Here is a 72089-nt window from a genome sequence, read left to right as displayed (position 1 = left end):
TGTCTTGTGAACAAGACCATGGAACTTAGTGCCGTGTCTAGTCATTTCTTACACACACCCAGGGATGATGATTTCACCACTTGAATTGGCAGTCAATTCCAATGCTGAATAACACTCTCCAGAAGAAATTTTTCCTTATGTCCAGCCTGAATTGCTCTTGGTGGAGCATCAGGTCATTTCCTCTTGTCCTGATTCCAGATCCCTGGGAGAGCGGCTGACCCCCACCTGTCTGCACCCTCCTTTCAGGGATTTGTAGAGACTGATAAAGTCTTCCCTGAGCCTTCTTTTCTCAAGACAAAACCACCCCAGCTCCCTCAGCTGTTTCTTATAGGATTTAACCCCTAGACCCATCATCAGGTCCTTTGCCCTTCTCTGGACACGTTCCAGCACCTCAGTGTCTTTCTGGCAGTGAGGGGCCCAGAACTGGGCACAGCCCTCGGGGTGTGGCCTCAGCACTGCCAGGTACAGGGGGACAGTCACTGTCCTGTCCAGTCTAACTGGACTCACCATTGCTGATACAAGCCAGGGTGACATTGGCCTTCTTGGCCACCTGGGCACACAGCTGGGTCAGGTTCAGGTGCTGCTCACCAGCACATACAGGTCCTTTTCCGCTGGGCAGTTTTCCAGCCATTGCCCCAGCCTGTAGCACTGCACAGGGATGTTGTGACTGAAGTTCAGGGCCCAGCACTTCACCTTGTTGGACCTCATACCAGTGGCCTCAGCCCATCAATCCAGCCTCTCCATATCCTTCTACAGATCCTCCCTGCCCTCCAGACAAACACTCCCACCCAGCTCCATGAACTGACAGATAGTGCACTCGAATGCCTCATCCAGATCATCAATAAAGATATTAAACAGGGTTGGACACAAAACTGACCCCTGGGGAACCTCTATAATGACTGGGTGCAAGTCGATTCCCCACCACTCTCTGGGCCTAGCCACCCAGCCTGTTCCTTACTAAGTGAAGAGAGCACTTGTCCAAGCCAGGAACTGCAGCCTCTCCCTGAGAATGCCATGGGAAATAGTTCCAAATCCTCTGCTGGAGGGCATAAAACCGTAAGGATGTGGCTGCTCTGACTTTTGTTTTGGACAATCAAAAGCAATGTTTGCTGTGTCCTTTTTTGCCTGCAACATGAACGTACTTGGCTTTAATTACCAAGATTTTCAATTACAGATTCACATTAGTTTGATCCTGGGTCTCTGCTCTGAAAAGAAAAGAGAGGAGCACACTCCCCCTCTTTCCAGAAAATCACTGTTCTTCCAAAGAAGGACCCACTCATGCTGTTTCTTACAAGTCTGTCTCTGAAGGAAATGAGAATGAGAAGTAGTTATCTTCCCAGAGTTTTCCTGAAATGTGGCTGAGAATGGGTTAACTATCTCTCCTAGCTGTGGTAGGGCTAGCTCCTCTGGGCAGCTCCTGGAGGAGCACTGCTGTAACCCACTGGATCCCAACACCAGTTAAAACCAAAGAGTGGTAGGCATGAAAATTGCACTACCTCTGCTAATGTCTTCATAACTCCTGTCCATGTCCCTATTTTCCCCATCAAACACACAGAAAAACCTAACCATCCTGCAGAAAGAGGCATTTTTGCAGTCCTGTCATTGGAACAGCTGCCTCAGGGCCACAGCTGCAGAAAAAATGCCATGGCAAATGGTCTGAGGCTCTTGTGGCCTAGATCAAATGAACATTTCAGTGCACAGCAACCCCTTCCTGGTCAGAGGAACAACTTCTTAGTAAGTGAGAAGTTCCACCTGTTTGTGGTGAATCAAAAACCGTTGACATATAACTAAGTCACGTCCTGGGTGGCCATAGAGCTTTAAATTAATGTTTTTCTGACTTCTGTGATCCCATAGAAATGTAATATTGCATTGCAAATATCTAGCATTAACTGACATCTCCTGTTTGTATCTTAAGAGCTTCAAATTACATTTATTTTACCTGCACTAAACGCAAGACTTTTCTGAGTTCATTACTACCTCCTTGGTTATAAAACTTTTGGGAGCTAATTTTTCAATATTATGTCAAAATTAATTTTTTTTAAAATACCCCTTCATTTTGGGCTCTAATTTATGCCTTTCAGGCAGTAGCATTGTTTCTGCATGTATTGTTTATAGACCATTTCCATCATATTCATATCCTGAAATAAACAGGTACATTGCTCAGTTGCTCTCAGTTATGTACATGAGCTCTCCTGTGCATTCTTTGCATTCATGTATCTTGTTTTCTCACTTTGCTCTATATAGACAAAATACACTATTTTCCTCATGGCTCGTTTTTGTATAATAGTTCAGAAAAAATTAGCAGATCATAATACTTGGGTAGAAAAGAAGCATGTTATATGAAAAGAAGCCAGTTCATGATGAAGAATTAGAGGTGATGTTCCCCCCCCACACACCTTCTTTTCCTCCAGTCCTCACAGATTTGTGCATCTTCCCCATGTACTCTCTGGAGAAATCGTGCCTTTTATTACCTGTGTGCACAGAACTGATCACACAAATCATCAATTATGGTGTCCTGCCGTACCTTATATTTAAGAAAAAGCAGGTAATGAAACTGTGTGGATTTCAGGATTCATCTTAAGAAGAGCGAAGGCAACAACAGTTTCACATTGCACAAGCTCTATTACAGTGAATCTACAAAAGGAAAAGCAGCACAGAGACTTTTCATTGCCTAATTCGCACGATATAATAAATTACTTTGCACCAAAAATGTGGCCTTTTTACTCCTTTCTGTTACTTACATTGTGTGTTACAAGCTTTGACAGTATGACAAGAAAAATGGATGGTTTTATGGCCAGCTACACCACAAAGCAGGATAATTAGAAGACTTATATAGGATTGCTTTTACCCCTTTTATTGGGGAAGGATCAGCTGCAATTTCACTGTAACATCTGCCTGCCTACTCAAAATGTTTAAAGAGCAAAATTACAGATCTGGACTGCCAGACAAGCCAAGGAGCTGCTCCAAATTCCAGGCACAAATCCTAGCAAGCAGTCCTCAGTTGGTATTGCAGGACAGACAGACACATACATCTGCACAGCACTGCAGACCCCAAAGCAGCACTCAGAAACATGGCATTCAAGTTTCTGCTTAAGCTGCACAAGATCCACCTCACAGTTTGGAGGGCTGGCATGGAGAGCCACAGACTACTGAGGCTTAATGATGCTGGTTTGATTGTTTTCAATTCTTTTTAGACCAGGATTGCAAGACACAAGCAGCAAAAATGTTCGCCTTTCAATGCACCAATAGTAATGAATGGTGAAAAATTGGAGAACAAAAAAGAATGATGCTAAAATATTATATGAGAAATGTAAGTAAAATGGCTGAAATCTTGGCAGATCTCTGCAAGATGTTCTAGAAGCATGCAGAAGTAATCTCAAGGCAGATTGTGTTCTGCAGCTTACCAAAAATGCTAATTCATTATCATTTATTAATGAATCTTCAAGAATCTGGGCTCAACCATGTACTTCCATATCATCTGTGACCTTCACTCAGTTAATGGTTTGCCCAGCCAGGATTTTCATACCTTGAATTCATGTCTCTTGATGCATTTCTGCAGCATTTGAGAACGCCACAGTGTCTGCTAGCCCTTATCTTAAGAGAACAGAGGCAGGCAGAGTCACTGTGGACCTGTTGGCAACTTCTCCCAAATTGAAAGGTCCTCTTGCCTGGCCTTTCCAGCTTCACCTGAGCCCCTTTGCATTCCCAGCTCTTCCCTGTCACCCTGGCCAGACTCAAACACCAGATTGTGGTACCAGTTGGGTATGGCACAAACACAAGGGAAATATAAAGACCAACCTTGATCTCTGCCAGATGGTGCATTGGGGTTGCACCGTAGGTGAGTGAATCCTCCTCCATCCTCCTCCAATGCAGCAAAGGAGGGATGAATGCTCTGTGCAGCTCCTATCAGAGGTGACCACCACACAAACGCTTACAATTGCTACAGAGCATCATGACAAAGGCAATTTTGAAAATTTTATAGAGGTTACTGGCAGTCTAAACAGTTATCTAAATACATTTTAAGAAAATCCCAGTCTTAGAGACTATAAAGAAATTACTATAGAAATATTAGTCAGGAAATTATTAATTAAAATTAACTTTTAATTCACTGAAGATTTCCTTTTGTATGCATTAAGTGAGGCCTGGGGCCTTTCCAGTGAGGATAAAAGGGAATACCAAATGATTACCCTTCCCTGACTGAGTCAGGCATCCCATGGAACAGCTTGTGTGCTGTTACGTAAGAAAGGATTGCAAGGTAATGCATATACATAAGGAGGGTGAACACAATAACAGGGACAACTTTATTCTGGTAGCTCCTCATTTTCTGAACTGGACTTCACAACCTTAGTGGTCTTGCAGTGTCAGTTTGAGATAGTTTATAGGTACAAGACTATTGTTTGGAACTCTGAACACTGTGGTAAGTTAAAAACTACTAAGATTTTACTTTCTTTAATTAGAAAACTGGTTCAGTAAACTGTTGAGAGGGTAACATCTCAGTGCAGTTTACTAATTCAGGTGGATGCTTTTCTTGTTTCCTTTGAGACAGGGAAACTCAAACTCACAAGAGTTTCATACATCTATCTACATCTGAAAGGCTAAATACAGTTAGGAATAAATGTATCTGTTTCAAATCCAGAGCTCGGGGAACCACTCCTTCTGCAGATGTTAGCTGCAGTTTTATTTCTGCTCTATAGAATGGAATTTTCATCTCTGGACAACACTATTTTCCTCATTCAGAATGTATCTTTCTTCACAACATTGAATAGTTTTCTTCATAAAATTAATTACTTTAACTTGGTTTTTTTTCTAAAATGCATCACTTTGGAAGTACTTATCATCTTATTATACTACTTTCTTCACATTTTTTTCTAGGGCATCTTTCATCTGAAGTTGAAATTCAACCAGGGTCCTGTTTGTAGCACATATCTGTAGACATCAGGTCTAAATTTACATAATTATGTCTTCCAATTTTTTTGCAGAATAACGTACAGGGCTAGGTTAATAGGTTTTGTCAGTTCTGAGTGAGGTTTGTACTGATAATATAATCAAATAAATAGGCTTGAAGGTAGTATACTCTTTACCATATCCAGAATAGGTATATTGAAGTTTAAAGAATCTCTCTTTTTTTTTTTTCAGATGCAGTTACAGGATATATTAGTCTTGATATCCAAGATGCTTGAATGTGCTTTTAACTTATATAGGCTTAATTTAAGCACAACTTTCAGTCTGCTTCCAGTATTTGCCCAAAGTTTACTGAAATATTGATGAGCTTGAGTGCTCACAAAAGTGCTTCACTAAAATGCAGCTCAGTGGGAGGTTTCACTGCTGAACACTGACTCATTAATGGGCAATTTATATGAGTAAATTTTGAAGTGAACAAATGTTGTGAAGACAGTGCAAAAAAGAGGCTAGACATCCTGGCGGCTGCTTAGGGAGTGTGCACTCTGTACTGCAGTGTCTTCAGCTTGCAAGGTTTTCTTTGGTGGCTGTACATAAAGGCCACCAAAGCAATAAGCAAGCAATATTTTGTAATTTTGGACATGATCCAGCAGTCTGGTGAGGTCGTCAAGAAGGCCAAGGGCATCCTGGCCTGTATCAGCAATATTGTGGCCAGGACAGTGATTGTCCCTCTGTACTGGGCACTGGTGAGGCTACACCTGAGTCTTGTCTCCAGTTCTGGGTCTCTCACTACTGGAAAGACACTGAGGTGCTAGAGTGTGTCCAGAGAAGGGCAATGGAACTGGGGAAGGCTCAGGAGCACAGGTCTGTTGGGAAGCAGCTGAGGGAGCTGGGGCTGTTTAGCCTGGAGGAAAGGAGGCTCAGGGGAGAGTTATCAGTCTCTACAACTCCCTGAAAGGAGGGTGCAGCCAGGTGGGGTCAGCTTCTCTCCCAGGTGACAACTGATAGGAAAAGCTGAACTACTCAATATACAAAAAAACTGACGGAGGGAGAATAAAGGAATATGCATGATAATGGGTTCAAGCTTATAAGTAACTGAGCTGCAATTTCACCAAGGGAAAAGGGAGCTTTAGTTCACACTGAGGCAATATTCCATTTTTGTTTGCTTCTGGGGACTTCAGATGAGGTCTTCTCTTGCAGAAAACCCTCACTCAAGATGTCAGTATTATGCTACCCTTTCCCTCTGGCTCTGGCTTTTTTTTTCTCTTGCCATGAAATTGCTTCTGCCTCTTCTTTTCTCCTTTTCTCTTTTTGTGTCTTCTCTTCTAGCCACATGATACTCTCCTTGTTTGGATATGTTACAGGGTTAATATCCAATCCTAAACTAGAAATACATAGAAAACAATTTCTCTTGGCCTTGTCCTTGGCCTGCAGAGCCTTTATTATTTGCCTGATTTGTTATTATAGTTAATAGTATTACTACTTATGCCTGCTAATACAGCACAAAAGAAAATGAATTGATAGTAATGAGAAGCTTTTAGAGGCAATATTTAAGCAATAATGACCCCTGAGTCAAACATTTCCTGGCAGCTAATGACTGGCTGGAAGAGTAAAAGGTCTAAGATAAACCCAGGGGCTCTTAACCTAACCCACTATTAGCTGCCAGGAAATGCCTGACTTGGAGAGCACTAATGCTATTATACATCATAAAAACATAAAGGAAATCTAATTGCTTTTCTGCATGTTCAAGAGCTAAAAAACGAGTATCAAGTTGCCATGGATTGTTCCCTGCACTTGTGTTTTCCTAGGTGTTAATCACCAGAGTAGTTATCAAAATAGAAACTAAAAATAATTCATTTGGAGTCAGTAATATTATTTGGAGCTGATAATTCACCCTAATGCGTAAGCCTAGAGAAGTCTTTATTGCATCACACTAAATCATTATATAAATTTAAGTCATCATAAACATGAATATCAATGAGATCTCAAAAAAAATGTGTCACACTGACTGTAGACTACATTTTATAGCTTTATACATCTTTGTGCTGGTGCTAGAATAACAAACATTTGGAAAAGAATAAACATAGTTGCCATCTTCTAACCAATACAGGCTGGAAGCAAGCATCTTTGCATCTTCTATTGCTGAATAGATAAGAAAAATTTCTCCAAGCCAGGTCAGTTGCTATTCTAGAATAAAAATAAAGGTTTTCATAATTTCATGACCTAGTGATTCATATGATTTATTGGACATAGTTTCTCATATTTCAAATGGCTTTGACTTTGACCCCTGAAATGTGCCCTACAGTTTTGTTGCATTGTACATTAACCTTAAGACACCATGCTTCCTTTTCCCACTGCTCCTGCCTCATCTATTTACATCTCCTTGTTGTCCTTGTAAACAAATCTCACCTCTTTTGACAGCTGTCCTGGTGTTCTTTGAGACAGAGCTTTGGTTTATTATTTATAAAGGGGATTTGTTGCAACAAATTATTTCCCAGAGCATTGTGTTTGGATGGGAACCACAGCTGGACAAGCAGAGAGAAGGAGCTATCACCTGCAAAATGGGAGGCAGTTTGAATAAAGAAGTAGCCCATTTGTAAAATGTTACTCTTTTCCCCGCTGAATGTTTGGGCATTGCAATATTTATGCTATTTAGACTAGAGTACAGGTTGCACAGCTATTGCCATAGTTTTGCTATGAAAACAAGCACTTCTACCCACCACAGATCAGCTTCACTGTGAAATTTCAACTGTCCTTTTCTGGATATTATCCAAAGACTTTATTTTCTACATATACATTTTTGTTCCAGTGAGCTCAAAATTTGTTCATGAGTAAATGGGTTTTTTTTAATTTGTATTTCCTCTTCTGATTTAAAGTCCTAGAGAAAACAGAAAGTTAATAAATCAGAGCAAATCCAGGAGGAGTTATACAACTCAGACAGCACATGCTTAGTTAGGGAAATATAACTCTATTGAAATTAAGAAGAGACATTACAATGTGCAGGTTCACACCTATAAAAGACAAAGAAACAAGGAAAAGTCTAGCTACAGCCTTTTCCTACTTGGCTCCCTATCCTTACAACCATATTCAATAGCAGTAGGCAAAGAAATGTCTGTTGACCAAAAACTGGTTAAGTCCAAAAATCCTGAAATTCCTTGATACCTGTTAAGCTACAAAATGTACCGTATACAAACCCCACAGCCAGTTCTATGCTTGAACATCTGGAATGCATATCTTGATTCATTAGCAATTAACAATAGTGCAGATGCTGCTACTCAGTGCCTTAGTACAGACATTTAATCTGTAATTCATTTAAAGATGTTCCAGCTGTCACAGAAAGTTACATTTAATACCTGCTTTCCAACGTGCCATATCACCTGAAACCCAGTCAGAATCTTGATTCTTCAGCCCCACAGGGTACAGGGTACAAACCAGGGTACAAACTCTTCTGTCACCTCTTTAGTCTCCACATGGATTTGTAAATGTGTCCCAAAAAGTACCATTAACACAGACAGCACAAAGGATCTCTAAGTGCATCTCTCATGTGAGACAGCCCAAGCTGTTGCCAGTCACTGGAGTTCAACATCAAGGGCAAAACACAGCCCAGAGTCAATCACCTCACTGCCCCTGATTCTCTTTGCCACAATAATCTACTAAATCAAACACTCCAAGAGCACTATTAATAATTTCTCAACATGGTTCTTTCTTGAGCTGGTAAAACCATAAAGAAACAGTTGTCTAGTGTTGGTTTTGTTTTCTATTCAAATTTCATTTACTGCCTGTGTTGCTAACTCCTTTTAGATAAGTGCAGAAAACCACTGAACCTAGATCAAAAAGAATATTTTTGCACACAGACTTAAAGGTCAAGCCTTACACAAAACTCGTTTCTTTGAACATGATGTACTTTACTTATTTTGGATTAGTATAAAGGGCTGGAACTGACTCCCACTGATTTGAGTTATCTACTTTTGATCACTGTTGCTTAAATCACAACGGCATTTTCTCTAGTTCCAGCTCCAAGGACACAAACCTGCTTCTTGCTTGGGATGACAGGTTTTGCATGAGAAATCACTGGCACAAGGTGTCAGTGCAAGGTCTACCTAGTGCAGTGAGTTAATGAACCAGCTTTACACCCTGGGGAACAATGAACTTGTAGCTAGTTTTGATCAAAAATGGAAGACTAGTAGATCTGAACAGGTCTTCTTTTCTCATCTGTGCAGTGGAACATCCACATGGTATTTCTGTAGGGAGAGTTTGAAATTATTGTAATGGTTTAGTTATCACCCAGTACCAGCTTTCAGTCAGCACCTCACAAGCAGGCATTGAGCCCACCAGGAAGTGGCAGGAGGTCTCAAGCTGGTAAGATGCTGATGGTCCAAGGACAGCAGCAGGTCCACAGCATCTCCCTTTTCATCTTTCTGGCAAAGTCACACACCACACCAAGACGTAGAACTGTCCTATTTGCCCCTTCTGGAAAAACTTTACTCCTGATGAATCTTAGCTAAGAGGGAACTGAGCAGGAATAACATCTTTCCTTTGAAAAAAAAGTCAGGTAAACACTATACAATTAAGAGGAATTAGGAGGATTGGAGACCCTGGAAATATAAATACCTCTCTGACACCAGTGTACTAGCATTTATTTGAAACACCAGTGATTGCTAATCAAGTGCCTGGGAAATGTTTTCATGGATCATTTTCCTATCTGGATACCTGTTGCACAAGCACAAAACAAAACAAAAAAAATTGTCGTTCCATCACTAGCTTAATAATAATTGACAGTGTAAGAATGGAAATGTCTTGTGGAGAAAAATACACGGCCCATAGTTTCATCCCGGCGAGTAGCCAGATGTGAGGCATGCCTAAGAAATGGTGTATGCACATGGAATGATCTTTTTCCTGAAAGAGTTTTTCAGATTCTAGTAATGCAGGCAGAGACTGGGATATGATAACAGACAACAGACAGGAAGTGATTTCAGATATCAAATGATTATTTATCTGCTGTAGACCTCAAAATAAAGGACATTCTTAAGGAGGTTGTGTAATTCTGGAGACCACCCCCCTTGTTCTAGAGGGGGAAGGAGGGCTAAGTTCACAGAACAAAACAGGCCAACCAAAAAAAACCCCATTGCTCCCACTAGGTCTGGTGTAGGACTTCCAGAGAAGCTGGCTACATGCAGAATACACACACCTCCAGTTCTTTTGCTCCCCTAGATTTCACTTTCTGCAGATCCTAGAGGTCAAAAGAGGACAAAAAGATAAATATAATTTATCATATTACAGAAGTCAAGTCATGCTCCTTGGACTTCTTGCAAAACATGACAAGACGTGCAGAGGTTCTTTGTTTATGATAGTTTTGCACATATATATTAAACCTTTCTTTCTGGTAAGTGTTTAAGTTGTGACTTGGATGTGTTGTGTATGAGAAAGCAAAATGCTTAATGAAACTCTGCAGAAGGGTAGAGTTTAGAAGCAAAAATCCAGGACGAAAACACCTTTAAGAGAAGGTGCACCAAGTTATCTTTCTATTCCTAAACCAGCATAGATAGTCAGTTTTCAGACTACACTGGAGAAATCTTCTTGGTTTTGCTGAAAGAATAAAATTGTGCTAAACAAGTTTCATCTATTTTTCAAAGTGAAAGGAAATACAGTGTCTGGATTTTAGCATCAATCAATAAACATAACTACAGTTTAATACAAACATTGCTTTTCATTACTTTATGCTATAACAACTTAATTTGATGTGAAAGCTGAAAGCATCAAGAATCAAAGCTCCGGTAAGGCACCAGATATTTAACATGAGTTCTCTTCAGGCTTTCTCCTGCAAAAATGCATGAAAAAGAAAGTTCCCGTGTGTGGTGTGTTGGAAAGCAGGAGATAACTGAATGTATAAAATTATCTCAATTTCATGGTATTGAAATTTACATGGGAATAGAACTACCTACAGTCTAATCAGGACCCTTGGCTGTGTGTTGCATTAATATCTCTATTATTTAAAGGCATAGGCAGTAGAAACATTAGGCTTTTAATAATAGTAGAATCTACATAAAAATGAATGCACACACAACTTTCCATTCAGCACTATAAAATAAGATATTCCCCTTTTTTTACTATAATTTCCCCCCACAATTATTTCAAGCAGGGTTTTCACTGCAAATTAGGTTTCCCACTTACTGTTTCTATACCCTCATTTAAGTACATATTTATGTCAGTGACAAAAGTACACTAATATATACTTCCTCAGCTCTTTTTAAGAAGGGAAATTATGGGCAAGCTATCTGCATGAAAGTTAATTCTTCATGTCTTATAATTTTCTAATAATGTTTACCCAAGTGCAAGTGCAAGACAAATTCAAAGTTCTGGTTGATTTCGATTCTTGACCCTTAGCAGTAGAAGACTAATTTCCTGGGATATGAGTGGAGATCTGCTGGAGAGCTGCTTCATCTACTGGAGCCACAAACATTTCTGAAGGTGAGAGCTTTACAAGTTAAGGCAACTGTATCTAATGTGCTGATAGTATGCAGGTAATTCTGTCAATGTTATTGAAGGACACCCTTGACAGATTTTGTACAAATGAAGTTGAGTTAATTGAAACTGGTGCCCTTTTTTTCTCCTCTTATCAGTGTAACAGTCTGGACTTTGTTACTCATGTCTCCTAAAACTGGTCGTTCTGTCTTCTGGTCAAGAGTAGTTTGTACTAGGATAATTGCCCATGCAGAGTAAACTAATTCAACCTCACAGCCTTGGAGCTTTGCATCCAGCTGGTGCCCTTGGACAAGACCCAGGTATAAGTCTCAGACATGTTCTAGTGGACGATGGAGTTTGAATCAGCTTGTGAAACAGATTTTGCATTTTAGCTTGTGCTTTCAGGAACACTATAAGGCAACAATGAAACAAGATCTACTCACAAAGTTTTTCTGAAGTAACAGCACTACAAATAACCTTGTATACCAATGGCTTAGGCTGCAGGGTAGACACAAGTGGAGGTTTCGTGTTTTATTTTAATAAAGTGCTTAGAGAATTCATTATATTTAGCTCCTATTTTGGAGTCAGAGACAATTTTATAATTTATATTGCCCACAAGTGCAGGAGGATATTTAATGTGATAAACTGGCAGTTAAAAACCTATGAGAACAGTAAGTAATGGGGAAATTGAAGTAAGGAGCCAAGCATGAATACTAGGACAGACCTAGAGCAAATTTCAGAAAGCCCAAATGGTTATGATGAAAATTAACTTCACTGCAGGGTGAAGGCTAATCCTCTCTTGAAATTTTTTAGTTAGCTGGATGGCTATCTGTTTCTATGGCTATCTGACACAGTGTAGGAATATTACATACTGCAAATGAAAATAAAATTACATATTAAAATTATTACCCTTATCAAAGAGAATAATATTTCACAACTAAAACTAGGTGCATTGTCCCCCTTTTTGCTTTACTGCCCTTCAGGCAGCAATCAGCCACTGTGGGGAGATTCCCAATTGTTGTCAATGAAGCCCTCTTTAACTCCTTTGAGATATTGCCAAGGACCTGCAAAACATGAGATTCCTAATGTTCCCCTGAAATCTGCTTCAAGGATGTGTATGACTGACACTGGAAAGCTTGCAGGGCTCAGGAGTTGATCAGCAGAGAAAACTGCCCCTGTGTGGCAGCGAGGGCTCTGCGAGAGGATGTCCCTCCACCTGCAGCCAGAGGCATGGCAGGGCTGGCCAGCCACAGCCAGAGAGTAACACCAGGGCCCTGCAGGGGCACCTGTGAACACCCTGGAGAAGAGGAGGGGAGGGAAGCCAACCAGGAGCATCCTGATTTGGGTATAGCAAGCTCCAGGTGAAATAATGTGGGAAACAGGGGCAATGTGCCATACATCATTTAAACGTTTCCATGCACATCATGAGTGCCAGTGGGATGCTCTGTGCCCCCAGTCAGTCATCTCTAGATAAATTCTTCGGTGTGCAGAATAACTTTCCCATATTATCTTGGAAGACCCTCTGGCTTGGGTGCATGACTTACCAGGGCATTTTGGTGGTAACCACAGCTGCACACAACTTGGGTGTTTCTGTACCTACTCCTCTATATTCCAGATTATTTTAGAGTGCAGGTGGAATTCACTAAATTCAATATTGATATCAAAAAATCTCTGAGAATAAAGAGCTCCCCCTCCCTATCTGTCCAAATATCGTAGGAGTGCCAGAGAATTCAAAAGCCTCTGCTAGACAGGAGGGAGGATATAAAGCGAGAAATATAGCAAAACAAAACTAAAACCAAAAAACTTATCAAGCTGGTACATTCAGGATTCAAGCAGAAAACAAAGCCACTGATCAAAAAAGCTCCAGCTCCTTCTACATATCAGAGTCCTTGCAGGGGCCCCTCAACACTTCATGAAAGGAATCCTCCACTCACAAATCAACTGAATTTCAAAGACAGAGGGAAAAAAAAGTGAATTTTAAAGCAGTCAGCATGAATCAGACTTTGTTTCACCATAAGAGCTCCTCCAGGACGGTTGTGCAGAGATGTTGGCAGCCAGGAACAGAAAAGTCCAGGTTCAGCATTTAGGGTGAACCACTGTATGCTACTGCAGGTAATACAAATTAGGGAGTTGGTATAACTTCTGTACAGAGGGCGATGACTGATGTACTGTGGTCAACAGTACATGAAAATGATTCTATAAACCAGATATATGAGTTATGCTCTAATAAACAAAAAATACTGAGATCTATTTCAAACTACACATTTTTTTTTCTGCTCTTCAGAGGATGGTATGAAACATCTGTTCCTGAAACAGTGTAATTTAGGTCAGTGTTTGCACCCCAGTAAGAGGAAATTAGGTGCTTTAAGCATTGTTTGTTTGTTTGCTTGTATGTCAAATATTTTCTTTCCTAATGTTTTCCCTTCAGTGGTAAGATTTGTGTAGAAATTGTGTGGAGACTGTCAGTAACTGTCAATATAAGCATGGGCTTTAGTCACCAGATGTCATTTATTTATATTATCAGGAAAAATCTGTACATGTTGAAAGGAACCACTTCTATTTAGATGCATATGTCATTACTAGCCCGAAGTTTGGTAGCTACCCTGGAGACAGTGCTTGGTCTCTTAGGTCTGACTGGATTTGTACTGCCAGTGTGAAAACAATAGTGTGTCAAGGACTATTAGGTCAATGCAATTTTTGCAATCACAGAGAGTCTCATATTGTGGTATATCTTGTAGAAATCCTTTTGCCTGCAAAGTTTTGCCGCTGCTGTTATAAAGATTTGCCAATTTTCCAGAGATTTTTAAGTACTGAGTTTGTCCAGAGATCTTTAAGCACTTTGGGAAGTGTGAATTTCATTACTGTACAGTTAGAGAAACTGAGGCACAGGTAAAATATAATGTGTCCAGAGATAAGATACAAAGGAGACAAAGGAGATTAGGTAAGGAAAAGAGCCACAATAAAAACATTCTTGATATTATGACTTTGTGGTTCACACGTCAGTCATGCTGCTCAGTGAACCATAGATCCAACTCTTTTATTGCAGGTGTTATGTGGTATGTATGCTACAGCAGATTAAACACAACCCCATAACATTTCTCTGAAGTTTATCCCATTGGGTTTTCATTACTACATGTACTAAAAAAACCCAAGATTTGTGATAGTGGCTGTTGTAACTAAATGGCTTGAACATATTAATCTATAATATTTCTGGCTTATAGCCTGTAACTCAAAGACTACAAAAAGAAACTACCACCCCCTGCAGGATCTGGGAAAGGCTGCAGGGACCCTGCTTGTTCCAAGGAGAAGCACTACTTCCATGGGGTCGCTGGAGCACTGCTGTCTCTGTTTTGCAAAAGGAAGCCAGGAGGAGGGATGCCAACGCTGCAGGCATGGTGGAGCAGTGCTCAGGGTGCCCAGACAGTTTGTTGGCCAGCATGCAGAAAGGAGGGATCTGCTGACCCTCATGCACCAGGAGAGCAGAGGGTGGGATCCAGGCTGGGGCTTGGGTCTAGCTTTATTTTGTGCAGAACCTTCTGACAGGCAGCTGGGGGCTAATTTGGGGGGAAATTACTGGCTATGAACTCATGCCTGGCTGCAGAAAAGGCTGTGTGAGGACAGCTTCAAATGGAACCAAGTCCCAAACCTTCACCTGCTCCTACAAAGAGGCTGTTCTTTCTCTGCCTGGCCCATGTCAATGTTTTAACACATAACAAATATCACTTAATGCTTGAAGAAACCTTTAAAGACCAGAAGTGTTTTCTGAAGTGCTTAAGTGTCATAATTAGTAGAAGAAAGTACTGAATTGTTCTGTCAAGAAGGCAAGGTGTTGCAGTGTGATGCCAGGAAAGGCATCACAAGGTGTTGCAGTGTGATGCAAGGAAAGGACAATTGCCAAAAAATTAATTGTATGAGGGGTTTTTGCATGAGTTGTACATTGATAGTATTGTAGTAAAATTCCTTGTCACAAGTAAAAGAGACCTCATACTATTGCACTGATTAAAACTCAGGAGGATTTAATGACCAGGTGCTCAGTGCAAGATATAAAACTTTTGGCTAGAAGGTTTTGTTCTCTAAAACTCTAAAGAGATAGAAAACACCTAAAAATGTTGTAAAAACAAAACTTTAAAGAAAGACTCTTGGTAGAGTATACACACATGTGGGCTAATACTCCTCTTTTCTAAATTAATCCTTGGAGAGCCAGAGTGGCACAGTAAGAAATTTGTAGTTTCACATAATTTTGGTGTGAAGCCCAGCAAAACTTGGCACATATAAAAATGGATTTGTAGTACTTAAATGCAAGTGGTTTGGCATTTTTCCTTGGCTTTTTCAGAGTAGCCTAGTTTGGTAGCAAAACTATTTGATAAATGGACATACTTTGCTCAAAATAACCAAGGAAAAAGGTGAAATTATCCCTGAATTTTAATTATACATTTTATTTCATTTTTTTTTAAAGCATATTTCATGCATCATTTCTCAGAGAGGGCAATAAGCTCTTCTGGAGGCAGCAGTGTCTTTTTGCTCTTTTTACAGAACCTCACAAAGTTTCTAAATATACAAGTGAATTTCTTCAACATATAAGCAATAAATAAAAATGTGGAGCCTCTCAATCAGAGGAATATAGACCTTGGAAAAACTCATGCATAAGTCAGATTGAAATTCTGAAAGTACCTGAAGGAGAGAGAAAACATTTTACTTCAGCTGTAAACTGAAAGTCAGACAGAACTGTTGAATCCACTTTAATATGAACTTCAATCTTTTTTCCTCCTTCTTTAGTTTGCACTATTTGTAAAACTTCTAATTTATAAAGTAATGACAAAGTCCTGGTATCTCTATTCCTTGTTTGTGTTCAGAGAGGTGCTTGTAGCATTATATAAACAAAATACTTTTATTCTTTTCCAATTAGTAGATGAAAAGAGCTGGAAGAATGGATCAGATTTTTTTCTGACCTATTATCAACAGTATAGTTGAAAAACAAATGATCTCAGAATCCCTGTTTCTGGTGAAATGTAAAGGGCAAACTTTCACTTTCCAGTTCCAAGGACTTTTTGGAGCTGGATATCATGAAATATTTTAATGTTACATGTAAATGGCCCAAACGAAGAGATACTGAAATGAATAAAATGCATAAGAAATAATGTATTTTATTTCAATTTCAAAAGAGAAAACTGTTTTAAATTAATATGTTTATTTTCTTTACAATATGAACCTGACTTATATCCTAGATTCAGCCTTCCTCTTTCCAAAACCAAATGATACATTTTACATATTACTTTTTTGGGATTTTACAGAGTAATATATATAAGACAATATTATTCTCCAATGTGTAAAATATTTGAAAAGCTAAGCAATATCTGTTCTTGTTTGTGCATGCAAGAATTTAAAAAGTAACAATTTGTTATATCATCCATTTTAAACCTATTCTCTTCAATTTGTAATCCAGCTTTCTCACTGGCAATTTGAAAGAAGAAGATGCCAATTCCATTTGTTCTGTTGTGCTTACTACAAGCCACCACATGCTTGTGAGACTGTGCAAACAGCCTGAAATTTCATATGGGAGCTACACTTTCTTTTCACAGTTAGAAAAATTAAAAAGCACAAAACTCATTCCTATTCCTACATCATTTGATTGTACTTTCTAAAAGAGGTAATAGTATCAAGTTTGTTAGGATTACAGATTTTTTTAATATGAGTTTCCAAATTAAACTTTATGGTGACCTTTTTTATGAGCATATATTCCTACTGTGACAATGCAGTCAAAAGAGTTTAAACCAACTCACAACAGAGGTAAAACTTTTAAACTCTTCAAAGCATGGTAGGGAACATTTGGAAAAGGTAAGAATATGTCTTATTTATCATTGAGCACTAGTTGTTTCCATTTGGAACCCTCTATTTGGATAAAATTAATCCTACATCAAAAAGATGATACCACGACAGAAGCAAACTGAAAACACATGTTAGACAAATTCTTTTTAATTTCAGTTTCTCTGGTTGTTCTTGCAGACAATTGATTTCAGAAGCCAAGCTGAATTTTACTTCTGTGAAATTGGTTTGTACAAGCTATGGTGGTTTCATGGGAATCAGACTCTTCCCATTCTTTGAGACATCCAAACAGCAGTGACAACCTGAAACTGTAATAAGTCAAAAACCACATCTATAATGTTTTCCATTGAGCAAACAACATCATCTCAGTCTATGTTGTAACAAATGGTTTTGAAAACTTAAAAATACCTGAGAGTCACTTTTGTTCAGTAGCAGGTTAAAACTAAAGGATACCAAGATGCCAGAATAAAGCCTGCACCTTATATGCATTTGCCAATGTAATATTTACATGATGCATCAATTAGCTCTAAAGCATTCATAACTTTATTTAATTTTCATTCGTGAGAATAGTGTAGCTCTTGGTGATTTCATCAGAGATGGAATTTACCTCTTAGCAAATGGAGATAACAAAAATTTGTATAAAGCAAGAAAGCCATAAAATATAATGAAGAAAAGAAAAGCTATTGTAGTCAAGATAAAGAAACCACAGGAAATAAAAAACAGCTTTCAAAGCCCTCAATTGACATAGCAATTGAAAAGCAGATTAGAGTTTGGTCAAGGTAAAAAAAAAATCCAAACCATATTCCAAATATGAACACAAATTATAATTGTTGAAAATGCTATGCTAAAGATTAGCAAAAGTTCTCAAACACCTAAGGTGGAAACTTTTTGGGTGACTTGTGGAACATCCTTCCCACTGGAATTTCTTTTCCAAGACCTTAGGGAAGCAATATCTGTATCTGTTCAACAATAGAGAAATGAGTTACACAGTCATTTTGACACCAAAACATGCATTTCTGTAAATGTATACTCAAAGACCCAACAGAGTACAGCAACTGAGGGACAGACAGGGAAACTAAAGTTTATTCAAAGACTCAGTCAAAGATCTTCCAGTCCCCTGCAGCCTACCATGCTTCTTCTTGTTGCCCCTACAGGAGCTGAGAGAGTCAGTCCATCACTCCTGTCTGCTGCACTGCTGGCTTTGGGGCTGTGGCAGCTCTCCTTGCCTGTGAAAGGTGGGCTGATATCATCTTGCTTGGAGCCCATCTGAAAGCTGCAAGGTGGGAACTTGACCTGACTCGACAATGTCAGCAGAAAAGAGCAAGAATCAGCCAGAATTCCCTGCTGCATTGTGGAGCAGGCACCATCAGCTGCCCCTCTTGTGTTTTGGAAAGACACAGGTATCCAAGAGTGACCTTTTATCAGCAAGTGCCTCTGCTGGATGCGGCCAATCCATGCTTTCTGAACGGCTGTTCTTAACCTCAGCTGGGATCCATCTGGATGAACCATTTCCCCATGCAAATCTCACAGGAAGGTTTTACATTACCTTGAGTAAATCTACCATCCCTCATGGAGAGCTGTGACTTAGGAAGGGCTGAACTCCTGTGGACAGCTCCTGAGCTGCTCAAGCTGGCCTTGTCTCCTGTGTTTGCACCTCTGACGGTTTCCACCACATCTCCATTCACTCTGCACCAACATCTTCAGAAATGGTCATTCTTTGCACTATCATGGTAAAGTAGTGTTCATAATTAGCAGAATAGATTTGTCCCCCAACACCCTTTTGGGAAATAGGGTTGGAAAAGCTGGAATTAGGCAGGGGGGCTGGGGAAGGTGTGCACACACACATGCATAGAGACAGATGCACAGTCCAAGCTGCTTCATACAAAACAGGGAAAAAACACCAGCTTTTACTTAAGGCTTGGAATTTGCTGTTTTGGCTTTCCTACTCCACTCTCTTCCTTGCCAAGCTCAAATTAGATCAGAATAAAAAGAATTGCAGTATTTTTATGAAGGTAGTGTGAAAAACATGTGTCTGTTTCTCAGTTAGGAACAGGGAAGATCACTGTCTGCCCACTGATGACAGATGGTTCCTCTCATTATTGAGCAAGGACTTTATTGTACATTTACGGCAACTCAGCTATGCAGTATTTCGTTACTTATGGGGGTTTTAATGTCAATTTGAATGAGTTTTAGAACAAGATCTGGCATAATAAAAAATTAATTAATATTATTAATAAATACAATTTTTAAAATATGCATTTATCTCTACACATGTAATGAAACTTATTTTATTGTGTTTTCAAATATATTTTCTTCTTTTTTTTTTAATAATTTGTGGGTTCTAACTACACAGTGAACAGCATATAATAAAGGTCACTTTTCAGCCATATGAATATAAAAACATGTATTTGAGAGTGAAATTTGTACTTGAAAACACTACATTTAAAATAAAGATAAGGTTTTAGATAACTGCAATAAGAATTTGTAGTCAATGTTGTCTTGCTGTCAGAAAGCCATGGTATATGATCTTACAATAAAATACATGCTACTCTGTTTGGTCAGAAAAAAGTGAATTAAATCTGGAGTTTTCCCTCTGACTTCGTAATACCTTCATTCTTGTTAGTTTATTGAACCTGCATCTTTTATTTTCAGATTTTCACGTGTCTCCATAAATCTTTGCCCATAAATTCCACAACTCGCTTCTGCCATCTTGTGGGAAAATGTGTGTTGCTACTTCTTCACAAAAAGGTGAAGAAAACTCATTAAATACAATTTGTGTTCTGAAGACATTCCTAGCAGTTAGCAGAAATATATTACTTCATATCCAAGTCAAAAGTCACAAAAATCATATATTTACCACGAAATAAAAAAATTACCATGAAATTAAAATGGAGAAGTACTAATTTCAATAATATCTAAGTATTTGCCAACATCATTAAAACATTTTGTTCTCCTTTTATTATAAAACTCAAAAATGTTTATATTAACATCTAGTAATAAAATTTCTATGCACATACAGCACATTAATGTATTCTATAAATTGAAGAAAACCTATTTTGACATTTAAGAAATGCCTTGACATAAGAAAACAGAAAATGTGTTTAAGACCTTAATTCCTTTTTTTTTTTAGAGAAAAATTTCCATTAAACACTTCCATTTTTAACACACTGCATTTATCATGTTTGTTGTTGTTGTTTTCAAAGAAACACCAGCATATGCTAAAAATTGATAAAGGTATTAACGCTAACAGAACAAACTTTACAGGTATCATAAGAAAATTTACAAGGTTTCATTTCAATGTATGACATCTTAAAAAGCAGTAGAATTGCAAAAAATATGTCATCATCTCACAAAAATTATCTTCCTTTTTGACACCTCTTCCAAAATTTGCATGATCACAAATATTTTCTGGACCATATATCTAGGGGAAAGAGAACATCCTTATGCTTTTAACAAGGTCAGCAGTGGGACTATAAAAGGCTGTGTGCTCCCTCAGTTGATGGAAGAGTTATCACAGCAGGCTATGGCACAGCACCACTCTGGTTTGTGTGAACCAGACAGATGTCAGCACAGGACCCTGAGCTCACTGAGTTCCCACAGCAGCTGCAACAGAGGAGGCAGGTCCCTGCCTCCAGCAGGGGATAGGCAGACAGAGTAAGAAAAGTAATTTGTGCCTCCCCTCTGACAACAGCAAGGCTTGAACAGCTCTGCCATCTTAGGTGATTTCACTCTTTCTATTCAGCTGTAGGTAGGTCTAGGAGTTGGGAGGGACATGGAGACAATTGAAAGGTTGCATGCTGCATTGTGAAGGGAGCAGATGTTTTGTAGTTCCACCCAAGTTTTTAAATGCATTCTCCCATTTAGGTAGACATCAAAATGTGCTTTCTGGTAGGCTGAATACTCTTGGAGCTGCTGCTCCAGGCTGATTCGGTACTTTAGAAATGTTGACAACAGTCTAAGGTGTTGCCGTGTGAATTACCCCCCTTTAAAGGACCAGACTCAACAATGTTCTCTGTCTGGTTGACTCACTTCAAATACCTAAAATCCAGATTACCTGGTCTGAAAAGTCTAGGTTTGCTGTTGACTGGCTTTGTCAAAATACCAGGACCTATTGCTTTAATCTTGGGTACAGCAGATCCTCCACTCATGCAACTTACTCATCCTCAATGTCCAACAAATAGAGATGTGCTTATACTGGATGCACAAAGAGAGCAAAAGGAAACTGACCTGTTACCCTGGTCACTGTCCCTCAGGCATAAAACTCAGCTTTCAGCTGTCTGTGCAACTCTTTGCAAGCTTGCCCACTTTGCAGAGGGATGGCCCTCTCTTCTTTTACTCAGAAGCATATTTAACTCAAAAAATAGTCAAATCCGTATGCTGTATTGCACTAAATAGTTATTTAGTTGTTTTACACTGGGTTCTGTATTATTGCACAAAACGGATTCTTATATCCATATGACAGTGATGCATGATGGCCACTAGATGTGACCTGCACAGAGAGAAAGATTAGCCAGTGTAAGATTTCTGTATTTTCTGCCATGAAAACATGGGCAGTAGCACCCAGAAAAATGGTGGAAAGACTGTGATTTGAGGAAGGTCACATGTAAGGCAGCAACTGGACAAAGCAACAGTAAATTTGGGATTCCTGCCATGTCTTTGATTCTTGAATTACATCCTATAGTATATTTTTCCTTTATTCATGAATGGAGATGGATAGGAACTAGTAGTTCTTAATGGTACAACATAGAATTATAATTTATTTAATTATAAAACCCACCTTTTCTATTTTTGCATTGAGATCAAGTTAAAACTTTTATGTGTACCGTTAACAGGAGGATGAGAAAAAGGAGGGAATTAATGTGAAATAAAAGTGCAATTCACTCATCTCTCTTGTTGCACAAGTTTCAAAAATTCTCCTTATAATAATTTCCTTTCTGGACCACTGACTATGTATCAATACAATCTGGAAAGTCTTCAGGAATGTAGTTATATAGAACTTCAGGGGTTTTTTTCGCTTCCTGGGAAAAGAAAACAAATTAAATTATCATTTATTTGGAAAATTGACAAACTCTTTTGATTTTGTCTGAAAAACAAACAATAAAAGAAAAAATAAGAATAGATAATGTCTCTGCTTTGTTCCCTCCAAATTTTTCTCTGAACTTGAATGAAAATCATAAAAGAAGAGAGAACATTGCCTTCTGTTTATCCCAGAGGCAAATGGAGCCATCTATTTTGACAAGTGTCTGCAGCTTTATCATTCACTCACCAGCAGCTGTCATTGTTATGGCACAGAATGCTGGAAGAGACTTCCTAAAAGCCAAATGAGTCAAATAAACAGCAAACAACAGAGTCTTCTTACAAAGAGCTACCCAAGGATAGAGAGAAATTCAGGCAAATGGGTGTGCATGAAAGCACATTTCTCAGCAACTGCTGAATGAGTGTTCACCAGTTTCTGACAGCTCCTTGTTGTGTCTGCTGTATGGCATCAGACAGGGTCACTGCTGCACCAGTAATGCACCATCGCTGGTGTAGCAACATGGGTGCAGCAGTTTGCTGCACTCCTGCATGCATGTGTTCCTGAATGTGTCCCATAACTAAGCCTGAAAGTCAAGATTTAGACATTGGGAAAAAAGGTGAATGGAACTGTGTGAAAGATTAGACTTGCAAATCTCAAAGTACAAGGTGTCAGTCTAGTCATGTCAAAACATCTGCTTAGAACAACTCACACAGTCACTGTGACATATTATAGAGAGGAATCATGAATATGCAATCAGAACAAAACAGTTTCAGAGCCTGATTGTCACCTCTATCAATTCCAGCAGTCAATTTCTGTGATGTTGTCTTGTCATTTTGACAGTGATTATACTTTTGTGTGGTGTATTGCAGATGCTACACTTCAGTTGTTTACAATAAAACAGCATCTTTCACTGTAAAAGTAGAACATTTTAAGTAAGAAAAATACTCCTCCTAATAATGCTTTCACCAAATCATCATGCATGAGATCACTCGAGAAAATCATCCTCTGTCAGAGCTGCATGATGTGACCAACTCTAACAAAATCAAGTTTGCAGACAACGTATCTAAAAACCACTGTGAAGAATTTCTCAGCTAATAATGCTTATAACAGCACATTTTTCTCCAAGTAAGCAAGCCATTTTTACAGAAATCATTAACAATTTAAGCTTTTAAAAGCATTTTATTTTAAATACAGCAAGTTATAAATACCTGTTACCTGGCTGAACTGTTTATAGAGCTCCTGTGTGAAATGTTCATATTTATAAACAGATTTGTTCGTGATGCTATACACTGACTGCTCACTACTTCACAGTGATATAGAACAAGACAAGATATTTTAAAGACAATTTAAGAAAACTGTAGAATCATCATAACAAAAGGGGTACGTAGAAATCTTTATTCAACAGCTACTCACAGGACCTTATATTTTTAATAACAAATATGTCAGTATATCCTCATCATTCAGTTTGTTTGGCATGGAGATTAGAGCATATGAGGGATATATATCTCAGCTGTCAATAATTATTGCAGCATAAATATCCTCCCAAGTTCTAGTTATAAAGGACTTTCAGAAATCACAACATAGACTGTATCAGCTAATTTAAAGTGAACACAATGAAAGATTGGAAATTCCTTTATTATTTTTTCCTGCATTTGTTGTCTCTGTGATATTAAATCAGGAATCTTTTACTGGTGATGACTTTAGACAGAGTTCCAGGTAGATACCGTATCAGATTTATTCCAGGTATTAAATTTTTAATCAGGGGGTTTAGATGTTGTTCTAGTAATGATGTATTGGAGATAGTATGAGTAACTGTGTGATAAACACAGCCATGAGAAATGCACATAATTCAGTTACATGTTCAGTGATAACTTTTAGTGACCAAATATGACATCAGAACTCTGAGCAATTAGAGCTTTCATATAAGAATTCTGAACTAAACTATTTGATAAATAGGAGATAAAAAGCATTTCAGAGCATTTGACCTTAGAATTTTTACATACTCTTCAGTGTTACCCATCAGCACAGCTGAGCAACAGCTGTGAAAATAGGCAGGGAGGACAACAAACCCTGACTGAAATGCAAATTTTTTGAACATAGAGAGAATCTACATGGCCAGTAAAAGAAATCTGTCCATACAGAACCAACACTGAATGAATCAGTTCTATGTTTGTTATCTGTACCAGTTTTTTCCATGTGGTGCAATTTAATTAATGACAGAACAAAGCACAAAACAGTACCTACTTCTAGACTTCTGAACACTAATAATTCACTCAACTCCTCTACACCCATTATGAGTAAAATACTTGTACCTAAAGGAACCTTCCAGTTTGCCAGAAAGTTTAATGCTGATGGTCTTATTCAGGTTTAGTCTTGGCACTTTTCTGCACATAGCAAAGGTAAAAACCACAAAACTTGTCATCAACAGTGTTAATGCTGCTATCAAAAGATCTCCCAAATATTTGTGACAAATAGAAGGGGTGAAGGGGCTTAATAAAATATTGCCTCCCTCTTCTGAATAAATTGAATAACTCAGAGATACTTTGCAAGCCAAATACAGCCAAATTAAAAGCACAGTTATTTAGTAGCTAGCTGTAGTTATAATACACCAAAGGCACACATGCTGTTACTTCTAGCTTCAGTAATTAAAAATAAAAAAGTGTAGAATCACATTGAAGAGAGTCAAAGTTCAGCAACTATAGTATGGTTGTCATGGATGGCACAGGTTTAACAGGAAATGTCAAAAGGAATTTGTTTACCAAAGCACCCTAATTGCTTGAATACTGGTTGTCAAGTACTGCGTATCCTTTCAAAGGAAAATACCTCTTAAGTTACTTCAGATTTTGAAGTGTTTGTTTACAAAATGGCATTTCAGGTGCCTTTGCATTTTATTTCAACAGATACAGTAGTGACAAATTGTTTCAGATAAATATGTTCTTCCAGTATTTCTTTCCTGTCTGAGGGCTTATTATCACTATCTCTTGGGTCAGCATGTATAGCTGCTTTTAGCTCCACATGCAGACTCGGCATATAAGATATAAAGACTTTCTAGAGTAAATAAATTCTGTAATGACTCAACACACTTAAAAAACAGCTAAGATTCAACAGGCTAATAATGCCCATTTATTCACCACCCCCAGAAAAGCTATTTGGTGGGCTGGGCAGGCATCAGACAGAGAAAAGAACTTGAACCACCAACATCTTCACCAGTAATATCAAAAAAGAATAGGAAAGAAAATAGCCTATATAACTGTCAGACAACATATTTCATACCAATGGAAGAAAATGCATTTTTTTAGTGCTCAACTACCTTGTGAAATGCATTGCCAAGAAATGTTCCTGAGCTCAGAAGCTTTGCAGCACTCAAAGGAATAAATCTCTTTATGCTGTAGAAGCATTCAGGATCATTGTGAACATGACAACGGAAGCAAACTCTCATCCTTTTGTCCATAATTGAATCAGGTTTGATGAAAATGAACATTTTCTCTGGAGTTTAATGTTTGTTTTTACACTCTTCTGGTGCAGCTGACAATGCCCAGTACTAAGGGAACTTCCCTGCCTGACCATCTGGGAGCCACTCTGGCAGTCACTCTTGCACCACCTGAGCTGGACCTGGGGCTCTTCCCAGTTACAGCTCCCACATTCCCACAGTCAGAACAGGTTTCCTTACTGGGCTGACCCCAGGTTTCCCATAGCAGGCTCAGGCATCCCAGCCATTAAAATCATTTCATCACAGCACAATTACAAACAAACAGCTCGGGCTGGTGTCTCTGGGGAGGGACCCAGAACAAAGGAACCCCTGGGCTTTTATCCCCTCACCAAGCATGGGAAGGTCTGGGACCGTTGGCTCCTGCCATGTCCCAGTGTCCGGTCCCCTGGCTGGGCCACAGGTCCCCGGGCCCTCGTGTGCCCAGGGTGGGCTCTTCAGGGCCTCTTTGCCTGGGCTGCCCCAGCCTGAGCTCAACCTGCAGCTCCCACTGCAGCTGCACCCCGAGCTACCTCAGTGAACATGTTCCTCAGCATATGGAAACATTACTGAGCTGCATGGATCACCATCACTGCCATCTACGCTCCCGTGTCCTGCAGCACATAAGATGTTTTGCACAGAAAACCTTGATCAAAGTAGCAGAAATGTATCTAGACAAAATCTGAACTGATTCCCAACACATATCCAAACAGCTTTTCTTGTGTAGTTTTAAATTTTTAATCTCAAAAATGATTATAGCCCATTAGGCTATAATCTTTATACTTTACCTACTTTACAAGCAGGTAAAGTAGGAATTCTAGTGATAATGACTAGATTTGTTTGCTAAATGCTTTTCTAATGAACAAAATATATTAGGATTTTTCTAAAAATTTTAAATGCAGTAATCAGAATATGAATTACTGAATATTAACTGAGCATACAACATCCATTACTGCATGAAAAAAAAACAAGGTACTGTTACTTCTGTTACTCTGAAAAATAGTCTGACTTTTTTTCTCAATTTGCCTCAGACTTGTCTTAGGGATAATCATTCCTTAAGAAGATGCTTCACTGTGTTGGCATCAAATACCTACTCAAAAAATGCACTTGACAAAATGAAGCATCTTGGGCCCATAATCATCTCAGGTAATTTTTTAGCTCCAGATAATTTTTTTTGCCCCAGAGGAGTTAGTGAAAACATGCCAGATGATATACAGCATCTTGTTTCTGAATTCCTCTCCCACCCCATTCCTTCTTGACATGTGTTCAGGCAAGGAAAGACCATCAGTTCACCTAGTTTAACCTCCATTGTAACAGAAAGTTACAGCAGGCTTACAGCACCTGCTCCAGCTCCCATCCCATTCTGTAAATGCTACAATCTCATAGGCCAAAGTAGTAGTAGTAGTTAAAAAATCCAACTGAATAAAAAAATAAGGAAAGACATAGATGGTGGGAGGGGTTTAATATGAATATGCATTATCTGTAAGAAAAGGGCAGTTGCTGGTAAAGAATATAAAACAGAAGGTGAAAACTAGAGCAAGTTCAAGGCAAAACAAAGCCAAAGAAGCAAAAGACAGAAGGAGAGATCTACTGGTAGCAGATAAAGGGTTTCACACTTATATAGCAGTAGTAATAAAATGTGTAAAAGTGTTAGATAACTCCTACCAAAGTATTTGTCTGTGCAGTCAAAGCAAAACAGTTCAAGCTGACCCTCAAAAAATATGAAGCATAAAGAAACACACCAAAGAGATTTTCAGTGGGCTGAAATAGATAATGGATCAACAGGTGGTGCAGGCCCAAGTAGCCAAGTGAAGAGATCAGCGTGAAGCATTTGTAAAGACTGATGCTTGAACCTGCTGTCAGCCAGGCTCAGTCCTTCTGCACAGACTTGCAGGTAATCCTGTGGTCCCCACTGAGGTCACAAGCACTGCAGATGAGGGAAATGGCACAACAACAGTTCATCAGCACTGGGGGCCAAATGGTCACAGAAATGCTTCTTAGTGGGGCATAGTTTAAAAAAGCTAAACTTGATAGCAGCTGATTTTTTCACAAAAAAAATTGCACAGAAATTCCTGGAGCCCATTGAATTATTGGCCCTAAGGTTCAAGAGAGGTGGAGGCAATCTGGAAAGAAGCAGGATGGAAGCTTCTGTCAGGACATGAGGGTCTGAGCTCTTTAGAGATAAGAGTAGCAACATTAGCTCTGGTGAACACAGAACAAACTCTTCTGGTGCAGCGTCAACTAGAACTGCTTTAAAAGTGAGTGGCAGATGCATTTTAGGCCCTGGCGTACATCTCCAGCAGTGAAATAAGAAATTATGATGCAGTTGTTAATTCATTAACATTTATCTTGTTTACCCTCCAACAAAATAATTGCAGCTTGATTATAACTTCCATCCAGTCATGTAGAAGAGGTGATCTTTTCCCCAGGACACACAGCAGATATGTGATGCTGCACATGTCACAAAGCAAATCATAGTACACTAAGAGGAAGTTCACATCCATCTGATCAGAGGCTTTTAGCTGTTATAAGCCTATCATATACCTCTAGCTTCCAAGGACTACATAGTTTTTTTCTCACTCATACAGAGCAGGCTCAAACCAGGCAGATTGATCTAGAGATTATGAACACTCCAGCTCCTCAGCTGAAATCCATGGAACACCACAAATTTATTGTTAGCTCAAAGGCCGTATTATTTTATTTGCCTTTCTTTCACTGAAATAAACAGGGCAAAGTGTCCCCACACCTGATGCATACACAGAGGTCCAAAGGCATGTGTATGCGTGCATTGAAACAACTTTACATGAATCTAAGGTACCAAATAATACCCAAAGCTGACACCTAAGAATTAGAAGTTATTGTCCTTTGTAATGGCAATACATTTGGAAAATAAAAACAATACTTGTTTAGAAAAAAAAAAGAGGTCCTTCACTGAAACCTTTTACCAATAGACCACTTTCTGTTAACTGCTTAAACTTTGAAAAACTTATGTGGATGGAAAATATTGATGGGGATCTATATCTCATCACTGTTTTTATACAGACATTGGCACCACAGCAACTTGTTCACACATTTAGTAAAGAAAGAAAAATAAGAGCAGACATTTTTAAAACAGAATAAGCTAGAATATAAAATTACCTGATTAACTGCAAAACAAATTCAAGTAATTAAAATAACATGACAGGAACTGCAATTGGGAACAATGGCTCTGGAGATGTTTTATTTTCCATTAAATTACAGACTTCTGGCTGAGACAATGGTGTCTGCATGCCAAAGCTAGGACAGTGACAGTGTGGTGCTGCTGGCATCTCCAATCAGTTGTTCCCCTTCCACCACATTTCAGAAAGGCCTGCACTGCTTGACTTAGCTGAAGAAGATTAAGCAGGCAGAGAAGTGTAACCCACAGACAAACAGAAGTGAGAGTTCAGGGATATAAGCATAGCCTACACACCACATCATTGCTTGTGAGTGACAGAATCACAGAATAGACTGAGTTGGAAGGGGCCCACGAGGATCACTGAGTCCAGCTCCTAAGTCAGTGGCACATACAGGGATCAAATCCACAACCCTGGTATTATTAGCAACATGCTTAATCAACAAAGTTAATCAGCCAAGCCCGACTACCCAAAGCAGCCATCTGAAAATCCTATTTGAGACAGCAGCTACCAAAGCAAAGTCTTGCAGGAGAGTACTTCAGCTAGTGAAAGAACATGGAGAGAAGATGCCACCTTCATTAGCTCCTTTCTACACCAAAACCACTGTGTCCTAGGTTGACTATATGATGCTTTTATCCCAAATTGTCTTGTTCTCTTTATGCTGAATAATAAGTTTTGTACCTTTAAGACTTGTTGCAGAGAGTGAAGGGGGGAGAGAAGAAGCGTGCAGTTTGTTTTCAGACACTGCACTCACTCCTCCACATTCCTGCTCCTGGACTGTGTTGTCTGCAGATGGACAGACAGTGGGACAGAGCTCTCCTTTGCTTTTAGTTAGTTTAGCTAGCTGAGACAAAGAAGTTCCCTGGACTGTGGGTTTTGTTTTTCCTTTTCCCCTTTTCTTTGGACCTGTTTAAACCTGCTCTGGACTGAACACCCAGAAGAGCACTGGCAGCTCGCACCTGGGGCCCACCAGTGAGTGAGCTGAGCTGCAACCTGGGGAGGGGACTTTCTCAGTTTGTCATCTCTTTTGGACCAGCAAGGGGTTTTATTCTTTAATATTGGTTAGGTTTTATTGTTTAATAAACAGGTTTTTTCCACTTTTCTCCAAGGAGATATTTTCTCCCGGACTGGTTAGGGCAGGAAGGGCCGATTGAATCTGCTTTCCTAGAGGAGCCCTTTGGGGGTTCTCTCCCAAATTTGCCCTGAACCAGGACACAGTGATATTTCCTAAGGTCTACATGTACAGATTTAGCACACTCATTATCTCAGGGCGGGAGGACATATTGTATACCTCCATTACACAATGTTTCAAAAATTTTCTGTTGGACAAGTAAAAAACTTTTGTCCATCCAAGTGAATTACACAAAAGATAATATTATTGTTGATTATCAAGTAAGGAAATGTAAAGAAGCATAAAACTCCTGCTAGTAGTGGTCCTTTGTCATTGTTCACCAGCAAAATATGTTCAAAATAATAGTACAGAAAAAAAGGTAGTATATTTTATAAAAAATAAACCTACAATTACTAACCTACACTTCTACTCCCAACTTTAAAAACCTTAAAAATCGTATCATCTCACTAGTCCTCATACTTCAGGGAAGTTTGTCAAAATTCTTTGCATTTTGCAGAAACAATTCAGCAGTTTTTCCAAATACATATGAATTTCAAGGGGAATTTAGAGACAAAACCAATACTAATAAGAGACTGTCAGTCAGAGCCATTAAGAAGTGATTGGGACCCAGGTTGTCTTATAGACCCCTGTGCAGCTGGAGTTATCCATAAGAGTCTCCTTAAGTCATTGATTATTCTGATTAAGGAATTCCCCTTGCCATCTATGAACTGAGGACAGATTTCACTGAAAAGGTTTGCTAACTTCTCCTAAAATTTTGAGACTCTCTAGTGAACGTTTTCAATGTTTCCAGACTACTTAATGTGCAGTCTGACACACTTCAAAACTGCCTGGGTTTCAATAAGTATGCTAATAATTCACTTTTAATCCCTTTTCCACTTCCAGTTATGAAAGGAAGTAACTAGACTTGTTAATTTCCTCTAGAAGTCTTGCTCTGCTCCACTGCTCATATAATGGACATTTGGTACATGGTATGTCCCTTTAAAATAAACAGAAATCCTCTATCTCTCAATGTAATATGGGTTATGAAGTTAAATTTGAAGCACCTAACAGCAGAACTGAAAGATTTAATAAACAATTAAGCTTCTTCTTTGGGTCATTATCTGTGGTTTAAGCTTTCAAGAGCAATGCAGGATTTAACTGAAAAACATGAGAGTGCTGGTAATGGCATTTTTTTGGTCTTGCCTTTATAAGCTGGTATTGTTTAAACTGCCACATTTTCCTCTCTCTCCTTTTCTCTGTCTGCCTCACAACACCAGCAGGAGAACATTTATATTACTACTGGGCTTCTTTCTTTTTCCACTGGCCATCTGATGACATGAAATTTCCTTTGAAATTATTTTTTTGAAGCTCTGGGGGATCAGTGCTGAAGTGTGCTAAATACCACAATTGCCTCCCACTCCTTACAAACCACCGTAATAGATTCTCTTTGAGGAAACAATATTCCTCCTTGCTGAGAGGCAGAACTGCAGACTTTGCTGCTTAAGGAGCTTTTGCACTCAATTCATAAAATACTTCATTGCACTGGAAAGCTGATGATCAGCCTGCCCAGTCAAAAGCACTATGACACACGGGCCTGTCCAGAGAAGATTAAAGAGCAGCTTTTCTTGAGGTCAGCTCTTCCCTCTTACAAACAGAATGGAGAGTATTTAGGAATAAGAGTGCCTGTACTTTTAGATATTTAATTTTCATTTGTATATGAAACATTGGAGGTAGAAACTCTTAGCTACAGAGAGGTTTAATCTAACAGGGATTGCTTGTATCTTTATAGTGAAAAAAGTAAGCTGTGCAATCACCAGAATAAGCAAAAAATTTGGAACAAATTTACACAGCAGCTGTAGTCTTGAGTGTGTATATCCTCAAGTCCTTTTTCATAACAGTGCATAGAGAAAAATGCTTAATTTTATCTTCTTAAAAGATTGTCTGTTAATTTTCATATTTGTAAAATTAAACAAAAGTGATTTTCAGTGATGACATTTTCCTTTCCATTATCAAAGTTATGCAAGGAACACGAGCACGTGAAGAATAAAGAAATGAAGCCCCCATCTCTAGGTCTCTGAGAGTGTCACAATGAAGCCATGATTAAAGGGTTAAAACCATGCAAATGTCAAACACTGGGTTGTCATAGACAAAAATAGATGCAAGCCAACAAAATACAGAAAACCATTTCCCAAGAAAACTGAGACCAATTCAAATTTCAGAAATGGCACCAGTTTTATTTAAACAGATGAAGGAGCCTTAAAATAATCTGAACTGGCATTAATATAGGTTATCCCATCACTCTTTCACCTGACTTTGGCTTATTCTGGTGTCCCTTCACACCACTTATAATAAAAAAAAATTAAATTAATATGCTTTGGGTTAATATAAATTCAGGATTATATATATTCTCGTGCAATAACTGAGCTACCTTGTCTGTCAGGAGATACTCAGGGAGCTGCAATTGCTCTGGACAACTCGAGGGAGAGTGAGGGGAGGATAACATATGTGTATATATACAGATGGGAGTAAAGAAGACAGAGGAAGATTTTTCTTAAGGGTACCCATCGAGCAGATAAATAGCAAATAGCACAAATATAATCACAATGAATACCACTTAAACGTTTAAAAAATCCCACACTTTTGCTGTGAGGGTGGTCAAACAGCAGGTTGCTCAGAGAGGTTCTGAAGATATGCAAGGCCTAACTGGTTATGGTCTCCTGGGCAACCTACTCTGAGACCCTTCTTTGATGGATCAGTTAGATGATCTCAGAGGTGGCAGTCACAGAAATGTGGTAGCTCTGCAAATGAACAACCTTAGATAAAAAACCCCAGAAATTAGGAAAACAAAACAAAATAAAATAAATCACAGAAGGGAAAACATGTGTTCTAAGATTAAATTGCACATAAGGCAAAAAATGCTATTCTAAATTCCTATTCCTAATCTAGATTCCTATTCTGTCTTGTTTTATCTACATATGTGATAGTGCTCATTGTAGGAAGAATATTTGTGGTAGGGGAAAGACTACCTAAATGTGAGAAACCTAGTAGGGCAGAAGGAAAAAGGAGATTTCACAGAAGCTATTTAGCAAATGTGAAGCAACAGAAGCTCTCCTGAGCTCTGAACACTGCTTGACACAATGCAGGGCCACAGAGCTCTGTGAACGCCTGTGTCTTTCTATAAACAATGTCTTGCCTTGGAAGGGATACATTGCTGTTTATCTAAAGCTATGTCATTTGAAAATCTAATATATAGAACTATGAGGATGGTATCAATAGAATGTGGGTAAAAGACATGACATGGGATGCACTGTGGATCAGTTCTACAAGCCTGTCTGGCAAATACTGTGGGAATTCTACAGACTTCAGGTGTCAAAAACAGTCCTTGTGGGCATCCAAATCCTGTAATTACTCACACAGGGAGCTAGTTAGATTTTCAATTTTGTAAAAAGGTTTTGCTCTACTGATGTGAGGCAAAGAGCTGGCCTGTTGAGGTCTAGTGCACCCTCTGGTCTTTGTCAGCTTGCAGATCACATTGCTCGCCCCAGTGTGAAGCTGAGGCAATACCAAAATGATTATATAGCACCATTTCCACTGATTTCAGAAATCTAAGCAACAGGCCTGAAGAGCCACTCCCTTCCTACTGAACATTCAATGAAATGATTAATATGTTTTTCAACCAAATACTTTAGCATTAATTTCTTTAGAAACCCACCACCACTGAAGATGGGATGCCATTGCCTGTAGTTCATTATTTCCTAGGAACTTAGTTAAACTCACATGAGTATTTAAATTAATAGACTTCCTTCTTCATCTCTTTCCTTGGATTGCTTTATTCATGAAGTGTGTTTTTCTCCTGCTCTGCTATGAAATTGACTGCACTATTGCTAGTGGAAATAATTTCACCATCTTTACTAATTTTATTAAACTGAATCTCAGTGTTTCTGCTGACCATCATTTCCAAGGAGTTTCTCTTTAAGACAAACCACAAGGAAACATCTTCTGGGTCAGATCCTAGTGACTCTGTCTCAGATCAATGTGTCTCAATACTCTCTGACTTTGGCTAACTATCATGGTTCAATTCATCCTTCAGTTTCATCCTTCAATTCCACGTCACCAAAAGGATAGGGATAATACGTCTTTTCTGCTGGCCTTGACTCATGCCTATGAGGAGGACAAGACCTCTGCAAAAAGCACCATCTCTCTTGGCAAACACCACAATATGGCCTGTAAGGGCTTGAACAAATTGACTGAGAGGTCATGCTGCAGCAGTTTGAGTCAGTACAGAGAGATGGCCAGTGTTCAACCAAGACAAAGAAGGTCCCTGGAAACATTTGTCCTAAGTTTTGAATCTTTCAGCAGTGCTGAACAGGGTGATCTGTACACTAACCTATGCAGGCTGAACTGGTTCAGTGAGGAGATATTTTCACAAATTTTACCCAATGTTCAGCCTTTGCAAGGCTCATCCACAGCAGTGACCCCCCTGGCATGAGGAGGCATTTTAACAGTGTTGTGTGGTTGCTTGGTCCAGTCCTTGTATTTGCTCTTTGCAAAAACACAAAATAACCAAGGGAATTCTAAATATTTGTTTGTGATACCATTATTTGGCTAGAAAATTTGTTCTGTGTATGTATACATGAACAATGATAATATCAATTCATTTGTGATCATTTTTTAAATTGCATTGATTTAAAAAGATAACTACATTATATGGTGTATCCAGATCCTGTCCCTTCCTTACACAAAAAAGAATTAATGATCTGTCTTCTTTAATTTTGAAAAACACAAAAATTTTGCTTGCTTTGGCAATATTCTGCAATGTAATCATGTACAGAAGTCTAGTATAAACATCAGCAATTTTAATAAGAAATACAGCTATTTTATAATTTCTAGTAACTTCTTCAATATGCCAAGCCCTAGAGGTAAAAGCTTTCCACACCCACACTGCATTGCAGTCTGGCTGGCACATGTGAAAGGCAAGCACTTCAGGAGAGAAGTTAGGTGACTGCACTCCAGGAACACTTCTCTGCTTATACAAGTTGCAGAATACTGGCAGGTCTTTTCTTTGTCCAGCCTGCAGGAGCGAGCTTTTGGAGAACCTTTTGGCCCCATCAGAATCTGGTGATATTCTGAGAACCTGTATTTTCGCCACCCTCTGACCTGGAAAATCTTGACCACATCTTTTAAAATTCAAATTTTCAGTGAAATGCAATGAAAGCTCTATTACTTCAGGGACTTGTGTACTAACATGGAAAATTGAGTAATAACAAAAGGAGAGAGAGAAAGAGGGGTGCTGAAACAGGCACAACAGAGTGCTAGTAGAGTACCAGACAGGACAGGGCATGATTAGAAGTACAGTGGGAAGAAGAAACAACACAGTCATGAAGAAGTCAAATTAAGGTAATTAAATGGGAACTAATGAGATTAGCCAAAAATCTAATGATACAGTCAGAGGGATGGGAAATCAAAGGGCATTCACCTCCTGTGAGAAAGAAAAATGTGCATGTGCAGAAAGCCAAAATAGAGAAACACAAGGGCATGGATGGGAAGTCCTCTGTATACAGTAAGGTAAAGAATAGTCCCTCTGAAAGCATTTGACTAGAACAAGAGGTAGAGCTATGATTCAAGATGAGGAGGGATCAAGGCTGAAAAAGGTCACATGTCTGAATGGCAAATGTCCCATGCTGCTGACAGTCATGTCTTGAGATATTGTGGTGGTATGTTCCCTCTTAAAACCTTTTCGTGCTGCAGTGTTCTCTGAGAAAATGCGTGTTAGGCCTCATCCTTGAAAACGCCACCTGGGCTCAGGTCTTTCTGAGCTTATCAAAAACCACTGTCTCCTCTCAGAAACTCTTCATGAGCTTCTGTTTTTCCCATGACCAGCCTTGGAAAACATTCGTCTGGCCTGAATGGCATAAGTTTCCTCTTCTCACGCTATCAAAGAAAGTGCCAACCTAAACTGTGGCCAGGATGAAACATTGTAATCATTGAAGTTCACTCTCTTGCAACCCTTTAAACAGAGTGGGACCCATCTGGAGATGCAAAAGCATCTGAAGTGAGTATATTCACTGACCTCTGAGGAGAATTTTTCCACAGGTAGCTTATCTTGCACTATGTCTGCATATGTCTGCACATGCACTCTTTGTGCATATGTGTGGAAGTTAGGTTACGTCATAATTTATGATAAATGCTGTTAAGTGTTATTTCTCTCTTAGATTGTTAACGTTAAACTATAAATAAAGGTATCAGTTAGGTTAAAGTACTGTTAAGTTTAAGTGTTGTTAAGCTTTAAGATGCATTCTTTTTCATTCTTGTTTACACTGTCTTTACACAGAGACACACACATACACTTAGGTAGTTTCAATTAATTTCTGTTTTAGTAGCCGAGGCTTTGTTGTTGCCTGCCTCCCCCCTTGTTGTGCCTCAGCTGTCCTTTCTAAGTAGAGTGAATCTTGCCAAGGAATCTGTTGTGCTTTGTGGTTTAATATTAAATCTGACTTTTGCTCATACTCTTGCCGGTAATTTTTTGAGCAATCTCAAACACACTTGTTCAGGACAGATATGAAGGTGGTTTTAGAACAGAATAGTTTCAAACAGGTTTGATTTTAACAATGCCAAATGAGTCAAAATTAGCAAGGGATGGTGGTAGAGTCAGTTTACACACACGGTTGGATACATGGTAGGAGAGCTTTTAAAGGGCCATTGATGCATCAGCGTCTGTAAGAGGAGTGAGAACTGACATCAAAATTACATCTCTGCCCAGAGACTTCTCCAGGATCAAAAAAAAAAAAAAAAAAAAAAAGCAAAGAAAAGTATCAGATCTCTGTGAAAAATCAGGAAAAATCAGACAGAACAGGAATGTCTAATAAAAAAATTTACCAATGGCTGGGCATTTTCATTTCTTGGAACTGACACTAGATTTTCTTCCTCTTACAGGGTGAATATTTGGCAGGCTGCACTATCTGAACTTGCTTAGGAGTAGTAATTACCAATTAAGTAATTTGAGTAAGTAAATTAAATATTCACATTCCTAGTTTGCTTTCAGGCAATAAGTTCCTTATCAATACTTATTTCCTCAGTATTCACAACCACTTGTGGTAATCTGCTGTCCCCCCACATAAACCAAAAATAATAGAGAATAGTATTCTATCAATTTTTAACTGCTGCGTAACTTATTCCCCTCTTTCAGAATTCATTTGCTATACTTTAATTGTACTCCTCTACTAAAATGTGTTTCAAAGCGCTTCATATGAAGGCTAAACAAAACAACATCCTAAACTTGTGCCATTTATTGTGACAATCTGCCAACTTGTTGTGACAGGCGTAACAGATTTGTAGCAAAAGCTGAGCAGCAAAGGCTGGCTGACTTTTGTTTTAATAGATGATACTCTTGCTTGGCTACATTTTTAAGAGCGATCAGAACTAGAAAGCCCATTTTCAAAATAATTAAAAACTCCTTAAAGCTGCAATGTAAGTAGTGTTGCAGTCTTGGGGAAGAAGCAAACCACAGCTTTTTCATTCACACAAGGCCATAGAGCAGACATGAACTTGTTTGCATGCATGAAACTTGGGATGCAGATTTCTTCCTGATTCAGTACAGGTTGATTGATAGTTTGAGTCGGGGCTGGGCTGAAGATAATGACACTGAGTCACTGTTAAAAATCAGTTTCCCAGCTTCTCCTCCTGAAGGCCATCTGTCAGGACTTGGCCAGGAAATCAGATCACTGTTCTCATTTCCTGCACTGTGAGGTGTGGGTTTGGAGTCACAGAGTCATAGAATATCCTGAGTTAGAACAGACACACCAGGATCACCAAGTCCAACTTCCGACCCTGCACAGGACGCCACAAGAGTCACAGCATGTGCTTGGGAGCACAGTCCAACCACTCCCAGTGGAGGCGTGGATAGGCTGAGGAAAAGAAACCAGTATTAGATACATATCCCTTTGGCAAAGAAGAGGTATTTTAGGTATCACTGCACAGCTGAAGCACCCAGACAGATATAGGTCCTGCAAAAAAATCACTATTTTGCTCAAATGTAGGGAAACCACAAACCTGGAAACTTCTTGCTGGGAACAGAATTGCTAGTAAGAAGTTTCTGAAAACAAAACTGACAAGCAGCCTCTGGCTGGCTCTGCTCATGACTTCAGCACCATCAAAGGCCAAATCCACCAGAAATTAGCCCCATAACCATGAAGACCTTAGCCAAAACTCAAAATACTTCTAAAAAGGTCTGGAAATGTGAAAACCAGTACAGTCAAAAGTATACAGAGTGTATTTGAAAGACATCAACAATATCTGAGACAACAAATTTTCCAGAATTCACCAGCCACATACTTGACTGCACCAATAATAACCAGAGACTGAAGTAAGGAGATCAAAACAGTACTGGAGGTAAAACTCACAGATCTGTCTTTTGCTTTCCTGCAGAAAAATCAGCCAAATAGATTAAAGATTAGTACAGTTCATAACAAAAAGCCATTATTATAAATTGGAAGAGCACAATACCTCTTAAAATGCCATTGCCCAGTAAACACCATATTTATACATTGTGACGATCATTTAATCAGATGGCAACCTGATGAAGATGGATCAATTAGTCATGCAGAGGCTGTACTGGGAACAGGAAACATGAGAAGACTTAAGAAAAGGAGACAGAAATAAAAACTGCATATAAAGAAAGTCAAGCAATTATGTCTGTTTTCATCCAGTAGAAGGAAGTGTGTGGAAAGAGAAGACATTTTTATCTTGTGCTGCGCAAACAGTACACAAGATAGTTCAAGAGAAGAAAATTACTTCCAAAAATGCTGTGAAATTCCACAATTCAAGAAAATGGCTTTTCAAGTATCCTATTCTAAGCTTAAACTTAAAATAAATACAACAGCAAGAAGTCATGAAATGCTATGAAAATATGCAACCAAAGGGTTTAGGGTTCTCTGCATGCTCTTTTTATTTTATTTTTTTTTTCTGGACTCCAAAGCCAGGCAAAAATCAAGCCCAGGCAGACAAAGAGAAAGGGAAAATAATTGTCTGACTAATGTACTTTCCACACTCAGCAGAGAACACCACAAGTTGTTGGGTGTTCTTCTGTAGCTGAAGACAAGTGTTGGTACTTCTAATGGTGCACAGTTTACCACTGCCTCTTATATCCATGCCCCAGGAAGGCTGACAGCACCCTCAGAACTTCCACCTTGCACAAAGCCCTTCTTAGGTCAGAGCAATGGCTGTCATTAAACTCTTGAGTTTGTCTCACTAACATGACAGGGAGTCTGAAGTCAAGTGTCCAGAAGAGGAAAATTGGAAAAATAAGGCATTTTTGAGATCTCTAAAGTGTGCTAAAATGAAACAAATATTCCTAACATTCCCATAAGATGTTTTAATTCAAAAGGAGTGGCTTTTCTAGAATTGCCTCCACTCCAACTCATGACTTAGGAAAACTCTATCTTTGACTTTAAAAGAAATACCTGAAAGACCTTTAGAATGTTTTTCATTTTTATTGCCATGTTTTAAGCCACTCACAAACTCTGTATCAACCAAGATGCCCTTCTACAAGATAGTTCACAAAGCCGGTAGAAATAAAATAATTCACTAGTAAATCTGACAGACTTCATCAGAAAGTCAAGTCTATTTCACTCTGTCTGATATAACTTTGTACATGCAAATGCTCACTTATATGCCATTCACTGAAAATTCAAAGAAGCAGTTGTTTCACAAAAAAAATTGAGGTTCATTTCAAAAGTTATACTGCTGCTCAAACGCCCTGTTACCATTGTGAAGTTTTCTGATTCTGTTCTATATGCTACATTTTCCACTGGAGACTTACCCTGGAGCCATAAAAACCGCAAGGCTGCCAAAGGATTTTCCACTTCAGCAGGCCTTCAGAGGAAACCTAAATATTGTTTATAGCCACAGTAATGTATAGAGTCAGGATCAGACAGAACACATTGGCCAAATACCACTACCCATTTTGTCCACGCTCTCTTATTTTCATCTCTAGAAGGTATGATGCTGTGGGGTTCAGCTCAAGGCACAAATGATGGTAGTGTGCTTTCAGAAGACAGATGGCTGAAAAATTACTTACCCTATCCTTATTTGTCTCTCTTGTCCTGAAAAAAAAGGTAATATCTTCAGGTCTATAATATTTCCAGTTTGTATAGATATATGAAAATAGCATACTTCTTGAGAAACTGTATTAATAAGAGATGCAATTTGGATTATAAATAAAGCTGTCTTTAGAAAAAAGACTGGAAATTCGATTTTTTAGTCCCCTACAAAAAACAGCTTGTGCAAAGCAAATGGCTACAGATATTAGCAGAGTTTAATCTTGAGAGATATCACTTTGGATTCTATTATGAAAAAAGCAAATATAACCAGCTGGGTTATCATTACTCTGCTTATTCTCAACTTCACTCTGCATCTTCAGTTTCATAGAATGGTTTGTGCTTGAAGATCATCTATTTCCAGTGCAGCTGACATGGGCAGGGATGGCATTCACTAGATCAGGTTGTTCAGGGCCCCATCTAACCTGGCCTTAACCACTTTCAGGGATGTTGTACCCACAGATTCTTTGGGCAACCTGTTACAGTGCCTCACCATCCTCTGAGAAAAGAATTTTCTTCCTAATATCTAAATTAAACAGCCCTCTCTCAGTTAAAACCATTTCCCCTTGTCCTGTTACTATCTGCCCATATAAAAAGTCCTTCTCCCTCCTTTTATGCACATAGACAATTTTACAGTTGCAGAGCAATTAAGCTGTACTTCTGATACATCAATGTACTTCAATATAAATAAAAGGAAAACAAACTGCCTGAGCAGATGGAGCAAAAGTACATTCAGATATGAATGAGCCACAGCATGGACAAATTTAAGTTAAAGTAAGAAAGACCATGGAAAAACAGGGAAGAGAAACTGTGCAGGAAAGTTCACCATTGCAGAGACATTTACTTCCCTGTCCTTTTTACTCAACCTGAAAGCATGGCACAAAGCTGTTCTTCTGACAGTTTTCTAGATTCTCCTGCTAGATCACTGTTAAGTGGTACTGGCAATGTAATATTTCAGGACCTGGAAGCAGAGCAGCACGCAATCAGACTCGAGGCATGCAGCACAAAGCTAAGGTAACTGGAAGCCGAAACAGTTTGCACCTCCACCAAATACTGGCAAGTGACAATAGCTGGCTGCTTGGCTGAGGACCTGGGAGTCTGGGCACAAGGACAAACCAGTGGGGCTGAGCTGATGCACCGCCCCCAGGTGATGGGGACCTCCTGGCACCCCAACACCACAGCCCCAGGCTAATGGCTGCACCATGCCAGAGCTGGACATCCATGTAGGCAGATAAGAGCTGGGGAGAAGGCAGGATTGCAATGCCCTAAGGGCCCTGACATTTTCACGACATTCATAGTCTGCCCATATTGCCCTATCTGATCAAATACCTGTTGAGATGTTTGGGGAACCTGCAGAACAAATGGAAAAGGTGCTAAAAGGCTTAATAAAGAGGAGAAGAAAGACCAGAGGAAAAATGCCAGCTCTATGGCTCTTAGCCATTTTGTAGAGATGTTGCTAAATCATTGATAATTTTTTTTTTTTTTACCTTCAGTTATGATGGAACTGGAACTGATCATGATACTCTCTAATTGGTGACAACAAGGCATTCTTATAAGAAACTATCTCTGGCAGCTGTAGTTACAACATAATAATATGTTACATACTATTTCAACACGTCTGCTCAGTGCTGTGTAGGACATGAGATCATTATTCACCTGTTTGGTCTGTGGGACATGGTAGGGGCATTCTGTGACAGCAACTTGTTCTTTGGCAATCTTCATTGTGGTGCCAGCTGTTTCCTGCACAAGGTTGTTTTCTGACTGTACACTGTCTTCCATCACTGCTCTGTAGCAACCAATAGGCCTGGGCAAAAAGACAGCAATAATGAAATTAACTTCTGACAATTCTGACATGTTAAAACAAGGATTATCAATATTCCCAAGGATGATCATTCTAACCTAGTTTAGCCAACCAGCCCTGTAAATCTGGCAGTAAATAGCAAAGCTCACCTAAAGCAATAGAAAATTTGGAATTAAAACAAAATAAATTGGTGGTATTTAATCATACTTTGGAACGTTGAAATTCTTGCATTAATTTTAAAGTGGGCAATGGCATCAAGTGTGTAATGATGAAAGTGTAACAAATCTCTCACTCTCTGAAACTGACATGCCTGCACAAACAGCTGTGCCATTGAACAACGTGAAGTTCCTTTTGTGGCTGAATTCTTTACTTCAAATTTTATTTTTTTCCCTTTTTTTTTTTTTAACCTGGATGGGACTATTTAATCCCATTGTTTACTATGACCTAATTCATAGCAAAAGTCAGAGTCCTACTGAGTTATTGCTGCATCAACTTGCCATGAAAAATATAGAAATTTACTTTTTCCTTCTTGAAAAAAATTAACAATATAAAGGAATCAATAAAATCTGTTTCCACTCATTAATGCCTCAACCTAAAATTACAGGTTTCTTCTGCCATGATCTTGGTGATGTGGTTTGGAGCACAGGTTATTGCCATGAAGAAACATCTATAGCTACAGGTAAAGCAGTAGAGGTTGCCTGCACAGGTTACCTGAACACAGCTCAATCACTAGCTTGTGATGGTCCTCTGTTTTTAATCATCTGTGTGATTCCTGCAGAGTTCTACCTGTAGCAATTGAAGCAGGAGTTCAGAAATTAAACATTACAAAGGAAGACTATCTGAGAAAAAGAGCAAAAAAAAGATGAACAGTTCAATGCAAGCTTCATAATGACTACATATCTCGAGATTCGGCAGGATGTTGCTTGGTCTGTGCAAGAAAATGACAAATGAATGCTATTTAACATTTTGCTTGAACAGTTTTCCCATTCAGAAAACTATCAGAAATACAATAATGAGAAAAGCAGAACTGTGAAGCATTTTAAAAGACTGATTACCTTTCTAGGACGTATAATCTGATACATGCTTTGTTTATCGAGAGTAAATTCAGTAGTTGAAAAGATTAATTGAACCTGTTTTATGTACTTGTACATGCTCTCACAGAGAAAGTAACTTACTTTTTCTTTTCTTATTGACTCTTGCATAAGAGCCTGCAATACACCCGCAAGAGTAAAATGACTCTTCTAAATTTAGTAGTTCATAAATCTTACAAGACACCAATCCATCCAGTGGTTTGTTGTTTCAGGTTTTTTCCTCCTTTTTTATATCCAAATAAAATAGGAGTTCATGCAGGAGATGCACAATATTTGCTGTTGCTTTTCTCCTCTCCCAGGCTACAAGAGGCTTACTCGTGCTCTACCCCCTACACTCCCTCCCTCCCTCCCCCCCATAAACATAATGCATGCAGTGTGCATACACATACACGTGCATCTATGTACATTAATTTTTGACTTTTCAGCTAATGGACAAGAAACTGCTATGACTTCAAGCACAAAGCCCTCTGTTTTGGAGGAGCTGTGTGACCTGGCTCTCATAATTTGCTGAGGATTAAATTTACCATCCCAGCTACACTCACGAAGTGAATGATCTTTAAAAAAAAAGTTATGCTCTGCATATCTTTTCCCCTATGCACTTGATGCTCATCTCAATGCCTTGGACAGGAGCTTGTCACTTAGTTGTGACTCTGGATGGATATCTGATCTCTAATGGCTACAGGTTTTCAAAAGATAAATGGTATTTTTATTATATGTTATTCATTAGGACTAAAGACTAACTTAAATGTGCAGTTGGTCATTCCACATCTTGAGCAAAAAATTCTTCAGGACTCAGCATTCTGAAGTATCCTAAGAGGGGACTTTTCCTCAGCCCTTGCTAATAACAAAAGGCTTGCTTCAGTTAATTTAGTTCCTCTTTTGGAGACTACTGACAACATACCTAGATGAGCAGGTTGCCAAGCTAGGCTTGGGATGTTTCCAGGTCTTCTGTCACTCCATGGTAAAAGCCATGAAACCTGTTGAACTGCAGATAGTTCCAGCTTGCTGGAAACTGGCACTTGAAACTTCTTAAAACTGCAGCACTGAGCATCTGTGGCACTGCTGATGATTCATCTACCAGTAAAATGCTCAATAGATATGCAGCAGCAGCATTTTCTGCAGCCACCTTTGGATTCTGGTCCAGTTTGGAAACAGAAATATGCTTCATCTGCAGTTTCACTTCAATGTGGTGAATCTTAGAATCTCATTTGAAGCACAGCAGGTGGATACTAAAGGAGAAGGCCCCTACAGAACACCCTGGGTTATTATGTATTTCTGACAGGATGAACCTCAAACATCCCAGGCCTACATGAGTAAGCTCTGCATGCATGCACAGCAAAATAACTCTGGTGGGTTTATCTACTCTCATTGTCTCTCCTGAGATTTCAAATTACCCCAGTGTGAGAGACTGAAGAAAATCATTATTTGCTCAAAAACAACCAAAGTGTGTGTTTGCACAGCAGGGTGGCAAGGCAAGCTGTGCAAAAAGTGGGATGATGCACTTCTCCATATCCCACCTCCCTGGAGCTTCTAGTCCAGCTCTAGAATGGTTATCAGCCACTGGCACACCAGGAGCCCCACATGGAGGGGTGGGCTCCAGGAGGCTAAAGCAGATAAAAGCAGTTGCACAAACACCATCTCCCTAACTTCTTCTTGAAATCTGGGTAACTTAAAGTTGGATGGGTTAGAGTTTGCTAAGTCAATGTCTTGTGAAATGCTTTATGTCAATTGAATGTTTTAAAATTTGCCAAGTACCCTTATTCTCTTAAGTTTGCCTGTAAAAATTTGTTAAACCTCCTGAGAACACTGTGTTTCTCCCATATGCCTGTCTCAGGGAATAAAAATCTTAACCTTAAAGAAACATATCAAGTGAGTCCAGGGCTTTACTCCCCAGGTCTGGTAGATAAGACACCTTCTTCTCAAAAGGCACCTGGAAAACAGGCAGAATATCCAGGGAAAGTCAAATAGCCCCGGATAAGGTTATGTGGGTTGCTAAATCCAACACAACTGCTGGCTGAAGTCTTGTCTAAGCCTACAAAATTATGCCAAGGGAACCCTAGAAGAGGATTGATAAAGCTCATTTCCTGCCCTGAGCTGATTAATGCAGCTCAGTCCTTGTCCTGGTTTTGGCTGGAATTTGAGTAGATATTTTTTAGAAGCAGGTACAGCACTGTGTTTCAGATTCAGTATGAGAATGATGCTGATAACATACTGATAGTTTGGTTGTTGTTGTTAAGCATGCTTACTCTGAGCCAAGGATTCTTCAGCAACTCATGCTCTACCAGTGAGGAAGTGCGCAAAAAGGTGGAGAAAAGCATGGCCAAAACAGGGGACCTGAACTGGTCAAATGGACGTTCCACCAAAAGAATGTCACACCCAGTATATAAACGGGGGGAGTTACCCAAATGAGGGCCTATCTGGGTTTGGCATTGGCCAGCAGGTGGTGAGCACTTATGTTGTCCATTATGTACTTGTCTTTGGTTCTCTCTTCCTCCTTTTTATTACTATTACTAATACTACTATTATATTTTCCTCCAGTTCAATCATTAAACTGTTAACCAAAAAGTTTCACTTTTCTTTTTCCCCGCGGTTCTCCTCCCAGTCCCAGTGGGGTAGGGTGCTGTTGAGTAAGCAGCTGCATGGTAGTTAGTTGCCAGCTGGGGCTAAGCCATAATGCTTTCTCTACATACGTACAACCCTTAGTAGCAGCTGACGCCAAGTCACTCGGCTTACTCACACTATGTTGGTAGATGCAGTGGGAGTGATGAGCTGGTTTACACAAAGCAGCACTGGAAAGAAACGGCAGCCTGTAGCACACTTGTTTTCCTCAGTTGTGTTCACTGCCCTAGACACCCTTCACGTTTCAATGACAATTTCCTAGTAATGAGTGTAATGAAAAACAACCAAATGAAGCTTCCCATGCTGTAAATGTCTTTGAAGTATTAAGAATGTTTTCTGACAACTTGCTCCTTTCCAGTGTTTGCAGATCCCATGTAGCATGCAGCTCCTGAGACCTCAAGAGCAGATTCCCATGGGACTCCTGGGTGGTGCAATGTTTGCTCTCTCAAAACAGAAAAGCAAACCTGCAGTTCTTTTTTCCTCATTGCACTGACATTTTTAAGCTGGCCACTGTGGCCTCCTGATCACTGTGGCCCAAGACCATGCCATCTTCCAACAGGCCTTCTCTATAACAAACCAGTAAGTCTAGGATACCTTTCCTTTCCCTAGGTGGGTCTCTGAGTATTTATAATACAAACTTCTTTCCCATAAACTGTAAGAATTTTTCAAATCTGCTCACCATAGCAGGAGGCATTTCCAGCTGGTCTCTAGAATGTTGAAATCTGCCGCAAGGAGAAAGGCTGCTGATCCAGAGATTTCTCCTAATTGCCTGTTAAATTAACTTCTCAGCACTGGCATCCTGGCTGGGCAACTGATAGAAGACACCCATCATCTCTGCTTTGTCTTCCGTGACATCATCTTCACCCAGAGACTCCCAACCACATCATCACCAACTGTAAGGGCTGTATCAAACCTCTCCCTTCTATTTAGTGCAAGCGCTCCACCTTGCCCTGCCCTCTCAATAGCCTGTACCCTCCCTCCCAGCACTCTGGGTGTAGGAGAAGTCCCACTTATGCCAAAGATATCTCAGCTGTGTGAATGGACAAGCTTCCAGTCAAAGGCACTTGCAGCGGCAATCCTTGAACCATCTGCCAGGGACACCCCAGGCCCTGAGCCCCTGCCCTCCAGGAGAATTTGGGGCTAAATAGAACAAAGGGAGCCACCACATTCACTCCTAGGAGATGCCAGAGAGCTCTTAGCAGCCAAAAGCCAGACTGGACCACAGCAAGCCCATCACTATAGGTCACAGCATGTGGCCCCTGGACCTCCTAGTGCCCTGACTCCTTCAGACATTTGTGCTCCCTGAAACCTAATCCCATGGTAGGGACCAACCTGACCCCTGCAGCCCAGAGACACTCCCAGGGGCAAGAGTGGAGGCGACTGACTGCCACCACTCCTGACTCCCTCTCAGGCTCAGCTACCCTGTGCCAACTGGTTGGGAAGGAGCAGCCCTTCTCCACAGCCTGGGCACTTCCAGGCGATGAAGACCATGGTGTAAAAACATGGTGTCAGAATGGTGGGTGCTGCTGCCTATTATCTGTCCCCAACAAACATCTCTTCTTGAAAAGCAAGCTGGTTTAACATTCAGGCAATGCAGTCAAACCCCCACTCAACACTCACCGCAACTGGCTCAGTGACAGAGGCAAGAAAGGCTCTTTTGCAAGGTTTTATTCCAGCAGGGTGTGGCTGAAGGGGACCCAGCAAGGAAAAAAGAACCACATGGAGCAGGCAGCTTGAAAAGGGGAAGGGGTGGGGAGTGGAGCTAAGGGCTGGGCAGAGGAGTTTGGTCTCCAGGGGAAGGGGGGTGGCCACCAGGGATACCAATCCAGTGTGGGGACAGGACAAACCAGGGGAAGTTGTGACACAGAAATCCATTTGGGAGTCTGTTTTTTTCCCCCTAGGACCAACTCTATGGTAAGTAGTTACTGCTGTTTCCAGGGCTGGGGACTTGGGAATTGACTGAGGCGGGAGAGTTCATGGAATGCTACAATGGTGAGACAAGCTGCCCCTTTAGCCCCTGGATAATCACAGTGGAGCGGAGACCCACCTGCAGGCTGTGGAAAAGCCCCACTCTGGAGCAGGTAGAGATGCCCTTATGGAAGCTACAGCCCATGGAGATCTCACACAGGAACAGGCTCCTGTCAGGAGCTGAAGCCTGTGCTTAGGAGCACATACAGGAGCAGGTTTCCTGGCAGCTGGAGCAATCTGTTTCGGAAGTACTGCATATCTGTAGAAAGGGCCCATGTTAGAGCAGAGGAACAGTGTAAGGAGTAAGAAGCAGCAAGAATGTGATGGACTTAACACAATACCCATTCCCCATCCTTCTGCACAGCTGGGGAGGAGGAGGTAGAAGAGCACGTATGAAAGAGTGAAGTTGAGAAAGGAGAGGAAATTAGTTTCAGTTTTGCCTTTTTTTCTTCTCTGCCTACTCAATTTTTCATTGGCAATAGAAGATATTAATTGTACCCAACTCTATCTGGTTAGTGACAGTATCTTGTCCTTGCCTCAACCCAGCTTTCCCATCTTACTTTCTCCCCCATCCTGCGGAGAAAGGAAAGTGACAGAGCAGCAGCTTGACTACCTGGCAAGCAACCAGCCAAGGTCAAATCCATAAAACTCGTGGAGGTAGTGCAGGAGAGACAGTGAAGGTACCCTCCTCATTCAGCCCTCAGAGCTACTGCTGTGCACACAGAGAAGGGCCAAACCTGGAAAACAAAACCCTGCCAGAGGTCTGTTATTGCACATAAATTTATATCCTGCAGCAGGACATCTAGGATGTGCTGAGCTGGGTGAATGATGGTTATTTCAAGGAGGTCAGGAGGAAGACCTTTTATTACCAAGGCTAGACAAGACAGATGTTTTTCAAGTATGCAGCTGCAGGATATAAAGAAGAGGAAAAGATTTCTTGAAGACTGCACAGGCAAAATGCACAGGCTCCAAAAAAGGGAAATAAAAATAAGAAATTTGAAAAAAAAGATGTTTCCCAAGGGAAAACTCTTATTTTAGAAAGGGCAGGACAGAGCGGCCACCCAGCTTTTGGGAAAACTCAGAACTGAACCAAATCCAGGCAATCTGATCAAAGTTTCTGCTTTCAGTGGAGGCTTGTACCAGCTGATCTCCAAACAACCCTTCCAACCTGAAGTTCTCCGGACTGCAAAAATATCCAATGGTCTGGATATATAAGACACTCAAAACCAAAAGAAAAAACTCCATTTGCAAAACACAGTACATATGTAAATATATTTAAAAAAACAACAAAAAAAACCTTATTGCTTTATTCAGATTTTGACATAGCTTACCTTAAAATTACTCAAAGTCATTTGAGAATTTCTGTAGAAATCACTGACTGCTTTTCAGCAGAGATCTGCTTAAACCAGAAATTGAAATGATGCTGAAATTCAGACTGAATCACTTTTTATGAACTAAACATTTTTCTGGTCTAAGAAGAACAATCCCCATAAAATGCATTTCTAGGCTCTTGTTTTGGATTCCTTTTCTGTTGTTTGGTTTACACAAAACTTTGAAATACACTGTGGATGGCTTTATGAAATTAAAACTTCCAAACAGTTCTCTAACAAACTTTTAGAATTACATACTAGCTATATTCTATCTTCTTTGACTTAAAAGTGCATACACATTCAGAAGTTTTATACATTTCCTAGACATCTTTTTAACAGACAGAAATCCTACCGGACATTTTAGTTTTCAAGGGAAAAAAGAAAGTCGTTAAATTCACAGTTTTAACAAGTGTTCCAAGGAAAGCCTACTACATTTTTTCTTCTGGAAAATCAAACCACGAGGATCTGTTGACAAGTCTCTTTGGCAGTCTCAGTATCAATGGCTCTCTCTCTGGACACTCTAGGAAGGAAGTCCTGGGGGAAGGCAGTTGACTGGAAGGCGCTGCTGGTGCTTCCTGAACATAACTGGTTACAGTTTCTGTGTGAGAGGTGTTGCTGCTGGTACTCACTGTGGCAACACTCTGATCAGCTGCTGTTTCCTGAATTTTGACATCAGCATTTCTAACGCCACCACCTAAGTTTTCCCTTGTGTCAGGGATACCATACTTTTTGTCTACTTCTCCAGTTTCCTCACATCCTGTGCTCCTCAGAAAAGAAGATGGAGACTCATTTTCCCTCTCATTTATTTGAGTTGTTCCTGTCCATGTAATACTGCTGTCCCATTCGGTACTTTCTGGTTCCTTGCTACTATCACTATCAATTGTAATCACCACCGGAGAAGAATGTACTGAGTTACTCGTGTGATGTTTCCGGTGTTTCTTCTTATGCTTTTTCTTTTTCTTTTTAAGATGCCTCGTTGTGTCCGTTGCTTTTCCTTCATAGACTATCTCCACACTTGGACTCCTCATTTTCTTCTTCCTTTTCTTATGCTTTGTCTCACTGCTTGCACGATTGTCTGACAGGCTATCTTCATTTTTGCAGCAGTCACCAAATTTTGAGGAAGTTTTCTTGGACTCATTTTCTCTTTCTAGACTTGTGCTTTCCATGAATGCATTCTCCAGGTGGCGAGTTTTGTACTTCCTTTTTCCACCAGGCTTTTCACTTTTCATTCTGTCATTTCCTCCAGAAGGAGTCCTTGATCTGTTGCTTGACCGACTCCTTGACCTGCATCTTTCGTAACAGTAATAGTGTCTCTCATGGAGTCCCCTCTGGCTATGCAGATCTGTCCTCTCAATAAACGATCGTATCCTGTATTCTGGACTAGCAGATTGCCGCGAGTAAAGAGTGTTAGACCGGGTCCTCCTTCTGCTGGAGGATTCATAGCTGTCTCCAAACACCTTTCGACTACAGAAAGCAGAACCCCACTGGTGTCTACTTTGGTAACTGTCTCTTACATAATAGCGATCGCTGTCTCTACTTCTTGATCTCCTTTTACTGTGGCCTTTGCTGCGTGAACGTGATCTGCTCACTTCTCTGGATGGAGTGCTCTCACCACTTAGAGAGCCCCTCTGGCTTTTCAGAGAGGCTCTGGTGTCATGAGCCCTTGATCTTCTGCTGCTTCTTTTGCTCCTATGTTTGCTACTATCTCTGCTTCTCGATCGTCTCTTTTTAAGTTGGCTTTTGCTACGGTGCTCCCTTCTAGACCGATGGCCATGGCTGCCTCGACTGTCCCGTGAACAGGACTGTGGGCTTCTAGACTTTCCCTTTTTAGACAATCTGTGATTCCAAGGAGAGCATACTGTATCACTCCCTGGAGAGGGGCTCCAACTCAAGTCCTGTGGAGGCAGATCTTTTCTTTTGTATTTGTTCTTCTCATTCCCTTTTGATTCCATCTTCTCAACTGCAGGAGATAAACAGCTTCTACAACTTCCTACATCCTCCCCGTATGTTGGGGAATGTGGTGAGAAGCTCCTGCTTGGGTCACTGTCACTCCAGCTGTGACACTGGACTGGTTGCTGTTTCTTGACATCTTCCCTTTTCTCTTCCTTGATGGACTCCTCAGAGTCAGAGGACAGCTCAACCACTTCTGGGGTCCTCTCAGCTAGCGGCTTAACGTACCCAACAATGACACAATTGTCTGAGGAAGAGCCACTGTCGTTTGAGTCAGCATTAGCCTGTAACTCAGTCTGCAGCTTGGTTCTTCGGCTCCCTGAAGCAGAGTCCTCGTCAGAACTTTCTGATGACTCCAGAGGAGAAGCTATGGTTGCACGAACCTCTTCTGAAATGGAATAGGAAGGCCCCGGAGTTTCGTCATCCCACGGGGCCTGACCAAGGCCAGGAACAGACAAACTATGATCCGGCCCTTGCGGGTACGCCACATCCGGAGATATTGTGATAATTGATGAGTCTGAGTGGCTTCCTTCCTCATACGATGGTGCAGGACAGTCATAATTGGCGTGTTGATCGTATGATTCTAAGTTAAAAGGACAACGAGCAAAACTGATGAATTCGTGCAGGAAGTGCTCTGTCCGATTCAGCAGAAAGGGCTTCAGATCGTCAGCAAAGGCCTGGCTTTCCAGATCGTACCTGGTTACGTTACTCATGATGATGTGCTGCACAATATTGATCAGAGACCCGTGGGCACCAAACAGGACCGTAAGCTCTCGCTTCAGCCAAGGAACCAGGCGGTGAAGGCAAGCAGGGTTGCGCCGGAAGAACTCGGCCGAAATCTCTCGGTATCGGCCGCCGTCCTGGATGCTGCGGATGCGCACGCCGGTGCGGTACAGAGCCCTGCGGAAGGTGATCATGTCCTCCTCCTGAATCTGACGCAGAGATCTGCCCTCCGCGCTGGCCTTCCTCCTCGAGGCCAGCCTCCTGAGCATCTGCTGAATCTCTCTGTGCCTGTGTCGCGCCGGCTCGCTCGACAGCCCTTCAAACAACATCCCGTTATCCGGAGGGGACACCATCCTTCGGGAAGGGGAACCGCGCGTGCGGCGTTCCCTCGTTAAGGTGGTGCGGTAACGAAACCTCCGGCCATCGGGGCTGGCAAAAGAGCTTGTTTCTAAAGGGCTGAGGATGTACTCCTTGAAGTCATCTTCAGCACGAATCGTATGGAAAATGGAAAAGAAGGGTTGCTTGCAGAGTGGGCATTCTGCTTTGTTCTTGGACCACTCTTGGACGCAGCGAAAGCAGAACCTGTGCAAGCAGCGATCCAGATACGCCACGTTGTCAAATCTGTCCAGGCAGATGGGGCACTTGGAGTCGGGAGACGCATCTGTCGGCAGCTTACTGGTGCTGGCTTTCGGAGAAAAATTGCTATCTTCTGCAAACTCCTTATCTGATGTCATGTTCTAGAAAAGACAGAGACAGAAGATCATTGCTGTCACAGAGAGGCAAAAATCTTACACTGTAGAAACCCATAACAATTGCTTTTACAGTTGCAAAACCCAGCAGGAGCTCTGAGACAATGCTGAACAAAGAGGCAGCATGACCTAACTACTTAGTTTGACTTCTCTTTACAGTGAGGTCTAGGTTCTTCAGTGCTGCATGTTTTAGACAGCACCCAAACAATGCTGGCACTGATGATAAGTAACAGGCAGGCCTGTCTTCTTCCCCACTCTTAAATAACTCCTTTGATGTGGTCAGTAGATTTATGATTTACATGGTATCCTCCAAAATATAGCTTAAAATATCTAGCATTTATATATGAAAAGTATGAGAACAGTTAGTTTTGTACTTCAAAACAAACCAACCAAAAGAAGTAATTGGACTTTAACTATGTTATCACCTTCTAAGTTCTGCTGGACCTGTTCTGTTCCTGCACAGTCTGCCCCTCTTTGTTGGGCAGACTGGACCACACACAGCTTGTTGGACAAGACAATCTCCAGGGATGTGTTCCTGCCAAAATAAGTATCTTTTTTCAAGACTGAAGCAGAAATAACCAGATGTTATGCTGAAGTACACACTGCCTTTTATCTAGTCAGATTGTTATGCTGTTTGCCTGAGATAGTAAATTTTCTTCACAGTGACTGGTCTGGGGCTGAGCTTTGAATTTGTGTTGAACACAGTGTTGATAACACAGAGATATTTTTGTTATTGCTGAGCAGGGCTTACACAGAACTTTTAGTACTTCCACACTGGGGAGGAAGTTGGTGGGGCATGGGAGGTTGGGAGGAGATGCAGCTGGGACAGGTGACCCAAACTGACTAAAGGGATTGCCAGACCACGTGACATCCTCAATATATAACATGGGGGAAAGAAGGAGGAAAGGTGAGACATTTGGAGTAATGATGCTTGTCTGCTCAAATCACACCACACATGATAGGGCCCTGCTCTCCTGGAGATGGCTGAACATCTGCATGTCCATCAGAAGCAGTGAATTATGTCCTTGTTTTGCTTTGGTTGTGTGCATGGCTTTTGGCATCCTTATTTAACTGTCTTTATCTCAACTGACAAGTTTTTCAGCTTTCACCCTTTTGATTTCCTCCCTAATCTCAGGAAGTGTGCAAGTGGCTACCCAGTGCTTGGCAGCTGGTTGCAGTGAAATCATGAGAGACGTCAAACATGGTCAACAAAAAATCAATCTATTTAAAAGTTATTTTCAGTTTGGGCGTTACCCTAAGGATTACAATCCAGCGAAAATAAGTTTCCACCCTACTCCAAAATCCATTAGCCCATGTTTTGCAGCCTATCTGGCAGCAGGCCTTTCCCGCCGGCAGGACACCGGGGCAGCAGCAGCGCTGGGGTGCCAGAGGCGCAGCCCGGGCTCAAAGAAGTGCCGGCACACCTGCGGGGGTGAGCAGGCCCCGGCCCCGACCCCGCTCCGCCCGCTGCGGCACCGCCCCCGCCCGCTTCCCACCACCCCGGCCTCAGCAGCCGCCAGCCAGCGCCCCGGAGGAGACGGCGCTCCGCCCGCCCCCAGGCCCGCACTCACCGCCGCCGGGCCCTCGCTTCCCGTGCGGGCCAGGGCTGCGGCCGCCTTCAGCCTGTGGCGCGTCCGGCAGCGCCCGGTGCCGGGAGGCTCCCACCGCTCCTCCCCTGGCGGGCGGCGGCGGCGGGCACCCTCCGCCAGGCGCCGGGACGGGTCCGCCATCGGCGGCGGCGTTGCCACAGGAACAACTGCCCGCGGGCGCGCAGCTGAGCCGGGATCTGACGGGAGCGAGGCCGGGGCCGTCGCCGTCACATCCGCGCCCCGCGCAGTGACGCCGTTCCGGGGCGGAGGCTGGGGAGGGGCCGGGATGGCGGCGGCGGGTGGGCGGTCGGTCGGGTTCCGGCCCGCTCCGCCGCCCGGTGAGTGTTGGCGGGGCGGGCGGGGCAGCGGCAGAGCTGGCGGTACTGAGCAGCCCCGGGGAGCAGCCCGGGCGGCGGCGGCCCCTGGGGAGTAAAAGCGAGGGGAGTCGCGGCGGTGGCGGCGCCAAGGCGGAGCGCGCTTTGTTCCGCAGGTGGCGGCTGGCGTGGCGGGGCGCAGCTGGGGTGTCCTTCTCTCGGGGCGCCGGTGGCCTCCCACGGCCGCTGGAGAGCCGCTTCCTGCCCCAGGAGCTGCCCGAGGCTTTGGCAGAGCCCGCCGGCGGCGCCAGCGGGAGCTTGGCAGAGGACTCCATGGAAGACTGGAGAAGTCGTGTGGTTGGTTGGGCAAGTAAAACATAAATAGCATGTAGCAAAGAGGAGATAGATAAAGCATTTCCTAATAAGCCGTTACTAGGAAAGAGAAAAATAACTGTCCTTACTGATTTTTACAAGTGCGTACCTGGAGTAGATACAAGTGTGCAAAGGACACGGACAAGACCAGTTGTGCAGGCTGCCACAGGTGGGGCACAGCCTGCCACAGTACCTGCATGTATTACTACCAGGACTTGGGTAAAACACAAGCACAGCCAGCCCTGTCCCTTTTCTTACCCACAGTCAGTATGGACTAAAGTTTGCAAAAGCACACGTGAATTCACAGATGCCCAAAGTACCAGCACAGCCCTTCTGTTCATGTGATAATCCTGCCCCATATCCTGAGCCATTTTACTCATTCCCACGCACCAGCTGGTCCTGCTTCTTGCTCAAGAGTAAATGCCTGCTCTGGTGCTTCCCAACAGGTACTCCACTCCTAAAGATCTCCCCAGGAAGCAGCACGGGCCTATCCTTCATGACCTGCCTGGACCCAGAGCCTGCTCCTCACCAGGTAGCCCACCTTGAAGTTTGCTCAGGAGTTACATCACTGCTCCCAGTAATTTTCCCTGGTGTTCAGGGCAGATGCAACCTCTCTTGTGTCCACAGCAGGCAGCATCAGGCATGTGGGCTGTGACCTGCAGTCCTGCTTTGTGTGTGGGTGCCAAGACTCACTTGTTCTACTTGACTCCGTTCCCCAGCAGGTGCACCTGGGGCAGACATACCCATCCTGCCCCCACACTGGCACCTGCACCCTTTGCTGGCATCAGGGCCATTACCCACTCCCACTGCTGGCACAATAGGAGGGATTTGTATCTCAAGTAGTTGTACTCTGTCAACTTGATAAATGCTGTGTGCGTGTGTCAGCTCATAGGCAAGGTGGGACCCACTTGGACAGTTCATCTCTGGGTCATGGCATTATAAATGTATCCTTGAAAGGCATTCCAGGCTTTTCACAGGGGTTTATAATTTGTGAGCTGAAAAGAAGCAATTCTAGAAGTAAAATGGATCTGGTTTGAGGTGCTGGTTTTCTACACAGCTGTGAAAAGCAGAGCTCATGTGGCCACTGCCCATAAGGATTGGTAGCACCTCATCCCACATACCTCTTGAAGCTGGGGAACAATCTTTTGGTGAGCCTGGCCCTCTTCCTCCTGGCCATCAGGACCTTTGGGGTCCCTTAGTCATCAGCAGGAATTTTCTTTGCCAGCAGCTTTGTGGGAATAGGAGTGTGGAGAGGTCCCATGTCTCCCTGAGCAGCAGTCACAACTAAGAGTGGCATCTGCAGTTCCTGACAAGGGACAACCCCCAGCCCTCTTTCTGGTGTACTCTGGCACCTCGGACAATGCTCCCTCAGGCACAGCAGCAACAGCTCCTGTGGCAAAGGAGGTCAGTGGAAGGTTCAAATTGTTCAATTCCTGAGTTTGCTCAGCCTCTCCCATCTTAGCTACATCACATGTAAATACATTAAAATTGTCATAGACCTATAGCAGTGCTCCTCCAGAGGTTTCTGTGCTGGCAGGCTCTCTGCCTCTCTGCTGACTTTCTCTGAGCCAAAGCTGACTGGCTGGATCGTTCTTCACTGTCCACACCAAAAGAGCTCAGCTTCAGTGCGCCCTTGTCCTCACTGTGGTTGAAGCCTTCGCCAGCTTTCACTCCTCCACTCCTTTCCCTGACTAGCTGGGAATCTCCAGCAGCATGATACCAAGAGCAGGAGTTAGAAATAGTCTCTGACCACTGGCCTTCCCCAGGCTGGGTCCACTTCAGTGCTTATCTTCTCAACCTTTGTTTTAGGTTCCACCACTGGTGTGCACCTGCAGCTGCACATGGGCAGGTACTGGGCAGTTCAGGGTTGTAGCATGCTCTGCTGCAAACCTTCCAAGGGTCACTTTGCAGCCAGCTCAGTGGAAATCTCTTTTTTGGCTTTGCTCCTTCTGGGCAGCGAGTCTGTGTGATCATGTAGAGATGCTTTAATTCAGAGCTGCCACAAGATGGCAAAATACTCCCCAGCATCCCCTCCAAGCTGGCTTGCCTGCACCGCAGGCTGGAGCCGTGCAGGACTATGGGGAAGCAGCAGCAGCAACAGCAGCTGAATTTCTCTCCCTTCATCTTAGCCTGCTGCTTAGTGTGCATTCTCTGAGATGCTTCTCTAAAAATCTCTGGAGGACCAAGACCTGTCCATTTACTCTTGTCCCTGAAGTCCAAGGCAGAGACTATGACTGCTCACAAGAGAGATGAAACACTTGATAATGTCCCTGCTGAGGACAAGGACCTTGCACAGTGACAGCAAGCTAAGGCAGAAGGAGACATTTCTCTTTTTATTAGCTGAGAAACCTGTGTGATATTTCTGTGTATATTAAAAGAACTGAGAGCCTCACTCGAGAGCTTTTACTTCTCTAGCCTGTCTTGACTATTCTCTGTATCCTCTCTCCTATATTGCTGTCATAGCTCAATGCTAAAGTAAATGTCAAGGGTCCAAAAGCATCTCCACTTCCACAGCCTGATGCTGACCTGAAGTCATGTCAGCATGATGGCAGAAGCAAGAAGCCACTTTTACCTCCCCCATAAGAGAGAAGTGGGATTAAAGGCCCCATAGAGATTTAGAAAATACCTCCTAGTCTAGTGGGAAGGTGCTGGTTTTGGCTGGGGTAGAGCTAATTTTTTTCACACTATCAGACTGTGATTTGAATTTGCGCTGAAAACAGGGCTGGTAACATAGGGATGTTTTTTTTCCTGCTGAGCCAAGGTCTTTGCTGCTCCTCACCCACACCACCAGTGAGGAGGCTGAGGATGTACAAGGAATTGTGAGGGGACATAGCTGCAACAGCTGACCCCAAATGACCCAAGGGATATCCCTATCCTATATTGTATGGTGCCATGCTTAGCATATAAAACTGGGAGTAGAAGAAAGGGGAGGAAGTTCAGTCATGGCATTTGTCTTCCCAAGTCATCCTTACACAGGATGGGCCCTGCTCTCTTGGAGATGGCTGAACACCTGGCTGCCTATGGGAAGCAATGAATGAATTCCTTATTTTGCATAGCTTCTTTTTGTGACTTTTACTTTCCCTGTTAAACTGTCTTTATCTCAACCCATGAGTTTTTTTTCACTTTTACTGCTCCTGTTCTCTTCCTTATCCCACTACAGAGGTGTGAGCAAGTAGTTATGGGGTGTTTAGTTGCTGGCTGGGGTTAAACCACAACAGTCCTTCTTTGGACCCAATGGGGAGCTCAGAAAACTCAGATTATGACAGACTAGATTGGAATGTGCTAGATGAAACTCTCAGCTGTTATGGCTGTTAAATTATTAATCAGCAGGCTGCAGTGCTTGCCCACAGGGGTCACTTGCCTGATGCTGTATTGCAATCCAGTGCTTGTCGGTGGCTGTTTGCTGTAGTGCTGTGCTTCTTATCTCACTCAGCTGTGCCTGGGAACATTTTGATAACAGCCATGGTGTGCCTGGGCTGGCAGGTGGCCAGGGCATTGGAGTTGTCTGCTGCACTAGACAGGTTGGAATTCCAGTACAAACTTGAGCCAAAGGGACTGTGACTTGTGGATGAGTCCACAGTACAGGGGAAGAGTGTGAGAAAATCTTTCCCTGAAGAAGAAGGAGCGGCAGGAGGTGAGCCAGGTGATGAGGCAGAGATTCCCCTACAGCCCATGGTGAAGCCATGGTCAGGCAGGCTGTCCTTCTGTATCCCATGGAGGTCCCTGGTGGACCCTGTAATTGCTATAGCAGGAACCCCTGTTTCTAGCCAGGCTAGAAGCAAGGTGAGGAGTTCATTACACTCTTAAACCCTTCAGTCTGATACAAAATGCCTTTAAATTGTTGTAACCCATTATTTGAGTTTTGCTTACAGCAATTACTGTAATAGGAGCCATGTGAACCAATGGAGGACAAGTCTTACAATAAACAGTGCAAATGCAGCAGTGACTTCACCTGAGCTGGCTCTAGGCCACAGTACCACAGCACATCACCTCTCCTCTCTTATCCTGTCCTGAGTGACCAGCAGAACAGAGACAGAGCCTCAGCTCATGGGCCCTGAAATTAATTCAGCTGACATTCTATGGACATATGTTAGCATTTGGTGGGCTTTTGCAGGGGGTGTCCATAGACTAAGGGCATTATATCTGTGTATTATATCAAAGGATGGAGAGGAAATAGGGGGTGTCAATGAGATTCTATTAAATCATGTATGACTACAGCATGACATAAATTGTATGAGTTTGGCTGGGGTAGTTTTCTTCACAGTGGCTAGTATGGGGCCATGTTTTGGATTTGCACTTACAACAGTGATGATAATATAAAGCATTTTCTGTTACTGCTGAGCAGGGTTTCCACAGAGCCAAGGCCTTCGTTGCTCCTTACCCACACCACCAGGTGGAGGCTGAGGATACAGAAGGAGTTGGGAGAAGACAGGACGCTCTCAGTTCAGCTGGCCTCAGCAGACTCAAGGGGTATCCCACACCCTGTAGTATCATGCGCAATATATAAAGCAGGGGGAAAGTATTTGTCTTGTGAAATTACTGTTATGCATGATGGAACCGTGCTTTCTTGGAGATGGCTGAACACCTGCATGCCTCTGGGAAGTGGTGAAGGAATTCTTTGTTTTGTTTTGCTTGTATATGTGTCTTTTGCTTTACCTATTAAGCTGTTATTTCATCACTCCATAAGGTTTTTTACTTCTACTCTTCTAATTTTCTCCCTGATCTTGCTAGAGAGGGAGTGAGCAAGCAGCTGCATAGTACTTAGTTGCCTGCTGGGTTTAAACCACATCTATGAAGTTTTAAAGCCAGTTATCTCATTTTTTAATACACTGATCTACCTCTCTCTGAAAAAGCTGTCTATGAAGCTGTTCACTGACAGTGTTATATATTCCACCTCTCCTTCTTTTTAAAACTCTCTGTTCAGCTTCTGCTTGTATGCTTGCTCATAGAAGTCAAGAAGCACATAGAAACCCCCTCAGCTTGCTTCTGGGATTTAATAAGAAGGGCTTTGTTTCAGTGCTCAGTATCCACCATCTTCTCACCCAAGAAGATACAGTTCAGAGCAGAAAGCTTGTGTTTCCTGTCACATTCAAAATGATGCAGCAAATAACTATGTTTAGGCAGCATTAACCATTCAGATGACATCATCAGAGATGGCTAAAGGAATATATGCATAATGCTGATGAAATCTCCCTCAGATCTTCTTTTTCTTTTTAATCCTCTTTAATAAAGCATAGCTTATATATCAGAGTAAGACTGGTTTATTAGCCTTGAAGTGGTTTGTTTGTTTAGGTTTCAGGGGGGTTGTTTGAAAAAAATTGTGATCAGCATGCTTTTGATTAACATACCTAAGAGGACTTTCATTTAATGAAATGATTAGTTGATTCACCCAGGTATGCAGCCACACTAACAGCTGCTTTAATGGAGACAAAAGGTTCTCTTTCAAATACAATCATATATCATTAATGTGAAGCAGTACCCATGGATACATGTTAATTATAAGGTTGATAAGAATATGTAAGGACAGCTAAACCTGGTGCCAGTAAAAGTTATGGTACAGATTTTCTTGAGTGTGTTCCCATGGCATGTACAGGACAAGCAGGGGATCAGACTCAGCCAGCATGGGTTTAGGAAAGGCAAGTCTTACTTGATCAGCCTAATTTCCTTCTATGACAAGGTGACCCACCTAGAGCATGAGGGCAAGGCTGTGGATGTGTCTGCCTGGACTTCAGCAAGGCCTTTAACACTGTCTCCCACAGCATACTCCTGGAAAAGCTGGCACCCTGCAGCTTGGCATCTTCACTGGGTTAGGAACTGGCTGGATGGCCCGGCCCAGAGAATGATGGTGAACAGTGCTGTATCCAGCTGGTGGCTCCTCACCAGGGGTGTTTCCCAGAAATCTGTGTTGGGGCTGGTCCTGTTTAACATCTTTATTCATGATCTGGGTGAGGGGATCAAGTGCATCCTCAGTCTCTTTGCAAATGACACCAAGTTGATCTGCTGGAGGGAAGGAATGCTCTGCAGAGGGATCTGGACAGGCTGGATTGATTGGCCAAGGCCAGGTGTGTGAGGTTAAACAAGGCCAATTGTATGAGATCCTGCACTTGGGTCACAACAGCCCCTGCAGAGCTGCAGGCTGGGGAGGGAGGGGCTGGAAATCAGCCCAGAGGTGAAGGATCTGGGAGTGCTGATCGACAGTGGCTGAACATGAGCCAGCCATGTGTCCATGGGGGCCAAGAAGGCCAATGGTGTCCTGGCCTGCACCAGCAATAGTGCGGCCAGCAGGATCAGGGCAGTGACCATGCCCCTGTACTTGGTGAATCCACACCTCAATTCCTGTGTCCAGTTCTGGGCCCCTCACTGAAAGGTGCTGGTGTGTCCAGAGAAGGGCAACAGAGATGGTAGAGGGTGTATAGAGTAAGTTCTGTAGGAGAGACTGAGGGAGTGGGGATTTTTAGCCTGCAGAAAAGGAGGCTCAGGGGTGACCTTATTACTCTCTACAGCTACCTGAAAGTGAGGATAGGCTGCTACTGACAGGAGGAGAGGACATAGCCTCAAGCTGTGCCAGGGGAGGTCCATGTTGGACATCAGGATGTATTTCTGTATTTCTTCGCTGAAAGGATCAGGCATTGGAACAAGCTGCCCAGGGAAGTGGTGGAGTTACTATCCCGGGAAGTGTTCAAGAAATGATCGGATGTGTAATGGTCTAAATGCCAGGGTGTGGTTGATCAAAGGTTGCGCTTGATGATCTTGAAGGTCTTTTCCAGCCCTGATGATTCTATGATTACTGTTGTAGCTGGATTATTTAAAGAAGTCTATTGAAAATGAGCAAAAACAAGAAACAAAATCACTTGTCAGGCCACTCTGGGCTAAATACAGCTTTAAATCACTTTAATATATCATGATAATAAATTTCTCAGAAGCTACACTACCCAGAAAGCTTGAATATAATTGCTTCATTCCTGCATAACATGCTGTTTGAAAATGGAGGAATTGTGCAATTTCTTCTATTAGAGTCCTAATAGAACCTTCTGCCTCATTAAAAATAATTATATATATATTCACATATATAGTAAAAATATTTTATATATTTGTTATCCTCTTTATTATTTATGCACTACCATCTGTAACCTGAAGGCTATATAGACACAGATTTTAGTAAACAAACACAAGTTCATGGTGAATGGAAGCAATACAAAGTTTTAAAATCCCAAGATATCCAGACAAAATATGCATATTAAACCTAAACACAGCACTTCAAACTACTTCAGTCAAGTAGCTCACAGGTCACCACACACCAAGAAGCAAAAGCTACAACTTCTGTAGGGAAAGAGTAAAAAAGATGTATTTGTGGTATGAGACAGAGAAGGAAAAGGGAGAGAGAGAGACATAGGAAAGTGGGATTCAACACAGAGCCCAAAGGACATATTGGGATGATATTTCAGGAGACCCTGCTCAAGGACATTGCAAATGCTTTGTCATTAGGAATACTGAACAGACCTGGAATTGTTTTTTCTGCCTTGTTGTGCTGCCAGATATCTTGTAAGAGTTTGGACAGATGGGTTTCATTTTCCTATCTGCAAACACAGACGGTGACTTTTCTTGATGCATTGCCACTTCAGATCTCCTCTACTGTTTGCTGCCGTCTTCCATCCCTCATCTCGTGCTGTGACCACTTCAAAAGATCCTGTGTTTCCCAACAGAAGTGAGTACTACAGGACCGTGACTGGCCGGCGGAGGCTCGGCAGGGCTGTGTGTGTTAGCACACGGACGGAGGCAGGCAGGAGGCAGCAGAGCGCACAGCCTCGGCCGAGGCTAGACGGCAGTGTTGGCTCATGCTCCCAGGCACAGCCAAGCTGCTGCTGCTCGGGTCCATGCAGGCGGCTCTCACTGTGGAAATCCGGCTCCGGGAATCGCCTTTCCACCTCTCTTTTTTTGTCATCTGAAAAAACCAATGGTTTAGCATCTCTGAAACTTCAGCCTCAAAAACAACAACCACAAGAGGGGTGCTCAGGGCATAGGGTAGAGCAACAGCCAAAAAGGCTCAAGTGAAGTTCCCAAAGCAGAAAGAACACACCGTTTTCCTTAATAGTAAAAGGTGTTTTCTCCCTTTAATTCAAATTTCTGCATGTCAGTAGAGATCCAATTTAACAGTGACACCCAACTAAATGAGCTTGTTACTAAGAGGAAGTTACAGTTTTTGAAATGGCTCTTTGCATTCAAATGAAAAAGAGGTGGAGAGCTCTGCCACAAACACTGGAAGAGACAAATGGTTAAAAAGATAAAGACCTTCAAAGACCATATGTTGCCCCAAGCAGCCGTTAATTGATTTTACTGTGGTTCAGTGAGTCTGGCTTGCTTTAATGGTTCATTTGGCAAGTTGTTGCTGCAGCGATTTCTAATAATAATAATGTCATAATAATCTTTTAACTGGGTACAGATGTGTGGCTATTCAGTATTGCTCTAAAAGTGACTTCTGGACTTGGTGAGACTGAAAAACATAGACAGTAAGTTCCTTTAGTTCCTTCCTCTGTGGCACACATCACACTTAAGAACAGAAGGACAACAGTCACTCTAAGGAAGAGGAAAACGCATTTTCTTCCACTCACTTTGAAATAATTGCAGCAGTTAAGAGCCCATGGCCAGCAGATAAAGAGAGCATTTACTTTGTTCACACTACCTGTGTTACTGATTACAGTCATCAAGACAATATATTTTTACTCAACAAATTATTTTTTGGCAGAGTGATTTTCACAGTTCTCCATTACAAAAGATATAGATGATATTTTGACTCTATCCTTACATTGATTCAAGTAGCAAAGTAGTCAAAATTACTAAAATTACCCGAGCTATAATTAAGACCGTATATTGGTTTTTTATCATGAACCAAAAGCTCAGTGCCAGCATTAGAGTACAAAAAGAAAAAAAAAAATTAAACCCAAGCAAGTGAAATAATTTGCTGGTTATGCAGCTTGATAATCACATCTTATCATTTTTCATCAGCTGCAGTCATCCTGCTGTCACTGCACATTGCTACAAAGGCTCTCAAATGCAGGAAAACACATTCTGAGTTCTCTGTTGTCATTTTTCAGATGTAACTGTGGATGGACAATACATTTTGTGGCAGGTAAAAGTGTCTATTGCAAGAAGGAGTAATCCCTAGCACAATCTCTGTTTCAATTTCTTCCCCTTTTCCTTTCTTTAGAAGACTAAATCCAAAATCCATACAAATTACTCACCTGACTTTGGGCAAATCATCCCATCAAAGTCAATAAGAGCAAACAATTTTAAAAAAATCATGCTCCATATAAACATCTGCAGTGAGCTTCAGATCCATGTCAGACATGAAGGTTCCCACGACTGACAGCTGTTCCCAGTGATTTCAAGGTGACAATTCACATACAAAAGCATGTGCTGAACTTCCATGTTCAGGATGTAAAGCCAATTAATTCAGTTTTAGCTACACACAAGCACCAAACTAAAATCCTTGCAGGGTTGCCATTCATTAATTAGTATTTATGTATCATTATGTGGTAGCTTCTAAATCATAAATTCACATACCTGAAAGGGACCGATTTGATTTTTATTTATGCCTCAACATGTGGTATATATGAGGTGAAACATTACTGTAAGGACTGCACACGTGTTGGGAGCCCTGTCCCGGCGAGCCTTTGCCTGGCAGCCACTCAGGCCAGACAAAGCTTCCACGGTCCGGCTGCGAGCGACCCCCACTTGCTGGGGGTGATGATGATGCCCGGGTGCCTGGCAAAAAACGCCTGGGAAATGGGGCTGTGGGAGGAGCTTTAGCACATCAAAGCAATGAACTGCGACACGACCATTTTGCTTTGTGTTTCTTGGAGGGATCAGGGGCTCGCCCGGAGGCTCAGCCCGGCCCTCCTCCCCCCGCGCCCCTCCCTCGCCGTCCGCGCTGTCTCGCCGGGCTCCGCCGCTTCCCGAGCAGGACAGACAGACACCCCGTGCCGCGCAGCCCGGCCCGGCCCGCCGCCGCCGCGGGCACACGGTGCTGCCCCGCTCGGGAACCGCGCCCGGCCGCTCCCGGAGCTGCGCGGGCTCGGCCGCCGCTCGCAGCTGCCCGCTCCGTCTGCCCGGCTGACGCTGAGCGGGCGAGCCGCGGCAGCGACCTGTGCCGGCCTGCTGCTCCTCGCTCCCTCTCTCTTTTCTCCTCCCTGCTCTCTTTTCTGTCCCGCTTCGGTAGGAGCATTTACCCTTCTTTATCAACAAACAGTTCTCAGATATAATATTGCTGCTTTTGTGCTTTATTTTCATCTGAGAGGTCTATCAATAGGAATTCTCCCCAACTCCCCTTTTACAGCTGGACGGAACACATGGGTTGAGATAAAGACTGTTTAATAGGGAAAGTAAAAGAAGCAAAGCAAATCAAGGAATTCATTCATTGCTTCCCATAGGCAGCCAGGTGTTCAGCCATCTCCAAGAGAGCAGGGCCCATCCTGTGTAAGGATGACTTGGGAAGACAAATGCCATGACTGAACTTCCTCCCCTTTCTTCTTCTACCCCCAGTTTTACATGCTAAGCATGGCACCATAAGGTGTAGGACTGGGATATTCTTGGGATCATTTGGAGTCATCTGTCCCAGCTGTGTCCCCTCACAATTCCTTGTGCCTTTCTCCTTCCCTCAGCCTCCTCACTGGTGGTGTGGGTGAGGAGCAGCAAAGGCCTTGGCTCTGTTTAAGCCCTGCTAGCAATAACAAAAATATTCCTGTGTTGTCACCCCTGTATTCATCACAAATCCAAAACCCAGCCGTATACTGGCACTGTGAAGAAAGAGGACACTACCTAAGCCAAAACCAGCACACAGACCATCTCCTTCTCCTTGTTCTTATACACCTGCATAAACGATGACCAAGTTTTGCACATAACCTGAAGCCGTTTTAGAGGGGTGCCTCGCCCGATCTGAAGTGCTGTCTGACTCTGGTGTCTCTGCATGGATATGTCCCTGGTTCAAGGTGGGGTGCAATGCTGTGCCTGCTGGCCTCCTCCCCACACAGCACCGTCCCAGCACAGCCGGCACCCAGGGTCTTTCTGTGCCAAGGAGAAGGGCTGTAAGGAGCTGATGCTGCATTACCCATCATTTGGCATCAGGCACAAAAGGTGGCTGGTGTCCAAAGGAGTATCCGAGGGATTAGTTTTGGATTATGGGATGCTCAGCCGGAGCTTGATTTGCTCTTTACCTTGTGCCAGATGGGGAATCCCTGTGGGGAGCAGACACTGGAACCAGTGTTTCTATCTGGGCCTAGGGTGTGGGCATATTAAATTGCCATTTTCAGGATGAGCTCCTGACTCTGTGCAATAGCCACAGAGAACAGTGGAGATGCAGCTACCCTTCTTCTCTTCCTCAGCTTTCCCACTCTCCTGTCTCAGTTTTCTTCATCATCCTGTCCCCTTCTCCTTCCTCTTTGGTGTCTGCATGACACTGATCCATATGGCTTTAACAGAATATCATTAACCTGCAGCACTACAGAATGCTGGTGCTTTCTTAAAAACCTGCTGCTTTCAATTTTTACAGTCTCTGAAGTACAGGCACCTCAGACCAAGCCGAGGGGCTGACCTGCTGCTATGTACTGATCTTGGCTGCTGTATCCCTCCACAGGTTTTGTTCTGCTGGTACTTCAGGTGTGACTTGGACTCCAGGTTGTGTCTCTTCAGACTGTGGGCCCATTTTGAATTTGTACAATATCACATCTGAAAGGGTAGAAGTAAACATGCACTTTCAATTTTCAGTTATGGAAATGCAAATGAGGATGCCTTTGAAACTTGAAGAAGAGAATGGGGGTTTGCTCTGTTTCTATATTTCAAATTCTCTTCTTGCCCCACCCTCATCTATTTTTTCTCCTGCTTTCACAAGTGCTGCAAGAAATGAGCTAACTTGCCTTTAAAACACAACAAATATGATGTGGCACAGCACGAGTGTGCTTGTGCTCTCCTTCCACCACACTGTAACTTCAACTTGTTCACATGGCTTTTTAAGGAAGAATATGATAATAGTTTGAATCATATGAAAAATAAGGACTCTCCATTTTTGTCTCACTCAATCTAGGTTATATTTTCCTTATTTAGTGGCTGGATAAGCAAATATTTGCTGCATTTATTTTATGTGGTTGCTTTCTGCTCAATGATTATGTTATCTCTTTACTATGCCATGTAAATTTTGGTGGAGGGGGTATCGATTTTTTCATTGCAGACTGATTGCAAACCTTCTCAGCATTTAGCAGCCTGTTTTGCTGGCAGCCATGTGTCCATGGTAAAGGAAAGCACATGTGATTATATTTGTAAACTGCCTTTTTGTGAATATCAAGGGAAGTTATTTTACCTCAGAATTAAAAAAAAAAAAATCTTAAAACTGTGGAATCCAGATGGACACCTAACTTTCCAAACTCCAGGAATGCTAAAATTGAATAAATTAAATAAAAATATCAAACATTTAAACCTTCTCAAATCACCAAGTTTCACCTTAAAAGGCTTCTCAAATATCTAAAGCTCAAAGCATGCATCTTTGTGACTGAAAACTTTTGGTGGTTTTGCAGCAGTTTTAAACTTTTAAACTCTGAAACAGAGGAACATAAGGCATAGTACCAGATTTTGACATTTTATATATTCTCTAGTGAAAGTTGCTTATGTAACTTAAATGTGCAGTTCATGCCTTGCAGCATCAGCCTGACTCTGAGAACTTGCCACAGTTACAGAGCATGCTGGCTTTCAAAACCAGGCTGTTCCATATTGGTTGTTTAGATGTCTAAAGTATATTTAATTACAAAAGGAAAAAAAAAAGAAAATTAATTAAAGGAAAATAAATAAATGGGCAAGCTTACCTGGGAATACTCTGTGCTTGCAGAGAGCTGCAGTTTGAGTAGGACCTCATAATTTGTTGCAATTTATTTCCTTCATGACCTGACCATTTATAGGCAAGTACAAAAAGGGCTTATTTATTTTTTTCTTTCTCCAGCTGCAACATAATGATGTGGCATACAATAAAAGCAGCATTTCCACTGCATACAAGGAGAAAAGGAGGGAGCCCCAGAAGCCTATCTGTGTGCAGGGCTCAGCTGTTATGGAAGCAAGACAGAATGTGAATTACCTTTGTTATTCTTTCCCTTATGGTCTCTACTCGACCTGGCTCATCCTCTTTAAAAGAAGCTGCTGTTACAGTGGCACGTCACTTCAGTCCCTGTCCACAAGTGCTGGCTGTTTTTTTTCCAAGATGTAAGGACAGATAATTTGGGGTAACTGACTAAGGCTTCTAGTAAAACCACTGTGCCCTTAGTATTTCTGTACAAATTTTCAGTTAAATTTTTCAGTGCAGGATTCTGCTATTGTCTTACACCAGTTCCTGCAGTCCTGGGTTGGAATGCTTTTTCTGATTGCATTCCACCAGGGAAAGGATGGGTTGTCTTCGTAGTGTTCACACCTGTCATGCATCTCTTTTTTCAAGGTTCCCTGTTTCCACGCTCAGTGTAGTGTGCTCTGAATACATTGCAATGAAAGACCAGAAGCTGCCCAGGATCACAAAGCACCACCTTTGTAAGTTCTGAAATGCCTACCAAAGGGTGTTACAAGGATTCTTGTAAGCACTGTCCTGCTAGCACCCTTCTTTGAGGAGGATGGAGTCACTTCTGGTTTCATTGCTCTTCTTTTGAGGCAGGTTTAGTCATGGTGCGGACAGGCTGGAAGCTTAGACGTTGTGACTTTAGAGGACAATATGCATGAAATCTTTAAAAGGTTAAAATTTCTGATTATGTATCCTGTTAGTGAGTGTGGAAGGTATTCAATGCTATCCTTGCCTATCTGTGAAAGCATGTGATATAATTTCTTCCCTTTATCAGGATTGTTGGTTTTGCTTTTCCCTGCACACCTTGTTTTTGCACATGGCTTCTGCTCCCAATGCAGCTTGCATCTGCTTTATACAACCTCTGCTTACAGTTCAAAACTGCCTGCAGTCTTGAGCAGAGCCAAAAGCAAAGCACATCCTGGCCACAGAGTGATATTGCCGCATGGACCGCCTTTGAAATAACAACCTTGGTTTCTCACTTTGCCTAACAGTTTCTGTTTCAGGCCCTTTTGACCCAGTTTTCACATAGCTCGAGAACTCATTGCTCACTTTACTTTGTGTCTGCAATATGGCTCACTCTGTTCAGAGATTTCCACTTGACCTTTCCAGTTTAACTTGCTTCTTTGCCATCAGCCAACCAAAGAGCAAGCATTGAATTTGTTTAAGGTGTCAGGTTGCTAATGTGGCTGCTGTTTGGCCAGTGGATGTGCAGCCCTGCAGGAGTGTGAGGAATTACTGGGAGGATTTACAGCTCGCTGTAGAGGGCAGTGCATTTCAGAGCTTGAAGGCTTCGCATAGAAGAGCCTGTGCCAGGGAATATTAAATATTATTCCATGTTCAGAAATAAAAGTCTGCAGATCATACTGAATTTCTTTCTATCTTCCCTTCCAATTATTACCCAGAGACCTCCTCAAGAGGAGCATGCAATTTTGCAAATATTCAGTCCCTTTGGTAAGTGACTGCATGTTGTACATGCTTGGTCTTTTGGATTATAATGCTGGTTTAGACTGTATATTTAGACTCCTTTCATGTCCAGAAGACTGAGTCTATGTTTTTGCTTAGACAAAAATAATTAATTTTCTTTGAAAACAATTTTTTTTTTTTTTTACTTATAACATGATTATTTTATATAGTAAAATAGCTCACTTGATTATGAGAACTGGGTGGCTAAAAATAGTGGTTGTGGAAGCTAAACCTTTGCTTTCTGAGTTTCTGACTCAATTCCCATTCACATATCAGTGAGCAATGCTGCCATCTGACAGCTGACTGCAGGTCACATCAAGATGAGATGGTTGCTTAAGACCATCCTTGAGATGGCAGGGAACTAAAATAAAAAAAAAAGAGAAAGACCCTCGAATCTCTACTGCAAGTTGTGACCCTGTGGGCACCCTTTGGCTAAGAGCTAAGAGTGGAAACAGGAGATGCACACAGAGCATCTGCTTGGAAAAACTCCTTATCTCAGTGAGTAAACTCAGCCCGTCCTTCACAGGTCAGGATGTGACTCATGCTCCAAGGTGCTTTGCAGCAGGGATGACCTCACTTGCCAAATGGTAATCCTAAAATGTGGGAGGTACTAGGTGCTTTCTGTTAGCTGAGAGATTGCAGAAGATAGCAATTTTTCTCCGAAAGCCAGCACCAGTAAGCTGCCGACAGATGCGTCTCCCGACTCCAAGTGCCCCATCTGCCTGGACAGATTTGACAACGTGGCGTATCTGGATCGCTGCTTGCACAGGTTCTGCTTTCGCTGCGTCCAAGAGTGGTCCAAGAACAAAGCAGAATGCCCGCTCTGCAAGCAACCCTTCTTTTCCATTTTCCATACGATTCGTGCTGAAGATGACTTCAAGGAGTACATCCTCAGCCCTTTAGAAACAAGCTCTTTTGCCAGCCCCGATGGCCGGAGGTTTCGTTACCGCACCACCTTAACGAGGGAACGCCGCACGCGCGGTTCCCCTTCCCGAAGGATGGTGTCCCCTCCGGATAACGGGATGTTGTTTGAAGGGCTGTCGAGCGAGCCGGCGCGACACAGGCACAGAGAGATTCAGCAGATGCTCAGGAGGCTGACCTCGAGGAGGAAGGCCAGCGCGGAGGGCAGATCTCTGCGTCAGATTCAGGAGGAGGACATGATCACCTTCCGCAGGGCTCTGTACCGCACCGGCGTGCGCATCCGCAGCATCCAGGACGGCGGCCGATACCGAGAGATTTCGGCCGAGTTCTTCCGGCGCAACCCTGCTTGCCTTCACCGCCTGGTTCCTTGGCTGAAGCGAGAGCTTACGGTCCTGTTTGGTGCCCACGGGTCTCTGATCAATATTGTGCAGCACATCATCATGAGTAACGTAACCAGGTACGATCTGGAAAGCCAGGCCTTTGCTGACGATCTGAAGCCCTTTCTGCTGAATCGGACAGAGCACTTCCTGCACGAATTCATCAGTTTTGCTCGTTGTCCTTTTAACTTAGAATCATACGATCAACACGCCAATTATGACTGTCCTGCACCGTCGTATGAGGAAGGAAGCCACTCAGACTCATCAATTATCACAATATCTCCGGATGTGGCGTACCCGCAAGGGCCGGATCATAGTTTGTCTGTTCCTGGCCTTGGTCAGGCCCCGTGGGATGACGAAACTCCGGGGCCTTCCTATTCCATTTCAGAAGAGGTTCGTGCAACCATAGCTTCTCCTCTGGAGTCATCAGAAAGTTCTGACGAGGACTCTGCTTCAGGGAGCCGAAGAACCAAGCTGCAGACTGAGTTACAGGCTAATGCTGACTCAAACGACAGTGGCTCTTCCTCAGACAATTGTGTCATTGTTGGGTACGTTAAGCCGCTAGCTGAGAGGACCCCAGAAGTGGTTGAGCTGTCCTCTGACTCTGAGGAGTCCATCAAGGAAGAGAAAAGGGAAGATGTCAAGAAACAGCAACCAGTCCAGTGTCACAGCTGGAGTGACAGTGACCCAAGCAGGAGCTTCTCACCACATTCCCCAACATACGGGGAGGATGTAGGAAGTTGCAGAAGGTAGATACAGTGCCTTTAAAGGCCATGTGAGCTTGTCTTTAGAGCTTAACTTTGTAGCTTGCCTGTCATCAGAATATTGCCAATTTCATACCTTGATTTCAAGTTACTAAAAAGCTGCATATGCCTGCCTGGAGATAATAAGATTGGAATGACTGGGCTGGGCAGGCAACACAGGAAAAATATTCAGAAATGCCTGAATTCCAGGAAACAGAAACTCCTCTGTGAAAATGTCTTTTCAATCAATTGTAATTACAGCTGTCCACTGATAACCTCGGGGCTGGGATGAGACATTAGATTAATGCCATCAAGTTGCTGGACTTCACAGCCAGACTGATTTAATGACTTGCCTCAAAAGGTGTTATAACGGATGTGAGTTAATCTCCTCACTGCATGACTGGATCTCATTGTTCCAAATCAAGTTCCCTAGTCTGGCAGACAGTGCAGCCTGGAACATTAGCTTAACAAGAAGGGCTAAGCCATTGGAAAGCATCTTTTCTACAGGCAGAGGTAGAAAATGCTGCTTAAATACTATTTTATTAATTCTTTGATTCATGAGGACTAATAGGGGATACTGCCCAGTTTTCAGGACAAACACAATCAAAGTTTTTTTCAGTATTGATCTTCTCGGGAGAGCAGAAAACTCTACCTTGCATGAAGTTTGCCTATTTCCTCACTCCTGTGTCCTCACACATTTTATTTAGATACATACTTCACATGCCAGCTTCCCTTTAGGAATGATCTGTGGGAAATGCACTTCACTCCCAGATAAGCATTCCTGACATTTCTTTCTTATGTTAGGTCTGTCCTGACACAGGAAAAGCCAACATGGAACTTCTTGTGTACACTGGAGGACTTGAGAGTGGAATGATCCTGAGTCAGTGTTGGGAGAGAGATGTATGAGATGAGACTTAAAAGCTAACA

The 72089-nt window shown here is 42.0% G+C and overlaps 2 protein-coding genes across 2 annotated transcripts in view; one reads left to right on the top strand and one right to left on the bottom strand.

Moving 5' to 3' along the window:
* Nucleotides 1-48759: 48759 nt before the first annotated feature.
* On the bottom strand, nt 48760-54028 carry TOPORS (TOP1 binding arginine/serine rich protein, E3 ubiquitin ligase). The gene is made up of 2 exons (XM_036403885.1): nt 53870-54028; nt 48760-52286 (listed from the first exon to the last, which is right to left on the bottom strand). The coding sequence occupies exons 1-2, from the start codon at nt 54026-54028 to the stop codon at nt 49305-49307; spliced, it is 3141 nt and encodes a 1046-aa protein (XP_036259778.1). The 3' UTR covers nt 48760-49304.
* Nucleotides 54029-69079: 15051 nt separating this feature from the next.
* Nucleotides 69080-72089, top strand: part of LOC118699660 (E3 ubiquitin-protein ligase Topors-like) — a 4816-nt gene continuing 1806 nt past the window's right edge. Inside the window, exons 1-2 of the mRNA XM_036403757.1 lie at nt 69080-69109; nt 69757-72089. The exon at nt 69757-72089 is cut by the window's right edge and continues 1806 nt beyond it. Of these exons, the coding sequence (XP_036259650.1) occupies nt 69080-69109; nt 69757-71172 (1446 nt within the window). The 3' untranslated portion in view covers nt 71173-72089. The remainder of the gene's footprint in view (nt 69110-69756) is intronic.

Source organism: Molothrus ater, chromosome Z (assembly GCF_012460135.2).
Source record: "Molothrus ater isolate BHLD 08-10-18 breed brown headed cowbird chromosome Z, BPBGC_Mater_1.1, whole genome shotgun sequence".
Taxonomy (NCBI): Eukaryota; Metazoa; Chordata; class Aves; order Passeriformes; family Icteridae; genus Molothrus; species Molothrus ater.
The sequence above is the reverse complement of the archived record's forward strand: the minus strand, read 5'-3'. Positions and strand labels throughout refer to the sequence as shown.

Excerpts from the sequence above, each read along its gene's own strand:
- TOPORS (XM_036403885.1), bottom strand. The coding sequence starts at position 54,028 with ATGGCGGACCCGTCCCGGCGCCTGGCGGAGGGTGCCCGCCGCCGCCGC. Across the intron at positions 52,287-53,869 it reads GAAGCGAGGGCCCGGCGGCG|AACATGACATCAGATAAGGA; the intron begins GTGAGTGCGGGC and ends TGTCTTTTCTAG.